Raw genomic sequence first — 69,677 nt, 5'->3', positions numbered from 1 at the left:
GTAACTAAAAGGATTTTGAAATGGCAAACAAAGTACCTGAGAATTCACCCCTTGGGTGTTTGTTGGCACACTGAAAGGAATTTAAGGGTGATTTTTGCAAAGATCAACTTATAGAGTACTGTAATCATGCATGGTTATTGTATGATTTGGATAGTGGGAAAAAGTGGCCCTTAAATGGGACTTTGAATTATAATACAATCTTGCAATTAATGCTATTCTGTAAGAGGGAAAGAAAATGGAATGAGGTCCCATATGTAGATCTTTTCTTTTATCTTCGAGAAAAACCAGATTGGCAAAAGAAATGCAAATTAGATAAGCAGGCATGTACCCAAATGCCATTAACTGTAAAAAAAGATGAAGGCTAAAGAGAATTGTTCTGCCTATACCCTTACTAAAACTTGTTGTAAACATTTGGCTATAAAACAAAAGGAAAAGGAGCGTGATAATACGGAGCCGGAATTGGACATAGCTCCATCTGCCTCCATAGCTCCTATTCCATTATATCCCCCTCTTCCATCATCATCTGATTCTGAGGCTGATAGCCCAGCCGGGCAACCGGCACTAGGACCTGATAATTTAGTAGATCGAGAGAGGAGGAGGAATCAGACTCGGACTCGTCTCCACCTATATCCCGGAGAATGAGACAGCGTACTCATTTAACTCCTCTAAAAACACAGGAGGGGAGATGGTTAATAGCCCCCTTGAGACAGGGAGTTGGGCAACATGGATCAGTGTATGTAAAAGTGCCCTTCTCTCCCTCACATCTAATAATATGGAAAGAATCACCTGGTGATCAGCTGAGAGGATCCTGATATAGTGGGGAGACACAGTATAGCAAAATTGTGATATTCATTACTTTCCCTGAGGTGATAAACAGCACTGCAGGGAACACATACAGAAGGTAAGAGTCCATATAAAACCACCATGTAAACATCTGAGTGAGCAGTGTGATCAGTTGTATGGTCAATATAAGCAAACTGTATACCAAATCTCAACATGCTCTTTGTCAGATCAGTTCTTATCTCAACCCTTCATGCCCCATGTTGGGTGCCAAAAGGACTGTTGTGGTTTAACCCTAGCTGAACAATAACCAAATCACCCAGTTACTCACTCCTCCTCAACTCAGCAGGATGGGGAGGAGAATCAAGAGAGAGTTCTAGAACTTTGTGGGTTGAAATAAGGACAATTAAATAGAACACCACAAAGAGTAGGCAGTTACAATGATGGCCAAAGGACACAGAAAAACGAGCAATGTCCAATATCTGGAGTACTGTGTCCAGTTCTGGGCTCCTCAGCTCAAGAGGGACAGGGAAGTGCTGGAGAGAGTCCAGGGCAGGGCCACCAAGATGATCAGGGGTATGGAACATCTTTCATATGAGGAAAGGCTGCAGGAACTGGGGCTATTTAGTCTGGAGAAGAGGAGATTGAGGGGTGATCTTATTAACATTTACAAATATCTAAAGGGTGAGTGTCAGGAGGTTGGGACATCCCTTTTTTCTATAGTAGATAGTAACAGGACAAGGGGTAATGGGATGAAGCTGGAACACAAAAAGTTCCACTTAAACATAAGAAAAAACTATTTCAGTGTGAGGGTGTGGGAGCAGTGGCACAGGCTGCCCAGAGGGGTGGTTGTGGAGTCTCCTTCCTTGGAGGTCTTCAAGGCCCTCCTGGACATGTTCCTATGCAACCTTATCTAGGTGACCCTGCTTCTGCAGGGGAATTGGACTAGATGATCTCTAAAGGTCCCTTCCAACCCCTACCATTCTATCATTCTATGATTCTATGATTCTATGACATAACTGCTCACCGCCTGCAGCCGAACGCTCAGCCCGATGCTCAGCCTGACAACGCAACCACAGTTCCCGCACTGGCCACTATCCATCCTCAAGTGGAGAGTCCACTGGTCTGAGTCTGATGTAATGAGTCCAGTCTTTCTCAGCTGTTCTTACTGCCATCTCAGTGGTCAGTAACACTGGGCATGGGCCCTCCCACTAAGGTTGCAGTTTGATTTCTTTTTAGGACTTGATCGGGTCCCGCTCTCCAGGCTGGATGATGTGTACTGAAAACTTAAGAGGTGGTGTTTGGGCCAAAAGTCCTTTTTCCTGAGGAAAGCCAAAACAAAATATAACAATCCCAGTATCTAATTCTTTTAACAAATGTCTTTGGTTTAAAGGGCCTCAGACCAGGTTCTCTCCTTCCTGGGGGCTCTTTCCTCGGGACCTTTTTATTTATCTTCTTACAAATCCCACAACGTTCACAAATCTGTTTGGCCACTGTATACATTCCTATACATCCATATTTTCTTAAAACTAAATCACACATTGCTTGTGTCCCCCAGTGACTTCCTTGATGTAAAATAGCCATTATTTTCCTAATAGCTTGTTCATTGAACATTTCTTTTCCATCTTGGAGAATCCATCTCCCCTCTGTCTCAATGACTCCCAACTCCCTTAATGTTTCTTTCTCTTTTTCTGTAAGTACAAGAGTTGCCTTTGGTGCAGGTGCCTGGGAGGCGAGATTATACATACTCACAATCTCATGGCTTAATGTTGCCACTTTGGCTGCTTCGTGGGCCAGTCTGTTTCCCTTGGCCCTAAAAGAATTCCCTTTTTGATGTTCATTCACATGGACCACTGCAATCTCATTTGGAAGTGATAAATTCTTTAATACCTGTTTAATTACTTCTCCATGTACTAATACTTCTCCCTTGCTATTGAATAAACTTCTTCCCATACTTTTCCAAAAGTTTACGCCACTTCAGAGGCATACCTTGAATCAGCATAAAATGTTCCTTCTTTTCCTTCTAACTGTTGTAAGGTTCTGTTTAAAGCATATAATTTGCATGTCTGGGCTGACTGGGTATTTTGGTATTGGTAATTGCCCTGCTTCTTTTGTCTATTGACTCATTTCTTCAATAATTATATAGCCATTATGCCTTTTGCCTTGAATTACTCTCAAGGCCTGTATATAAAGGTATTTTTTTCAATTCAGGTTACACTGATACTCTATTATATCTTAACAATTGAGTTCAAGGTTCTCACATTCCATATCTCCCTTCCATAGGGACGTGGGTGGATTAAGGCATGGGCTGGAAGTCGAGAGTAAAGTTAAGATTTTTCTAATCTTTTTTTTTCTTTTCTTTTAACATTCCCTTTTATTTCAATGTTCTAGAATGAGTTTAGCCACCTTTCAGCCTTCTGGGTTAAAATAGTTTTCATTTATTGGGAGGTATTTATTACTAATAGCCCTCCAAACGTTAGTTTTCTGCTTTCCTATACTAAGAAGACAGTGGCAGCTTTTGCCTGTACACATTCTGGCCATCCCCTCGATACGGGGTCTAGAAGTTTGGATATATATATGCTATTGGTTGTTGTTCATCCCCATCCCATTCTTGAGTTAACACTCCCTTATCTACTGTGCAAACAAAACAAGGGGTTTATTCTAAGGATGACAGTGCTAACACAGGAGTGGTGATTACACTTTGTTTTAATTCCTGGATTAGCTTTTCTTCTCCTTCTATACAATTTAAAACATTTGACTCTTCATTTAGCAATTTTGAATGTAACCCATTTGTTTTCTGTGCATAAAAGTTTACTCACAGGGGGCCATAGTCAGTTAATCACAAACATTTTTTTCTTAATTCCTTTTGGTTTGTTTGTTTGCAAGAAGGACAATTCCACAAGAAGACAATGCATTCAGCCACCACAAAAAGTCCACTACACTCCAGGCAACAATAACAAAAAAAGAAACAAAATGACACACGTAATCATTTATATATTATGCAAATTTTCAGGTGAGCTCACTCAATGTCAATAATTGGATGCTTGGAGACAACAAAATCTAAGGTCCACAAACACACATGCTGCCAATCATTAAATTTTTAAAAACTTGTTTCCTCATATATTGCCATCCTTCGTCTGCCCTAACTCTGGTCAAGAGATGTTTGGAGACTTAATTATCTCTTTAGACCACATAAAACAACAGTACTGAATCCTGAGTACCCGACGTCTTCTCAGCTTTCCAACATTCTTCCCAAAGGACTATCTGGAGGAATGTTCCCGGGACCCTTTTCCTCCTCCCTTTTCTTTTCCTTAGGCCTAGCACTTTTATTTCCCATTCCGATTTCCCGAGACTTTCTCTGTCACTCTGTGCTTTCGCCTCGTCCTTCTCTGGCTGTTTTCCTTGTGGAACAACAGAACCGCGGATTTGGACTCCATACTCTCTTCGTACCTGTTGTACGTCTCAAGCACACACACACAAAGTCTCTCAGAATGCCCAACCATCCAGGTAATATTTAATAGTCAATTTTCTTACCTTGGATGCCCCAACCACCAAAGTAATACTTAATAGTCAATTTTCTTACCTTGGTCAGTGCACAGAGTTTCCTGGTCGATATGATTGTGCCTACTATTCCTATCCTTCCCCCTGTGGTTCACTGGATCTGCCTTCAAACTTGGTCTCAGGATCCAGTCGGTCTTCTCTGGAACCCCTGTCGATGATCCACGAGACCACTGAAATTGACGAGACACGTCTTCCTGTCCTTCAGCAACAGAGGCTCCCTGGGAAGACATATCTAAAGCTGCTCAAAGATCAGGGGTGAGAAAGACTCAAGACTTATCAGCCTTCATCCCCCATGGGCTCCAACGACCATCATTGGCCATCATGGGGAGACATCATGCAAATGAAAGGAAGAATAGACCTAATTTATATGCGGAAGCGGGGACAGGTTGTGTCTTTGTATAGGTGGATAATGTCATCATATGATTTTGTAATTCTGTAACAAATATAAGTCAAGGAAGTTGCTGAGTCAGGTGCGCACGTTTGTGGTGGAGCGATCCCCCGTATGCCCGGTGCCGAATAAACATACCTTCTTTATAACTCTTTGAGTTATAGAGTCTGTTTCCCCACATCAGTGCCAGATTCTATACTCGTTCCATTGAAGTCCCCAGAGGGGTTCCTGACTAACACAAAGCACGAAATCAAATAGCAGCAGGGTTTGAATCCTTCTTATTTTGGTGGGTGACAATAAACAAAAATGTGGATTGGATACATCATATTTATTATAATCAGCAACAATTTATAAATTATACAAGGGATGCAATCAAAGGGATTGCAGAACAACTAGATGCCACTAGTAAAATAGTATGGGAGAATGGAATAACTTTAGACATGATGTTAGGAACAAGAAGAAAAACAAGAAGAGTTATTGTTAAAAAATAACTGAAATAATGTTGTCTAACCTGGAAGAGTCATTGCAAAAACAACAAATGTATTAAAAAAGGGGGCTGGCATTTGTAGAAAATGTTAATGTTTTTGTAGTTTGGAGTCAAGTGGAACTAAGGCAAAAGAATTTCTACTGATATCGGTTTCTTTGTATTGCTAACCAGCTCCAGGTTGATTTTCGAAATCTTAAAATAAAAGGGGAGAAACAGGTAAAGTGGGGATGAGGCATTAAGATAAGAATTGTGGACAGGAACCAGACATTCCCTGAGGGGATTGTAGGCCTTGGAATATCTAATCAATGGGGAAACAAGGGACCTTGGGCAAGGGATAGGGAATAAAAAGCTGAATGTTGTATCCATCCGATGTGCCTGCTAGCTAGGACATTCGCTCTTGCAAGAACACTAAATAAAAGTGCTTCACTGCAGAGTTTGACCTGAGTCTTCCGCAAGAAAACTTGTTTGTTTCTTACAGGAGGGCCTTTAGAAAGGCAATAAAATGGCCTTGGGGTGAGCATTTGGCTCAACACCTCCATAGGGTCATCACTTGGGGCCTGATTGGGCCCTTCTTCCCATTACACTTGGAAGGTGGGATGGTGGGAGCTGGCTGTGGGCATAGAATCACAGAATCGTTTTGGTTGGAAAAGTTCTTTAAGCTCCTGGAGTCCAGACCCTGCCCTCACTGCCCAGCCCACCACTAACCCATGGCACTCAGCACCTCAGTTCCACCACTTTGCAATATCTCCAGGGATGGCCTCCCTGGGCAGCTTGGGACAGGGGCTGACAACCTTCTCAGAGGAAAAGTTCTTCCTCAGCTCCAATCTAAACCTCCCTGGTGCAACTTGAGGCCATCTCCCATGCAGGACGTGGTGGCTGGGGGCTGTGACCCCCAGACCAGGTGGGCTCCTGCCTATGGGGCCAGAGTTGAATCATTTCAGTTGTCAAAAAAGATATTTTTTTCCCAGTTGTCAAACGTTTTTGGTTTTGTTATTTAAAAATAGGGGAGTGGGGGAAGCCCAAACTTTTGATGCTGAAAAGATGAATTACCAGGGAAGCAGCAGAGCCCATACTTGGTGAGCAGAGGGGACACACATGCACACACACACACCAGAGCCTGCAGCAACACAGGGGGTCCAGGGCAAACTCCCTGTAGTGGTTTTGTCTGGGATAGGTTTTTTTTTGGGGAGGAGGGGAACTACAGAGTTGGCTTCTTTAAACAAAGAGTTGTCAGAAGCTTCCCCCATAGTTCATAGGGTTAGGGCCAGTCAAATCTAAGGATGGACCCACAGCTGACCCAGGCCTGGCCAATTACTGAATGAGGTAATGCCTCTGTGAATAACGTATTTGAGAAGGAGGTGCAGCCTCCTGTGGTGCAGCCCATGGTGAGGCAGCTGTGCCCCTGCAGTCCATGGAGGCCAGCAGGTAGCAGAGATCCACTCGCAGCCCATGGAGGAGCCCATGCTGGAGCGGGTAGATGCCTGAAGGAGGCTGTGACTATGTGGGAAGCCCACACTGGTGACGTAGGGAACAGACCCCACAACTCAAAGAGTTATAAAGAAGGTATGTTTATTCGGCACTTGGCGCCCAGGGTATCTCTCCACCACAAATGTGCAGCACCTGACTGGGTGACTTGCTTGACTTATATTAACTAGATACAAATTCATGAGACTACATCATCCGCCTATACATATACACAACCTGTCCCTGCTTTTGCATGTAAATTAAGTCTCCTCTTCTTTGCATTTACTCAGTGTCTCCTAGTGGTGATCATCAGGGCCATAGGGGATGAAGGCTGAGTCTGGAGTCTTTTTCATCCCTGATCTTTGTGCAACCTCAGATACCACTTGGTCCCAGCCTAACCGGTTTCACTCTGTTTTTCTGCCTTTAAGGAAGTTGGAGGGTCCCTGAGGTATTTGTGTAAAGCAGATAAGTGTGACCTTTTCACAGCTCATGTGTGCTTATCTCTAAGGAGATAGCTTTGTCTGTATAAAATAAAAGCTTTACAGTTAAGCCTATACTAATGTAATAAGTTAGTATAAAGTTTATTAATACATGTTAGTATAAAGCTACACATCACTGGAGCAAGTTCCTGGCAGGACCTGGGAGTCTGTGGGGAGAGAGGAGCCCATGCCAGAGCAGGTTTGCTGTCAGGACTTGTGATCCTGTGAGGGACTCAGGCTGGAGAAGTTGGTACCTGAAGGAACGCTCTCCCTGTGGATGACCCACGATGAGGCAGAGTGTGAGGAGCTACCCCTGTGGCAGGCCCCATGCTGGAGCAGTTTGTGGGGAACTGTAGCCCATGGGAAGGACCCACGCTGGAGAAGTTTGTGAGGGACTGTCTCCTGTGGGGAGGGACCCCACAGTGTAGCAGTGGGAAGTGTGAGGAGGCCTCCCCCTGAGAAGAAGCAGCGGCAAAGTCCATCTGTAATGAACTGACCACAACTCCCATCCCCTGCACTGCTGGGAGGGAAGGAAAGGGAGTCCTGGGAAGAGGGAGGGGTGGGGGGAGGTGTTTTAAGATTCAGTTTTATTTCTCACCTCCCTGTTTTTATTGTTTCTTTAATAAATCAAACCTTTTTCTCCCTGAGTTGAGTCTGTTTTGCCTGTGATGCTAATTGCTGAGTGATCTCAATTCACAAGCCATTTGTTATATTTCTCTCTCTCCCCTGTTCAGTTTAGGAGGGGGAGTGATATTATAATTTGGTGGACACCTGGCTAAACCACCACACCCCTAAATGCCAAGGGGGAGGGACAGGAACCAAAGTGTCCTGCGTGCCCCTAGCCCGGTTTAATCGGGGCGGTGCGAGAGGCTGCGCACTGGGACCGGGCACCCCGGGGGAGGCCACTAGAAGGGTCTGGGTGAGGGGGACTGAAAGGATCCATGGGAGAATCCTTTGTGCACCGAGGAGTTGAGCTCCTGCCGAGCCCGCCCGCCCTGTCCCTTCCGGTGGTGATGGTGGAGTAGCTGTGCCCGCGAAGGTGACTGGAGCGTGGGGACATGTTGCTGCTGAGACCCACAGCGCTTGTAACACTGATGAGAGCCACATGGAGCGGCGAGGGAGGGGCTGTCTGCCAGTTGCGGAACCCCACCGGTGTTTTGCGCGTCGCTTCCCCCCCTTAGCTGGTGAAGGAGCCATTCCCGGTGGAGATGAAATACGCCTGGTGTGCCTGCGGGCACAGCAAGAAACAGGTAGGGCCGGGGACCAGGGGACTCCAACCCCCCCAAGCCGGGATGCACGGGGATACGGATGGGCCCATGGCAGGATTGGCCCATGGGTTCCCATCCTCAGTCCGGAGGGGGGGAGGGATGTTGTTGCCCTCCCGAGTGCCCCCCCAGCACCCTAGTTCGAGGGGGATGGGGGTGGGATGCAGCTGGGGAGGTTGGAAGTTTCATACCCTGCAAGAAAGCTACAGCCAACACCTCCTCTGCCTTCATCTCCTCCCCATTTTCTCTGCAGCCCTTCTGCGACGGCACCCACAATAAATAAGCCCCAGGGATCTCCCCTCTGCGCTTTCACCCTCAAGGAGGATGGGACAGCCTGACTGTGGGTACAAACACACCTATTGCCCCCCATACTGTGATGGCACCCACAAGGAAGAGGCTTTGCAGAGTGCCCAGCTCACCACCCAGCCCTGACACAGCTGCACCCTTGGGGATGGGGGGGGGGGGGGTCACAGAGCCCACAAGAGCTCAAAACCACAGGGATGGGGTTCCTGAAGCCCATGGGAATGCAGGACCACAGGGATATTTAGGGAGGGAGCAGGGAGGAGGCAATGCTCAGCTCCCACCCCAATTAACCCAAATTTGACACCAGCTGCAGCAAACCAGCATGACCCCACCCCGGGGGCAAGGATTTTGCCTTCTGCCCTACTGGGGCCCTGCTAGGGATAGCAAAGACTCAGCCCTGGCTGTGGAAAGAAGGAATCTACTGGGTAATGGGCCTTTCAGGAGTGGTTTCACATTGCCAGAGCAGTGGGTGCCCATTGGGCTGCGGGAAGGCAGACGATGGGAATGGCAGTCTGCAGCCTTTATTACATTTACAAAGCTGTGTAGTTATACAAATGTTTTAAACAATAACAATATATGAATATCAGAATATATTACAAGACGTTAAAACCTCGTACAGGATGTAGATATACAGAGCAATTTGGTTTGTACTAGGAAAAAAACAGAAACCAAAACAACTCCCCTCCCCCACAAGAGCCCCACACAAACCCCAGATGGAGGCATTCAGCTGCCTCCCTCAGTCCAGTCTGGCCTATTTACAAGGAGAAAAGGGGTGTCAAAGTCGAGACAAACAGAGCCCCTCCCGACATACATTGAGCCCCCTCATCAAGCCCCAGCCTGGGGATGGGGAAGAGAAACAAAAAGAGGCCCTGGGGGACCCTTCCTGGGTCCCATCCCCAGTGCCCGGGAGGCTGTAGAGTGCCCAGGAGTGCTGCTATCGAGTCTGCGATGGGGGTGCAATCCTTAAAAAAAAAAAAATCCAAATAACTAAAACCTACAGTAACAACATCCCATGTTTCCTGACCTTTGGAGTGAGGCTGTTACACAATTCCCATGCCACTTTCCTTTAGTTCTCACCGTGCCTGACTGTCAAGCGCCATCCACCTGTTGATGCAGGCACTTTCATATTTTTTTGTCATTCACTCCCCTCCCCAGGAAGAGTGGGAGAGAAATCTTCCCCGAGGAGAGCTGCACTCCCTGGGGCTCGTGTGCTTTTGTGTTTGGTTTAAGTTGGTCCCTTGCCCAGAGGGTGCAGGCAGCCAGTGCGGCTCCGCTCCTGCCTGGAACATGGCAGCACCTTCCCACACTTGCCCTCTCACTGAAGCCTCCTGGCTAAAGGCACTGTAGTCTTGGGTTTATTTGTTATTTTATTTTTTTAAAAACCCAATGTGGGGACAGGAGAAGGTAGGAAGGATGGGGAGGAATGAGAAAGAAAAAGTGCTCAAACATGGCATGGAAGCCATGGCGGTGAGTGGGGAGCCAGTGATGGGAGGGGGAGAGTCCCATGCAGGCTCACCCAGTGCTGCCAAAGCATCCCCCAATGGTTTAGACACCTCTCAGCTGAAATTTCCAGGTGGCACCCAGTGCTTGCCCATTAGCCTCAGGGAGGTGGCAGCTCCCTTGGGAAGGACAGACCAATATTCAGCAGGGCTTCTGCTCCCACCCCCAGAGCATCCAGCCCTCTGCCAGCAACTTGCAAGCAGAAATAAGATGGGAAAATAAAAAGAACCTACTTACTGTGCATAAAGGGAATATCTTGTGTGAGGATTTGCCTGAAACATCATCCAGAGAGCACAAAGGGAAAGCAAAACCAAACAGAAATGTGCATGGCACATTGAAGCTGGGGGGCAATGATGAGCAATACTTGATGCCAACAAATGGACCACTGGTCCCAGCTGGTCACAGGCACCACGTTTATCAGACCTAGTGCCAAAAAAACCCAACCCACCCCAACTCAACCCCAAATAAACACAAAAAAATGCAGGGCATGGGGAGAAGGAGCAGATTTTGGCTTCTGTGCTTGGCCCTTACCTGTGCAGCTAGGCGTGAGAGAGAGGGATGGGGAGGAGTGAAAAAGTGTTAGAGAAACTGAGCAGGGAAGACAGCAGCACCTGTGTGGTTCCCAGCTCTGGCATGCAGCTTCCATAAGTTAAAATGCAAAAAAACCCACCCCCTAAAACATCCCTCCCCTAAAAAAAAAATTAAAATATCCAACCACATTTATGTGTCTTATTTGCATTTTAAATTAATCTGGTCAATCAATAGAAAATAAGTATGTATAGTTCATTTTTTTTCTTCCTATGTACACATTCTTTTCTTCCTATGTACACATATATATTTATATATGTATATATAATATATATATATATATACATATACATATATAAAAGCCATCCAGGAGTCCCTGTGTGGTCACTGCTTAGGTCAAGACAGAGGTTGTGCTGCCATTGACAGTCGATTTGCAGCAGTGTCCGGCAGCGGGTAGCAGCAGGTGGCAGTTCGAGGCACCGTTGAGCACAGGGCCAGCCGCGGGACCGCTGCCAGCAGTGGAGCTGGACGAGCTGTGGGATGGGGTGGTGGGGCTGGGCAGGGAGGAGGAGGTGGTGGGCAGCGTGGTGGGGCTGTGGGCTTTGTCGCTGAGCGACTCGCACTCGGATGCGCCGCTGGTGTTGGTACACTCGGAGGTGGGCGGGTGAGTGAGCTTGAGCTGCTTGCAGATGGGTTGGACGCGGTATTTCAGAGGCAGGGGCCTATTCTGCAAGTGGGAGAGGGGCAGATGCATGGCATCCCAGCACCCCGTGCCACCTCATGCCACCAGACGCCAGCTACCAACCCTCCCACATGGAGAAACTCTCCCTTTCCTGGAGAAAGACAGAGAAAGGCACATACAGCCGCCCCATGCCACCTAAAAAAAAAAATCACCCCTGGAGCAAACACCTCTGTAAAGTGCAGAGGAATATGGTTTAGTTTTAGGATGGGCCTGGCAGTGTGAGGGCAGTGATTGGACTCAATGATCTTTAAAAGTCTTTTCCAACCATAACGATTCTATGAGCGTAAGGAGAGGACATCCAGGATTTAATTGCTTGAAATGCTCCAATTTTTAAACTCTCCAATATTTCAGCTTTTCAATGGAGTTTTTCCAATTGTTAAATTTTTCAATATTTAGGTAAGTTGTCCAAACTGTCAGGTTTTTAAGCTGTTTAATGCCTTGAGCCTTCCCCTAAAGGACTGCTTTTCCACTCTCTTCTCTGAGACAAGCCCTGACGTCAATGCCTGTGGCAGGGAAGGGGGCAGCTCCACTTACCCTCCTCCAGAGATAGATGTAGGCTATGTCCATCAGGGTGTAATACTCCTTCAGGGGCTCATCTTTGTAGAGGACTTCCACCTGGTGCAGGTGACAGCATCAGTCCCACAGCACGGGGGCAAGAGGCACCATCAGCCCCACTGGAGCTGCTCATCAGAGCTTCATTATCCCCATGTGTCTCTCCCAGAGCCAGGGGCTACAGGGGGTCCCGGGACTCCTGGAGCAAACTCCCAGCTTACAGGCAACATGCCACAAAGGATGGATGGTGGCCCAGAGCCCTCCCACTGAGGCAAAGCTACAAAGCAGAGCTGTGCTCTTTGGAAGCAGAGCAAAGCACGGGATGACCACAACAGGCCATCAGCCTCCCACAACACCCCTGAGCACACACTCACTCACCTTGTACTTGCTGGGCACATCCATCTTGTTGCGGAGGAACTTGGCCAAGTGCATGACAGTCATGGCAGCGGGACAGCGCAGGAACCTCAGCCCGTTCCTCTGGGGATGCAGCAGGAGGGGGCCAGGGGGAGAGGCCTTGGCTGAGAGTGAGCAGCTCCCACCACCCTCAGCACACGAATTTGGGGTCCCCTCCTGTCCCCTGTGCCACACAGGAGGCAGCTGGACACGGAGCTCTCTGTGCTGTGGTCCCATCACACTCACCTTCTCCTTCTCCAGGTCCCCGTTCTCGACATTCCCTTTCTTCTCCTCTCTGAAGGAGTGAAGAAAGCAAACACAGGACAAAGTTTATGGAAGGGTAAAAAGACCAAGAGAAAAAATAACTCACCAGAAGGGCTGTCCCCAGAGGGGCTGCAAGGGGAACATCCAGTGACCTTCAGCCAATCTCTGGTTTGGCCACTCCCGACCACATACATGCCCAAGTTACTGCATTTCTAATCCATCCCACTGCAACCAGTGCCCGGGCTGCTGCCTTCCCTGCCCCTCTCTGTGCCGCTGCTCCAGATGCTGGTGACATCCTCAGAGGCCATCACGAGCACCAAGGACATGGCAGCCACTGGGCTCTGCTGCCTGAGCAGGATCCTTTCCCTGCCTGCCCAGGGGGCAGCAATGCGGGGACTCCGTTGCCATATCAAGCATCCATAGAGGCTGCAGGAAGGGGGACCAGGGCAGATGGGTTTTGGGGCTCTTTTGTCCATTGAAGCACCCTGGGATAGGCTGAGCCCTGAGCACGGGCTGTGTCGGTCACCCCCTCACTTCTCCACTCCATCTCCAGAGCGGGAAGAACAGGTGGGAATTTATTCACAACCCCAAACCCAGGCAGAGGCTTAGGAGCAGCCAGAAAACACTACCTTGACCCTTCATAAAACTCTATGGACAGGCTGATAATCTCATTGTCCGTCAGGTTCCCCTTGTCCTGCTCAGAGACTTCCCTGCAATCCTCATTGGACCTGCTGGGCACTGTGGGAGCAGAGGGAGGGAGAGGCTGAGCCATCGGGGAGGGGGCACAGCCGGGGATGAGGAGGGGTCCCCAGGGCTGACACTCACCCTCTGCCACGGGGTAAGCCACGTAGAAGTCACGCCGCCTCTTCATCTCATCTGCAGGAGGAAAGGAGGAGGGAGCTCCATGAGGGGGAATAAACCCCACACCAAGGGGGAGATGAGTGTGAAGAAAGGAGCAAGAGGAAGCCCCAGATTGCTGAGCTGCCTGCTGCCCACTGCCAGCTCCAGCACGGGCTGCCTGCTGCAGATGGGCCTGGAGGAGAGTGGCTGCTTCAGCACAAGCAATCGAGTCGTACCAGTAACACCCTCGGAGCGGCTGCAAATCTGCTGCTGGGAGAACGGCCTTTATGGCAACTTAACTGGCTTCAACTCTTTCTGCACCTGCAGACCCCCACACTTTTTCCCCCCAAGGATGGGTGGGCACTCAGAGAGCAAATCTGTGGCTCCTGCTCCTAAGCTTTTTTTCATGGGTTCCTCCCAGCAACAGCCCAGAGTGTGGGACAGGCACTATCTGGAGGGCCTCCTCCCCTGTCTGTTCACATCACATATTTAGTTCCACTTAAACACAAGGAGAAACTCCTTTGGTATTGAGGTGAGGGAGCCCTGGCCCAAGCTGTCCAGGGAGGGTTTGTGGAGGCTTCTTCTCGGGAGGTTTCCAAACCCACCTGGACACATTCCTGTGCCCCCTGATCGAGGGGAACCTGCTTTAGCAGGGGGTTGGGCTGCATGAGCTCTGGAAGGCCCTTCCTACTCACACCAATTGTGTGATTGTCCTGCTGTCTCCATCACATAGGGTAGGGATGTGCATGAATCTGGGGACGCCAGTTTCACTGGTGGGTAGGAGTGAGTTCCAAACAACCCCAAACCCACACAATTAGCATTATCCGTGGCTGTACCTTTGAAAAGCCCCGGGACCAGTTTGTACACTATGTCCTGTAGGGTTTTGTCCGATCTAAGGGAAAAAGTAAAGAAATAGGAAAAGAGAGAGAAGTCAGCTGGATTTGGGAGCCACTTGCTTTCCCAGACTGCTGACCCAGCCCTGCACCATGTGCCCTCAGACAGCCCAGATCCTCCCCATCTCCCTTCCCAGCAGCTCTCAGCACAAATCCCCAAGTCCCATCCTGTGACGATGCCACAACTCCACCTCACAGGCAAACAAACCCACCTGTCCTCACGCTCACCACAAAGGGTTAACTCTGGAAAAAGAAAGAAAACCATTTCCAAAAGCCTTGTAACTGCTACGGGCTGGTGACAGCAGGATTTTGGGGCCAGGATGCATTTCAGTACTCAAAATGATTACAGAAACATATTGAGAACTCATAACCCCCCCAATAATCTAAGATCAGGAAACGTTTCTGCAAGTTTTTATTTGCATCTCATTTTAATTTTGTCCTCAGCTGCAGTTCAAAGCCCAGGCTCTGTTTTCCCTCTGTCGTTAAGGATGGCAGGAGAGCGTGCAGTCAGGTTGTTAAAGCCATGAGGACTCCCTAAAATGTGAAGATCTGAGGGCAGGATCTTCTAAAGGGCTTGGGAAACTGAGGAAGCTCAAGTCTCACGCTCAGCATGGAACTGGGAACAGGATCTGTCCAGAAAGGAGAGACTTGGGCTCAGAACCCTGCAGGCCTGGCACAATTTAAAACCAGCAGCTCAGGTGAATAAAAAAATGTCAAAAAAACAAAGGGAGAACAGTGAGACTGGTGAAAAGTAAATTATATCTGCAGCTATTTTCATTTTCACAATGAGGCCTTTATTTTAAAGAAAAACAAATGCCTGTCGCCTGTATTTTTAGCCTACCCAGGCCTTTCATCCCAAGTTCCTCGGTGATGTCACTCTGGTTCACGAGGCCCCGCTGTGATTTGATTTATAATACACACCCAGAGAGTTTGCTTGATGACTTACAGCAAGCTAATGAAAAAAAAAAAAAAAGTGGCCTCAGCAGCTTGATTAGCAGCTTAATTACTCTGGTGTGAGCCAACCCCACCCAGGGCTGTGCTGGGGCAGGGGGATGGGGTGCCATGGGTGGGAGACACAAGTGGGCAGCACCCTCATCACCTGAATCTGGTTTGGGGAAAAGGGGGAAATAAACCCCTCACAGGTGCTGAAGGTTTTCCACAGCTTCACACGTGGGTCAGTGCTGTCACCTGCAGCAGCACCTCTGCCCATATTTCCTTCCCCTGGGAGGCTCTGTCTCCATCTCCACATGCAATGAGGGATGTTTTGGTGAGGGAGCCGTGGCAGACAATGCAAATATTTCATAATGAACCAGAAAAGGCAACAAAAAAAGAAGGGAAAAAAAAAAGGCAGAAAAAAGTGTTACTACAGAAACAGATTTACATGGCAGAGGCTAAAAAACGGAGGATAAAACCCCCCAGTCAGTGATATATTTGCAGCCTTTCATGGTTTCTATGCCATCCACCTGCAGAGCCAATTCCACAAGTGACGGGATGTATCTGGCTTTCCCCAGGCAGGCACTGGGCCAGGGCAGAGTTGGCACAAAGCCATGGCCACCACAGCTGGGCACCCTGGCACCTGTGAGCCCACCCTGGCACCATCTCCAATGGGGGATGAGCAATCCTGGGTTAAACTATGCCCAGTGGGACTGTGGGGATGGATGGATGGATGAAGGTCTATGGCCCGAGACATGCAGTGATGGGCACAGCTTCCTCCTGCTGCCACAGAGGAGATGTCCCTGGATCCTGTCCCCTCCACTTCTCACCATCCCCATTCCCTTTTCACACCAAATCCCTGCTGCTGTGGAGTGCAGGTTCAGGAGCAGAGAGGTTTCATGCTGCAAGAGCATCATGACCCTGGACTGGCACAGAGCCCCATTCCCCATCCTGGGGTGCTGCAGTGGTTTTGCCTGGGCCTGTCTTTTTTGGCACCCAATGTGGGGCTGAAGGATCCTAAGGAATTTGAGATAAGGATTGTAATTGGTAGTGGTAATGGGCAAAACATGGACTGAACGGTGTTAGAATGGAATGATTGTGGATAATTTTGGTTTGTTTTAATTGTGGTGAAGGGACGAGGGGTGGATTGTATGGAAACTGTCCACTTTTGTTAGGTGTTGTGATGATGTTATTTTCATTTTGGGTGTGGTGAATTCTTTTTTGTTATTGTGAGTGAAGATTGTGAAAGTTGTGTGATAAATCTGATTTTTTTTTAATGATAATTCTTAAATATGTGATTCACAGAGGCGAGAAGTGGAATGTAGTGTTTTTTCTAGGCCAGGTTTTTGTAGCAGGGGGAGCTACAGGGGTGCCTTCTTTAAACAAATATCTGCCAGAAGCTTCCCCTGTAGCTGACAGGGCTAATGCCAGTCAAATCTAAGATAGACCCACAGCTGACCTAGGCCTGGCCAATTAGTGACTGAGGTAATGCCTCTGTGATTAACATATTTGAGTAGGGGAAGAAGTTGTTGCGCAGTTGCTAAACTGCAGCAACAACAGGGAGTGAGAATGTGAAAACATCTCCACAGACACCAAGGTCGGTGGAGAAGGAGGGGGAGGAGAGTGCTTAGGCCTTGAAAGAAAGATCCCTGTGGTGCAGCCCATGGTGAGGCAGCTGTGCCTCTGTAGTCCATGGAGGCCAGTGGGGAGCAGAGATCCACTTGCAGCCTGTGGAGGACCCCATGCCAGAGCGGGTGGATGCCTGAAGGAAGCTGTGACTCCATGGGAAGCTCACCCTGGAGCAAGTTTCTGGCAGGACCTGAGAGCCCGTGGGGAGAGAAGAGCCCACACCAGAGCAGGTTTGCTGTCAGGACTTGTGATCCTGTGAGGGACTCAGGCTGGAGCAGTTGGTACCTGAAGGACTGTTCTCCTGGTGGATGACCCATGCTGGGGTAGTTTGTGAGGAGCTGCCCCCGTGGGAGGCCCCATGCTGGAGCAGTGTGTGAAGGACTGTAGCCCATGGGAAAGACCCACGCTGGAGAAGTTCATGAAGGACTGTCTCCTGTGGGGAGGGACCCCCACAGTGTAGCAGTGGGAAGTGTGAGGAGGCTTCCCCCTGAGAAGAAGCAGCGGCAAAGTCCATCTGTAATGAACTGACTGCAACCCCCATCCCCTGCGCCGCTGGGGGGGAAGGAAGGGGAGTCCTGGGAAGAGGGAGGGGTGGGGGGAGGTGTTTTAAGATTCAGTTTTATTTCTCATCTCCCTGCCATGTTCCACAGTCACTCAGGGCTGCACCCCAGGGTAGGCACAGGCTGCAGCCATGTAGGGCCGGGGCTCGGTGCCACATGGGGTTACAGCACGCAGGGAGCCCCTGAAGCTCACCTGATGCTGAGGAGGGGTCTGGTTTTGTGCACTTGGACATCACACATGGGACAGTACTTGTTTGTCTCCAGGTAGCGAACGATGCAGGTTTTGCAGACTGTGGGGAGAGACTCAGTGTGAGCAGATGAACAGAGCCCCTGTGCCAGTCCAGTGAAACACCCTGTGCCCCTGCACTGCCTTGGGGCTGGGACCTCTGCCCCATCCCTAACCCTGTAGCTCCACATGGCAGCAAAACCCACCTCAGGGTGGGTTTGGGCCCTATGGAAGGGTCTTGGCCATCCTTCCTGGGGCTGGGGGCACCCCTGGGTGTGTGAGGGCCCAAGACACTCACAGGAGTGCAGACACTCCACGATGGTGGTGGCATCTATGAAGTAGCCGCCGCACAAGGCACACATCAGGTGGGGGTTGAGCTCGGTCATCTTTATCCTGGTGGTCCTGTGCATTTTGGAATGGCGCCACGACGGATCCTTCCTGCAGGAAAACACCTGGGGTCCCCCTTAACAGCTGCTTTGGGCAAAGACAGGGTCTGTGGCACCCACTTCACCCCTTAATGAACAAACCCAGGGCAGGGTGGGGGTGCCTGGTGCTCCCTGATGTGCCACACTTTGCCCCGGGAGTACTAGGGCAACTCCAGCCCCAGGTGCAGCACCCACACTCCTCCCCATGCAGCCTCCTGTCCAGCTCCCTCTGCCTCATGTGCATCTCCTTGAGGGTCCCCCAAGTGGGTCTCCACCATGGCAAGAGAGGACAACCCCCCCCCCCCACATTAGCCAGGCCTTTGCCTGCATCTCCCCGGGCTGCACACACACATATGCACAAACACACCCCCTAAGTGCGGTTTTGTTTTGTTGGATAGAGAACAGGCATTTTCAGCCTCTGCCTCGTGGTTTCTATGGAAACTCCAGAGGCCGATGTTGGGCCAGGAGCCACCTGCAGCACCTGCACATCAGGGTGTGCTGCAGAGAATCGCTGTCCGCCCACTCCGGCACTTCCACATTTACAATGGGAACCCGGGCCCAAAATCGCTGCAGTTTTGTTGTTTCCATGGCAACCTCGACACTTGAAAGGAGCCAGGATATTATTATAACTATCTGAGGCGAAGGGGAGAGGGAATCCCTGGGCTTGTGTAAATGAGTGTGGGCGTGATGGCAGAGCCCGGGTGTGCCTACAGCAGCACCCACAGCACACCCAGCTACCCACGGGGGGTTATACACACATGTGTACACACAGACCACACACAGAGGGATGGGAGATGCTGCAGGGTTGAGGACACCATGAGGATGAGGATAGAGATGCTGCTGTAGAATTGGGGACACCACAGGAATGAGGATGGAGCTGCTGTAGGGTTGGGGATGCCACACAGCTGGAGATGCTGCAGAGTTGGGGACACCATGGGGACAGGGATGGAGATGCTACAGGACTGAGAACACTACAGAGACAGAGATGGGGATGCTACAGGGATGGGGACACCACAGGGATGAGGATGGAGATGGTGAAGGCTTGGGACACCATGGGGATGAGTAGGGAGATTCTGCAGGGTTGATGACACCATGGGGACAAGGATGGAGATGGTACAGGACTGGGAACACCACAGAGATAGAGATGAGGATGCTACAGGAATAGGGACACCACAGAGGTGGGGATGCTGCAGGGATGGGCTCACCACAGGGATGGGGATCTTGAGGACACTCCTGTGCTGGAGGGAGAAGGTCTTGCAGAGAGGGACGCAGGGGCAGCAGGATGCTTGGGAAGCCCCCCCACTCCCCATAGGCTCTATTCTCACCCCTGAGCATCCCCCAGGCAGGCACCACAGGATCCCTGCATCTTGCTGCCCCTGGGCAGGTGCCTGCAGCCCCCAGGTGAAGGGGGGAGTACTTCCAGGCTTCCCTCAGGCAAGGGAATGCCGGGGGGGGGGGGGGGAAGGGGGAGGGAGGCATATTCCTCAGCCCCAGGATGCCACTCCAACCCTTGCAAGGGAACCGGGAAGCTCCACCGGACATCTTCTGCTTATGTCGGGCCCATGGCTGAAATTTGGGTGGATTTTGCTGCTTTTGATGCTCGCAGACACCAATGGCAGCCTGGGTCTCCACGGGAGGGGAAGTCTGAACCACCGGCGCAAAGGGTGGTAACAACCTTGATTTCCTGCCGTAGGGGTGAAAAAAGCCCCGGACTCCCCTGTCTCGGGCACCGGAGCCGGCCGCGGCGTCGGCCCTGTCGGAGCCCTCGGGGCCGCCCCGTCCCTCCACCCGCGCCCGGGGTCTCACAGTCCGCTGCCGGATCCCCCGCACCTCTGTCCCCCACTTTCGAGGTCTTTTGTCTCCCTGGGCGGTGGCCCAGTACGGTGCTCCCCGACCTCCTTCCCCAAAATTCCCCCCAGACCAGGAACGGGTGGGGAAGGACGTTTCAAAGTCACCGGTAACTTGGACCCGACCGGCTGCCCCCTCCCCGTGGGACCCTCCGGCAGCGGCGAACTCCGGAGACCGGGAAATAAACCGAGACGGCTTCCCCCAGCACTGCCCCCTCGCTCCCACGGCGGCCAAGGGCCCCCACGCACCGGGAACTTGACAAAAAGGCGCCGGAGCGTGACCTCGCGCCCCCCGACAGCACTTGCCGCCCCGACGGGACCTCCCGCACCGCCCTCGGGATGCGGGACGCGGTACCCGTCTCGGCCGAGGAGGGAAACAGCGGGAAGTGGGGAGGAAGCACCGCGGGGAGGGCACGGAAACCCGTGCACACATATATCCCCGTATCCGCGGCGGGACGTGTCCGCGAGGCAGCGCCGCTATGCATGACACCCGCCCGGCATGCGGGCACGGACATGCGTGATCTTGCGCTGTGTCCCGGGGTCCCCGCTGCAGCCCGGCCCGCTACGGCGCCGCGAGCAGCTCCTGCTTTATTATTTTTATGGGGTGAGGGACGCGACACGATTTGGGGCCGGGGGTGGGGAAGCCCCGGTGGACGCGAGGCGCTCCTCGTGCCCCGCAGCCCCTTTGTATTCGGAGAGAGGCTGACAACCCACCCCGGGGCCCGGCCCGGCCCCTCCGCCCGCCCCGGGGGGGCTCCCGCCGCAGCCCCCCCTCGGCCGTATTGCACTGCCCCGCCCCGCGCTGGGGCGGGGGTCGCAGCAGGAGAGGAATCCGCGGTAACCGAGGCTGTCAGGGTTCCGTAGCAGAGGGAGAGGGAGCGGTTCACGGTTCTCCCCGGGCTGGAGCGCGGCCGCGGCACAAAGCGGGGGGAGGCAGCGGCCATCGGCCATTTTAAACGAGGAGAGAAAAGGGCACGGGGGGGGCACGGCGGCGGGAGCGGGGGGGATCCGGAGCCGCGTCCCTACCTGGTGGCGGCGGCGGCAGCGGCGGCCCGGCGGCCGCCCCTCCGCTCGCTCCCGCCTGTCGGCGAGGCGAGGCGCGGCGGCGACGCAGCGGCCGGAGCCCTTTTTTCTCTCGCTCGTGATTTTTTCCCCTTCCCTTTATTTTTTTCCCCCTCCCTTTATTTTTCCCCCCTCTTCTTCCTCCTTTGAAAAAAAAAAAATCCTTTAAAATTTTTTTTTTTCCCTCCTCCAGCTGCCGCCAGGCCCCGCCCCGCCTCAGGTGACCTCATTCCTTTGGGGTGTTGCAGAGGAGGGGAGTGAGTGAGGGGCCGAGATTGGGGGAACACTCCCCCTCGCTTCCCCATCGGCTCCGCCCCGAGGAGGGGGACATCGCCATCACGGTTTTTCGGTGCCCGCGGACGGCCCCGCTGTTGTTGCCCCACACCCGCCGTGACCCCCACGTTTTCTCGGAGAGAAAAGGAGAGCCCCCTAAAAGCCGCTGGACTGGACCCAAAATGCGAGCTGGAGAGGCAATCCCTCTTAGCTCCTTGCTAACGGGTCCCCATGTTCCCCCATCACCGCGGCACTGCATCCCGGACCCCGTGGGCTCTTCTCCGCCCCCCTGGGGCGGGGGGCCCGGTGCTCGACGAGGCCCGCCGGAACCGCGACAGGAGGGGAAAGCAAAGGGAAAGGGGAAAAAAAAAGAAAGGGAAAAAAATAGAGGGAAACTAGAGAAAGAAGGGGGGAAATGGAAAAGGAAGAAAAGAAAAAAAGGAATAGAAGGAAAGAAAAAAGTGAAGGAGAGAGGAATAGAAAAACGACAGGAAAAAGGGCAGGAGAGGGAAAAAAAAGAAAAAGCCAGAAATTAATAAAAGAGAGGGGGAAAGGGAAGGGAATCAGAGCGGGCGGGCTCACGGCGTTGCTTTCCCCCGTGGAGCTGGTCCCGCGTCAGAGCTCGGCCTCGCTCGGAAGGGGCCCCTTGCGGAGAGCTTATAGGGGATTTTGGGGGGTGCAGGCAGCCGGACAGCCCACGCGTGTCGGCGGCCGCTCATTCCCAATGCCCCACATCCCCTCTCCAGTGCAGCGGCAAATGCCAGCCGTCCCCAATGCCCCCCCCCCCATGTCAGCGGTTCTCACGTGGTTTTTCTGCAACCGAGAGCGCTTCTGTACACATGCTGTACCAACTACTTGGCGAGGATGCAGAGGTTACAGTCGTGTGATTAATTCTCTACCTCGCCTGGTATGCCAACATCCGGAGTCCCACAATTCCCAGGATCCTCCAGTCGACTGCGGCAGCCACAGCAATGTTACCTATCATGGTCTCTGTGGCGCAATTGGTTAGCGTGTTTGGCTGTTAACTGAAAGGTTGGTAGTTCAAGCCCTTTTCCAGAACCAGTCCAAGGGAGCGGCCAAGGATGGACATGGCGGGATGGGTTGGAAAAAGTGGAGATGTCCCGGATCTTGTGGAGTGGGCAAGGGTGATTTTGGCTGCACAGGGCCTTGGTTGGGCTTTCCATGCTCCTGTAGGGTGGTCCTTGCCTGCACGACCGGGCTCTGAGCTGGGTGGGGAGAAGGTATGAAGAGACAGGATATGGCCCCAGTGCTCCCTATGGGCTCACAGTTCTGTCCAAGGCACTGGGCAAGGGCAAAACCAGCCCCCGGTGTGAACAAAAGCATTTCTGCACAGCTTGGAGTTCTGTCTGTACTGCGGCTTCTCCTGTAAGCAAAAGGACATGTTGGGACATTAAAAACAGAGCAGAGACTTGAGAGACTATTTCCACCCAGAGTCTGTATTTTGTCTTAAAAATAAGCTGAAGGGGGTCCAAAATCTGCATTGCTTAAGTTTCTCTCTCTTACAAAGTCTTATGAAATCTATTTATGTTCCCTGCTTCCCCCAATTTTACCAGAAATAATGAAGATAATTACTTAATACAGGACATAAAGCCTTGACAGGAAGATCTCTGTTGTTTCAAAAGCCTAGAGCCACAAAATGCTCCCACAGCTGAGCTGAGTGGTACTGGGGAATTGCTGGGGCACTCCAGGCCAGGAAGAGGGATTGCTGCTGCCTTCCCAATCCCAAAACACGAGCCCATCAGGAAAAGGAAGAGCAAAGTGGTGCCCAGTGGGGAAAGACCTCCTCACTGCCACCCGAAAGGGCCGAGGCTTCCAAAATGGGCCTAGGGTGATACTCCCACCTGGCTCTGCTGCTCCTTCTCTCTCCAGCCCATGGGGTGTTCCCAGCAGACAGAACTTGGCTTCTGACTTCATCCCTGCGAGAAGCCTTCTACAATGGAAAACACTTTACAAATACAAGTGGCACTAGAGGGGCTGCGCCTGTGGGCTGGGTCCTGAGGCAGGTGAGCAACCCCTGCCCAAGCTGGAGGGTTTCACTGAAACCAGGCAGGCTGATCTGTGGTGCATTTGAGAGACTTTCCAAACACATGTAGCTTTTTCCCTTTGGCACAATATCACTCCTCTAGACGAAACATTTAATCTTGTCTCCTCCAAGAGAGGGGAGAGCTGGCAAGCAGGGGTAGGGAAGGAAATCCAACACTGCAGAGTGAGAATCCCCCTTTTAATCACTCTCTGAATAAAAACTACTCCCCCAGCCACTTGCCAGGCTCCTTCCCCTCCCTGAGGTGTGCTGTGGCTCATGGCTTTCCAAAGTGACTTTACAGACTTTATTATGGCAGCAGTTTCTAAAGTGATTTTTTTTTCCCCTCCCTGGTACCACAGGGTGAGTTTGGGATTTTGGCCCTGGGTCCCAGAGGTGCAGAAGTAGCAGGTGGTTGCACAATGCCTGACACGCCACAGGGCTCTGAATGGTGGAGTGGTACATGCTGGGTTTTCTGGAGTTTCTAGTTAAATTCAGATAGGTTTGGCCAACTTTTCCCATTGCTCAACAGAAGGTGCCAGGAGGGCTGCATGGGGCTGAGTTGGTGGGAGATACCACCAGGCAGGTCCCAGCCTGGCCACCCTGCAGGATCCCAGCCTCACCATGGGCATACAGGGAATGGGCACATAGGTGCCACATTGGGCAGGTGCAGGGGCTGCAGCCTGAGAGAGCATCAGCATCACTGAGCAATTGAAGGGCCATGCCTGCCTGTCACCTCTGCAGTGTCCCTCCAGCTGTGCCACGTCCCCATGGGCATATGCAGCTGTGCCATGCCTTGCACCCTCCTCCAGCTGTGCCATGTCCTCAGGTATATCCAGCTGTTCTATACCCTGCATGCACCTCCAGCTGCATCATGTCCTCACAGACACATCCAGTTGTGATGTACCCTGCATGTCTGTTGCCGCTACCGGCAACATCACCAGGCCGCCCGCACGGATCACTCAGCCCACCCCGCTGAGGGGACAAGATCACTACACACACAGTATGGATGATGCTTTATTCCAACTAATTGTTTACACGTGTGCTTTTATCTGCTAACACTAGCACCTCCTTTCACTCCACCCCGTGCCCGCCTCTTCTGTACCCTCCACCTCTCGCGTTACAACCCGAGATCTTCCGGACGCCTACAACACATGTCCCTCCAGCTACACCATGTCCCGACTGACATATCCAACTGTGCTGTGCCCTCGCATGCACATACAGCTGTGCCATGTTCCCACGGACACATACAGCTGTGTCAGCCCCCCTAGCTGTGCTAGGCCCCTACGCGCACACGGAGTCGCGCGCGCGGACGAATCCAGCTGTGAGAGCCCCGGCCCTCCAGCTGCGTCCCCGCCCTTCCCGCGCAGTCCGCCACCGTCCCGGCATGCACCGCTCACTATGACTTAATTTTTCTCCCCCTCTCTCACCCCGCCGCATCCAACTAACCCCGCCCATACCGCGGCCGAAACCACCAATAGCGAGCGGCGGTCCACCGCGAGGCTGCCAAAGGGAAGAGGCGGGAGTGGTGGTGCGGGGTTTGGTAGTGTCTATGCAACCGGCGCCATGGTGAGCGCCGGGCCGGGCCGGGCCGTGTCCAGGGGGGCAGCTGGGCCCAGAGGGACGAGGTTCACGGGTAGCGGGGCCGCGCGGGGGAGGTGGGTGGGCTGGAGGCCTTCCTGGTCCCTGCCGGGGTGTATCTGATTGGGCCTTCCTTCAGGCCGGGCTGTGGCGGGTGGGGGGGAGGCAGCGGCCGTCAGCAACCGGCTGTAGAAGCCCCGCCAATAGGTAAATTAAAGCTAAAACCGCGAAGCAGAGCGGTGCTGCTGGCTTCCCCCCGCTGCCCCCGGGTCGGGGACGCAGGGACCCTGGCTTGTATTAGCACCAGTGTGGCAGCAGGACCAGGGCAGTGAGTGTCCCCCTGTACTGGGCCCTGGTGAGGCTGCAGCTCGAGTGCTGTGTTCAGTGTTGGGCCCCTCACTGCCAGAGGGACACTGAGGGGCTGGAGTGTGGCCAGAGCCGGGCAGCAGAGATGGGGAAGGGGCTGGAACACAAGTCTGATGGGGAGCAGTTGAGGGAATGGGGGTGTTCAGTCTGGAGAAGAGGCTCTTCTCCCAAGTAACAAGTGACAGGACAAGAGGAAACAGCCTCAAGTTGCCCCAGGGGAAGTTTAGATTGGAGATGAGGAAGAACTTTTTCCCCTGAGAGGGTTGTCAGCCCCAGTCCCAGGCTTCCCAGGGAGGTGGAGGAGTCCACATCCCTGGAGCTATTGCAAAGCTATGGAGCTGAGGGCCATGGGTTAGATGTGGGCTGGGCAGGGGTTGGACTCCAGGAGCTTAAAGGGCTTTTCCAACTGAAACAATTCTGTGATACTATGATGGGCCAGGCAGAGGGGGTACCCAAGGTGCAGGAGACCCCTTCAGCCTTCCTGAGGAAGCGGCATACTCTGAATTGCTCCCCCACAACCCCGGTGGTACCTGTTGCCCTCCTCTCTTCCAGTCTATTGTGTCCTATAATGGCGGGGCTGTAATGGCCATGAAGGGGAAGAACTGCGTGGCCATCGCTGCAGACCGGCGCTTTGGGATTCAGGCGCAGACGGTGACCACAGACTTCCAGAAGATTTTCCCTATGGGAGAGAGACTGTATATTGGATTGGCAGGACTAGCCACAGATGTGCAGACAGTGTAAGTCAGACTCCTGCCTGCCCATGCATTCCTATAATGAGCCCCCAAGAGCCATATTTACAATATATCCTAAGTGTAAGTTTATGCTGTGCATAAATATCTTTGTTTATTTGTGGGGGAGGGTGTCATAGCTGGGTGCCAGCATTCCTTTACCGGGTCTCCCTCCAGTGGGAGTTTTTAAAATAAAACTGAATGGAGTTTAAGATTACATCATTACTAAGACTTAACTTTAGGTATAAAAGGAGCTGCATCTGGAATACTTACTGGCCTCGGGCATGTGTCAGGAGCTGGTATCTGTCAGCATGCAGTAGAACAATTCAGGCCTGGGTGAAGATGAAAGAAAAAGGAACTTGTTTCTGCTTTAACGCTGATTCTCATCTCTTGCAGTGCCCAGAGAGTGAAGTTCAAGGTGAATCTTTACGAGCTGAAGGAAGGCAGGCAGATTAAACCTCAGACTTTTATGAGCATGGTTTCCAATCTGCTCTATGAGAGACGGTAACTGTTAGGCAATGGAGTTGTTATTTATGCATCATGAAGGCTGTGGTTGTTGGAGCTGATCTGATTCTAGAGGGGTGGGAGGTTGAGGAGGGCTCCTGTAAAGACTGTGTGGTATGGCAAAAGGAGACCTTAATCAAGTGACAATGTTATCTGAAATTTCCTTGCAAAAGAACCATAGAATCGCTTTGGTTGGAAAAGCCCTTTAAGCTCCTGGAGTCTACCCCCTGCCCTCATGCTGCCCAGCCCACCAACCCATGGCCCTCAGCACCTCAGCTCCACAGCTTTGCAATAGCTCCAGGGATTTGGACTCCCTCACCTCCCTGGGCAGCCTGGGACAGGGGCTGACAACCCTCTCAGTCAGGAAAAGTTCTTCCTCAGCTCCAATCTAATCTAAACCTCCCCTGGGGCAACTTGAGGCAGTTTCGTCTTGTTCTGTCATTAATTACTTGCAAGAAGAGATTGACCACCACCTCGTCACAACTTCTCAGGTAGTTGTAGAGAGTGGTCATGTCTTCTCTCGGCATTCTGTAGAATATTGAGCATTGTTAAAATAATCCTGTAGCAATACAAGTTTGTTCTGTTTGCCATGCTCAAACCCCTGCAGGCTACTTCTCAGTAGCCTTGAAAGGCTCCCTTACCAAACGCACTGTGTGGATGTTTATGTGGGATGTGGAGCTGCCCAAAGGTGCATGGACTGCTCCATGCTGTGTTGTTTTTTTCACAGGTTTGGACCTTACTACACAGAACCAGTTATTGCTGGGCTGGATCCCATAACACATGAACCTTTCATCTGCTCCCTAGACCTGATCGGCTGCCCGATGATCACTGATGACTTTGTGGTCAGTGGCACCTGCTCTGAGCAGATGTATGGCATGTGTGAGTCCCTCTGGGAGCCTGACATGGTGAGTGAGTAGGCCAGGCTCAGCTCTGGTCCTTGGATTCAGCCTCCTGCTAGAGAGAGAACCCAATATAGGTGGGTTGGAGGCAAAGCTCCATCCTTTGGTACTTCCCAAAGACCCTCAGGACAAGAAAGAGGCTGTAGCTTTTAACAGCCTGCAGGGAATAATCTTGCAGCATCTTGGGTGGATACTTTGGGCTTTGAACAAAATAGGATGACTCAACACTTGGGTTTTACACCAACTAAACCAGCCTCTGTTCCTTAGGAACCTGATCACCTCTTTGAGACAATCTCGCAGGCCATGTTGAATGCTGTGGACAGAGATGCCATATCTGGGATGGGCGTGATAGTACACATCATGTAAGTGCTGCTCTCATCCCCTACAGAACAGGGGTAGAACTTAACAAGCTGTGTGCTAAGGGATTTAGTTTCAGGGTATCCCTAATGCTGCTCCCTCCCAGCAGTAGCTTTAATACCCTATTGTCTATTTCAAGTGTTTTATTTCTCACGGCTGCTCTTGCAGTTTGTGGCTCTTGCTAGAACTGGGAAATGCCATAGAAAAATCAGTCCTGGAGTTAAGACTCCTGCTGCACAGGTATTCCCTGGCTGTGCTCCTGTTGGTGTGTAGGCGTGTGACTCTTCACAGATGGGTAGCACTGGCCAAGAGGATGCTCTTTGCTACGGCTAGGTGCAACATTAATGACTCTGAATTTAGGCTCATTTCTGAAGCAGAGTATTCTGCTCGTGGTGCCGTTTCCCTGCAGCACCCTGGGCACTGCTGCCAACTGAACTCCCTGGGGGGAATGAGGTTCACTCAGTTTTAACAGCCACCTTCAACTTCAGCTGATCCTGCCTGCACTAGCAAACAAACTACCCCTGCACACTGTATTATTTTAGGAAGGTATTAAAAGTGAGTTTACTAACAGTATTCTCTCTCTCCTCCTCTAGTGAAAAAGACAAGATCACCACCAGGACCTTGAAAGCTCGCATGGACTAGCCCAGCACATCTGCTCGTGTTTCACACCCTGCTCTGCTTGGAACTTTTAAAAATAAAACTCTCTGTTGCAGTGAACTTTTCTTTTCTTGAGTCTGAACACGGGGATTAAATTCTCATCCCTAAAGCTATCAGAAGTAGCCTGGGTTTTACCTTGCTGTCTGAACTACCTACACTAATCTCCCTCAGTTTACCCCTATGGGTGTGTGACTGAGCTTCAGCTGCACCCCAAGGAGTCTGCATCATCTCCTTCAGACAATACAGCAGGATTAGCTGCTCCTGTCACATCTAATTTGTTCTCATACCAGGACATGGTCAAATCAGTCCTTACTAAAAACCTCCCATTTTACAGGCATGTATAAAAATAAAAAAAAGACTTTCAGTTGTGGTTAATGTAGGACTGAAAATGACCACATACTTCATGGGAGCACTTGAAGGAAGACATCAGTAAAGAACAGATGTACACAAAGTTTTAAATTTATTTTTTCTCTGGTTGGAGACTCATCTTGTAACATGCATGCATTTCAAAACAGTAACAGTGTCTCAAACTGCTCCTAGCAAACAGACAAGCACCAAGGACTTAAAATTCCTATTTAAAAAACAGCAGTGAAAAAAGAATCCTAGAATGCTTTTTGCTTTTTAGTTTTAGATTAAACTTATTCACTTTTTTTTTTTCACTTTTTTTTCAGTTGCACTGATTAGCCCTACTCACCTTTGTGACCTGTGTGCAACACCCTCACTTGACACAACTCCATCCAGCTGCTGTTTCTTGTCCTGCAGCTGAACAGACCAGCACAACTTTCTGAGTGGTGAAAACCCAAACTGCCACAACCCAGGGAAGCCCAGCAGCTGGTTCCCCTGAGCTTTGCTATCCCTCAATTCAAAGAGCAAGGAAAACCAGTAGTGGCTAACATGGAGACTGGAGAATGGCTCTGCAGAAGTAGGGCAAGTTGACAGGCAAACCTGAAACCAGGCAAGAGGAGGAGAGGATGGGTGTTTTGGAAGGATGGGTTGTCTCAGATCAGTTGGGGGGGGGGTTGCAAACCAAGTTGAGGATGCATACACTGATTTCTGAAAGGTTTGTACCATCTTGAGGTTAAACACTTTTGACCTCTGTGCAGCTTGAAGGGAGGCATCTGTAAAGACTGCATAGTAGTCAGTCACAGGACTGGGAGGCATCTATCTGTCGAGGCCAAGACACAACCCCTACCAAACACAGCCCATAACTATGATACAACCTTGCTTTGGACCCTCCTTGGGCTAAGAGGCAAGGTCCCAGCTGATAAGAGGGGAAAGCAGGAGTTTCCTCCCAGGAAACAAAGATTCAAGTGTTTGTATTGTCACTGCTGATGATAATCCAATTCAAACCCAGGATGTGGAAATAGAGCCTCATTTGTGCAGGAAACCTGGAGTCACCTACCCTAGAAGTTCTCCCTGTGATGAGTGTCACAAAGGTGGCTTTTGTAATTAAAACCAGGTCACAATTGGAGTCCAAGCCCAGAGGGAGGGATCCCACTGCTCCCTGCTGTGAGAAGTGAACTCCTGGTGACATTCTCCTTCCTTACAGCAAGATCCAGGCCCTCTGCTGAGGCCAAAGCTGAAGCACAGGGCAGATGCTGCCTGGTACCCCCAGAACACAGGGCTCCTATTAAGGGGTGATCCAGCATGTTCCTGACTGTTTTTTATTGCACTAGTGGAGCAGAATAGCATTCAAACTGAGACTCTGCACTCTGCCTTCCCTCTTCCACTCTTGCTCACACTGTAAGAGCTGTGTCAACGGGCAAAGCAGTTTTCAGCTCTTAAATTCTGACAAATCAGGTCTATGTTCAGAGAGACCCTGGGTACAGGCATGACTATAGACCCTGAACCTCACTTTCCATACAAACCCCCTGCCTTTAGGCACTGGAGATGAGACACTGCACAGGGGTTTTGTTTTTCTTTTTGAAACTCCAGTTGGCCAAAGAATTGCACTGCAATTTGCTGCATTCTGACCAGGATCTGAGAGATCTGCCTACCTACTGCAACTCCTTCAGCCCAGGGTGGTTTTCAGCCAAATGCACTTCAGTGTAAAGTGTTCTGCAGGGTACATGCTACGGACAGAAACATCTACATTCAGCAAACTAGAACTAAATTTCACACCAGACAGACAAGAAACTAGCACAAGCAGTTGTAAAACCAGAATTGAAAGGGCTGGGTTTTCCTTTTAAATACTGAAGTTAAAAAAGTGACCTAAAATAAGATTAAAAAAAAAAAAGGAAAAAAAGCCCACAAAACAACAAAAAAACCCCCAAAAGAAAGAAAAGTCCATTCTAAAAACAAATCAAATATCTGCAGCTTCACTTCTTATTCTGGTAATAAAAATACCGTCTAGAAACAAAAATTAGCATTTTTAACGTAATGCTACCTCTCAAAATGTAAACAATATATAAAATGCTTATGTTAAAGTTACATACCTGGGTAATACATCATTAAGTGAGAAAATTGCATTTAATTACTTCAATACACACAGTATGCCAACTTGACAGAAGTGGCAGAATTGAGGAAGTGCTAAAGGGAATCGAGTTTATGGGGCTTTTCATATCACTTGAGCTAGAAGCAGCCAATTAAATTCTAGCAGGAGTCTGGAGTGGAATAAGGAAATAGTTAACTGCTCTTAAGCCCTTAGTATCATGACTTCTGTAAAGATTGCTGCAGGAACTAACTCCATTTTAATTTCAGTCCTGTTTATGAAATCCAATGAGTGAGTCCGTTGTTCCTAGCTGTGTAAGCTTCATTCTTTGGGTTGTTTTGTAGTGTCTCAGTGCAGGGTGTCTGCAGTTCACTAATTTCCTTGCCCCTTCCTCCCCCCTTTTTAACTTCTTTTTGTTTGTTTGTTTGTGTGGTTTTTTAATACATGATTTAAAGGTAATAATTTTAAAAGGTACAAGCTAGTTCCCCAAAAGGAGAAGGGCAAACTTACCAGGCCAAAGTTGCAGATTCAATGTAGATTTTTAAAACTGTCAAGAATAAAAAGTGATGGGTGTTTAATTTCTAATTGGTAGCAAACTTAAGTGCTTATTTTTCAAGAGAAAAGCAACCAAGACGAAGCCCACAAGACGAAGCTCATGACACCCTCCAAGTCCTCCCCTTTTTAAAGCATTCTCATAGCTGCATTTGTTTTGTGGCTTTTCCAGCTACACACCTCAAGACACAAGACTCTTCAGCCTCCCAGACAATGGTGTGTTAGCCCCCATATCACACAGAACAGGGACTGGACTACAGTGGCAGAAGGAAATTTGTCCCACGTCAAAGGGAATGACCCATGAATGAATAAAAACATTCCTATCCCATGATGACCCTTAAGATTAAGTTTTGATTTCTTACAGACTATTTACAGTGCACTCTCAATGGGCTGAATTTTGTCCCCTTCAAAGTTGAGACCTGTGGGATTCCTGTGATGAATGCGGGTATGAAGATCAAAAAAACCCCTAAACTCACATTCAGAATCCAGATCAGAGCTAGTGTTAAGCCTAGGGAAATTACCAGGATGTGATGAGCACCAGTTATCCTCAAAAGGACCAAATTCCACACAGCAAACTGTAGCACGCATTACAGAACAGGACAGACATTCAAGACGGCTTATTCCCGAAACAAAGGCATATGTGAAAACAGTTTCAAGGCAGAGAAGCGACATGTTTCAACTGCAAGAGTTTTGTTCAAAATGCTAAATCCTGCTTAAAAGAAGAAAAAGAAAGAAAGAAAGAAACAAAGAACCATCAAAAGATCTGTAACTGTTGTGCAGCAGAGCTAACAAAAATCAAAGCAAGTCTGACAAGTTTGGCTGTGAAAAATATTACAAGTGTTCTGGAGACAAAACAGGACGTTATTCAGTCACTCAAATCAGTTCAAATTCCTTTGAGGGGGGAAGAATAATCTGGCACAAGTGTTCAAATATTTCCACTCCTTGGCTGTCACTCTAGAGGGGTATGGAGCAGAGAAGAGTAAACCCAATCACAGCTCAAGTCCTGAGTCCTCTTGAGCAGTGGAACTTGCTCCACAGTCACAGCTCCCAGCACTCTCCACCGGCAGTGAGTCCAACTCCTTCATGTGCAAGTCACATTGTCATTTAAAAAAATACACCAAGCTAACCAAAGAACCTCTGTCAGGAAACATTCAAGTACCTGTTGCAGATTGGGCAAAGTAAGGAAGACTGAACATTAGCTAGATTAACACTGGCAGAACTGTGATGGGAAGCTGTAATCTAAGAGAGACGGTAAATCCTGACCGAGGTGCCACAGGGAAACTGTTCCAGAGAGTCAAATACTATCTCATATCTACATTTCTTTTAGGAAATCTTCAGAGTTGGCTAATTTAAAGCACAACAGGTCTGAGCACGTTATTATCCGAGGTTGTTCAATTCCTCCGCTACGTTTTATACTGGGTGGTATCTTTAGGTTCTAGGAGTTACACCTTTTTAAGTGATCATCTTTGGTAGATGTTCATTCCCCTTGTCTTTCTTGTAAATCAAGTGCAGTTACAAAAACGAATAAGGTTTTGTTACTTAAATTAACAACAACAACAAAAAAAGTGTCCCAGTCTGAATTTACCTAAAGTTCAGCGACTCCTCCTTATCAGAGTAATATTTTCCATCCTTGAAATGGTGAGCTATTTTCCTTCCAATTCCTACCAAAAGGGAAATAAAAAGGGCTTGTATGTCCTTCTGGTAAAGACAGTCCAATAATAATAATAATATAGTAGTTTGTGGAATCAGTCACTGCTTCACTCCCACTGAACATGATCTAGAGCGACCCCTTTTAATCCAGTGCCACACATCATATCCCTACGGGATTCTCTTGATCAGAGAGGAAGGAGAAAATGTCATTAGAAAGAACAGTGCTGAAACAATGCACTTTTCTTGTTTTTAAAAGCCCTCAAATCTATGTCTGGGCACTTCTGTAACATAAAAACCCACTTTTCCACCTGGGTCAAGTGGACTGTTGGAGGGTGCACCTAGAATTAGTTTTCTCGAGTCACACAGTGCCACACACTCACTCTTGCACACACCCACACACACCCCACATGCTGCTACAGTGTCTGTTTTAGTGTCAGAGGCTGCATTCTGTGTTTGTAAGTAGCCCCTCTTCTCTTCCTTTCTCGCTGAAGGCTGATTACAACTATGTCAGGATATTGGAGATAAATTCATTGAAGCGTTTAGAGTACTGCTCTGGGTTCACGGTGGAGATCTCTGCCCCAGCCTGCAAGGCAGAGAGGAGACACAAGTCACAACATCCTCCTGGAAAGGCAGACCCTGCAGCACTGCAAAGGGTAGAGGAAGGAGGACAGCAGGGAGCAATCGTGGCAGCACAGCCTGTCTGCCAGCAAAGACCCATAACAGCTTGTAAGGTCTAGGAAGAAAAATAACACCCAGAGAGGTCTAGAGAGATCCCCAAGGAAACTGATTTTAGCTCCAGATGGATCTTCTGAAGACCACTGAGTCAGAGCATTGGATTTGTTCCTCCATGGTTTAGAGGAGATTTGGAAGGAGCATGAAAAACTCCCTGTCCCACTAACCTGAGCTTTTCTCAAGCTCGTTTGGGAAGTTCAAGATTGCTGCCAGGGAACTGGCCCCAAGAAGGGGGCAGGGTAAGTACGTCCCCCTGCAGCTGGTCTGTTCCTGCTCTGTGAAGCTATTGGTGCCATACCAGGGAAATCCAGCACCTCCCAAAACTGGGATCAGGTGCAGGTCATCTCCAACCAACCAAAGGGAAATGTATTCCAAGACAGTCTGAGGAGATAGTAAGTGAGGGAAGAGCTGTTCTTGGGCATGAGAGCACTGGAGAATTTCCATACTGGTAGAAAAATCAGCATCAGGAAACATCACACATAGGCACACAGGCATGCAGGCAAAGTAGAAGCTCAAAAGCCCATCCTCCCTGCAGGTGACAGGCTGCTTACCCCATGTTTCACTGTTTTGGCAGCATGTGCAGCTTTCTTCTTCGCATCATATGGCGTAAGAATGTCTATAATGGCCATGAAGTACACTTCCTTCTTGGGGGAACCTAGCAAGGCAAGAAAGTTGCTAGCACACCCTGAGCTGTGAGCAAAGCCCAGCTGCACCCTCTTCCTTAACGAATACATGGCAGATCTGTTTTGATCCAACTAGCAGAGAAAGCAAGGCAGGTGGAGACTGCAGGAGGGCAGAGAAGAACGACTGGAAACTGCACTCCAGAGGCCCACATGCTCTCTGAACATGCTACTACTCTCCAAGCATCACTTCTACCTGTTCCAACTCACACCATCCACAAGGGACCGCATGGCAAAGGAGAGAAGCTTGGCAAGGTCTCTGTCTCTGTGGACAGTCATAGAATCATAAAATGGTAGGGGTTGGAAGAGACCTTTAGAGATCATCTAGTCCAACTCCCAAGCATAAGCAGGTCCACCTAGATCAGATCACACAGGAACGTGTCCAGGCAGGTCTTGAAAATCTCCAAGGAAGAGTCTTGAAAACCTCCACACCCTCCCTGGGCAGCCTGTGCCAGGGCTCTCTCATCCTCACAGTGAAATAGTTTTTTCTTATGTTTAAATGGAACTTCTTGAGTTCCAGCTTCATCTCATTACCCCTTGTCCTGTTGCTAGCTACAATAGAAAAAAGGGATGTCCCAACCTCCTGACACCCAACATTTAGATATTTTGTAAATATTAATAAGATCACCCCTCAGTCTCCTCCAGACTAAACAGCCCCAGTTCCTGCAGCCTTTCTTCATAAGGAAGATGCTCCAGTACCCTGATCATCTTGGTGGCCCTGTGCTGGACTCTCTCCAGAAGTTCCATGTCCCTCTTGAGCTGGGGAGCCCAGAACTGGACACAGGACTCCAGATGATGCATCCCAGGATGCCATTGGCCTTCTTGGCCACGAGGGCACATTGCTGGTTCATGTTCAGTTTATTATCAACAAGCACTCCCAGGTCTCTCTCTGCAGAGCTGCTCTTCAGCAGTTTGACCCCCAGCCTGTACTGGTGCATGGGGTTGTTCCTTCCCAGATGCAGGACTCTGCACTTGTCCTTGTTGAACCTCATGAGGTTCCTCTCTGCCCAACTCTCAAGCCGGTCGAGATCCCGCTGAATGGCAGCACAGCCTTCTGGGGAATCAGCCAGTCCTCCCACTTTGGTGCCATCAGGGAACTTGCTGAGGGTACACTCTGTCCCCTCATCCAGGTGGTTGATGAGGATGTTGAACAAGACTGGCCCCAGAACCGATCCCTGTGGAACTACACTGGCCACAGGCCTCCAACTTGACTCTGTGCCATTGATCACCACCCTCTGGGCTCTGTCATTCAGCCAGCTCTCGATCCACCTCACTGTCCACTCATCCAAGCCACACTGCCTGAGCTTTCTGATGAGGATGCTATGGGAGACAGTGTCAAAAGCCTTGCTGAAGTCAAGGTAGATGACATCTACTGCTCTCCCCTCATCTAGCCAGCCCGTTTCCACCTCTCATAGATGGCTGCTTTCTGCCTGAGTTGACCCAGCAGATCCTTGCTCATCCACGGAGGCCTCCTACCTCCTTTTCCTGCTTTCTTGCATGTTGGGACACACTGATCCTGGGCTTGAAGGAAGTGGTGCTTGAAGATTGACCAGCTCTCATGGGCACTTCTACCTTCTAAGATCTTATCCCATGAGATCCCTCCAAGCAGGTCTTTGAAGAGGCCAAAGTCGGCTCGCCTGAAATCCAGGGTCACGGTCCTGCTTTGTGGTCTGCCTCTTCCACACAGGATCTTGAACTCTACCATCTCATGGTCACTGCAGCCAAGGTTGCCTCCAACTTTCACATCCCTAACCACATCCTCTTTATTTGTCAGCACCAGGTCCAGCAGCACATTCCTCCTCATTGGTTCCCCAATCACTTGTGACAGGAAGTTGTTGTCAACAATCTGTAGGAACCTCCTGGACTGTGTGTCAGTCCCTCATGTGGACCAGGGATTGTGACTGTGAGGCACCTCTCAACTGTTTGTAGAAGGCCTCATCCACTTCCTCCTCCTGATCAGGTGGCCTGTAGCAAACTCCTACAACAGTATCACTTACCTTACTCTGTCCCTTAATTTTTACCCATAAGCACTCTACCCGCTCCTCATCCCCACCCAGGCACAGTTCAGTACACATTAATTGCTCCCTCACAGAGAGCAACTCCACCTCCACGCCTTGTCAGTCTGTCTTTCCTAAACAGTCCATAGCTCTCCAGCCATGGCAGCTGTCCCACCATGTCTCAGTGACCGCAATGAGGTCGTAGCCCCACATCCACACTCACATCTCTAGTTCCTCCTGCTTATTCCCCAGGCTGTGTGCATTGGTGTAGAGTCAGAGCAGGGGCTTACTCAAACACACAGGTTTCCCTGGATGGATGCAGGAGGATCCTCCCCAGTTTGGCTCTCCCTCAGGGTGGTCAGTCTTCTGCATCTCAGTATGGTGTGCAGATGAGGGGCACTTACCATCACCCTCCTCTTGCGAGAGCTGCCAGCTCTCCTTCCTTCTCTTCTACTCCCTGTGCTCCAGGAACCCCTGTCCTACTCCATGTAGCCCAGCCAGACCACAAGACACCTCCTCTGCCCTCCAGACCTTCCTGAGGGCAATATTCCAAGATACTCACTTTCGTGGCTTTTCATGGCGTAGACGTCAACAGAAGGATCGAACTCTCCAGGCCCAAAGAAGCGAGGGTAGTTCAGGAGGTTACCAGGGCTGTCAGGGGGTGTGCCATAGGAGGAAATAGGGTTGCCTCCCAGACCATCATTCTCACACTCCTCATCCTCTGCCCGATCCTCCACTTCCACCTCTTCTTGTTCTGCTCGGTCAACATCATGGATCCCAACCAGCAAGCTGTAGTCCATAATCTTCAGCTGAGCTAAAAACTAGGAGAAAGAGATGAGTAAGAGAAACTGCTTCCACGTGGTTTGCAAAATCTTCAGTCCTACCTTCTGCAGGGGGGTTGGACTAGATCTCTAAAGGTCCCTTCCAACTCCTACCATTCTATGATACCATACCAGCATCTCCCTGAATAGATAAGGCTGTGAGAATTAAACCCTTACTAGACTCCAGAGAATCTACACGTGACCCCCCTCACAGGCACACTGCCATCAGTGTAACTGTGACTGCATTTGCTTGACTGATCTAGGAATGACTTGCTCTTTGGTCACTGCTGCACCCCTTGAGCCAGAGGCCACAGTGAGGACCCAGTGAGGAGGGAGAGAGTAAAAGCTGTCCCCCAGGACTCTACCTCTACGTCCCGCTTCAGCTTTTCTAGGAAGTTCTTTTTACTCTCTTCTCCAACATGCAGCTTCTGACCCTCATTCAAGAAGTCGTTGTCCTTGAATGTTGGTAGGTCCTTGGCCTGCAACAAAAAAGTTTGTGTCAAATTTTCCAAACCTCTGCTTCCTGAGAGGGCTGGTACACTGATTCCTTAGCAATATATTGATTGCACAGAGTCTCTGATTGAGTGTGAGGTTGCACCAGGATCTTTTGCCTGTTTATAAGGTGAAGTGGCTCATCTTCCCCACTAAGTATGAAAATGGCATCAGGCAGAGCACAACATTTGTCAAGGAATCCATGTGCTGAGCTGTACCTAAGGGGGAAACTGAAGGGAGACACAGAGAAAAACTCAACTTTAAACACTGCTGGGAAGATGTGCTGCAGGCTGAAAGCCTGACAGCTGGGCTCCAGACAGAGATGGTCCAATCAGCTCTCAGAATAGAAAAAAAAATGCATTGTATTGGCTTCTGACTGTGGGGGAAGGGGTGAGAGCTTGGAAGAAAAATGCTTCTCCCCCTAAAGGCTTGAGGAAAAAAATGAAATCCACTGCTTTTTGAGGCATCTGCTTGCAGCAGGCCCTGAGGAGTTCCCACGGATATGGAAGAACACACAATCTCTTTGTGCAGCTGGGAATTCAATTATTTTCTTCTTAGAATGACATATGAGCGTGTGGTGGCTTTATATAGATCTATTATGAATGGGCTGAGAGAAACAGCATAAGCAGAGAAAGCTACAGAGTAAACAGGCAGGAAGCTGGGGACATTGGTGCACAACGAAACCATGCCTTGATGCCAGAGTGTTCAGTGTCAATGGGAGCTCCTTGGCTTGTGCCAAAGATCTAATTTTAGGGCAGGCTGGAGTAGACTTACTCTGCAGTCCCAAACCTAAAAATCCCATGTGTAAACATGTAGCACGATAAGTTACTGCTGTGATTTCAACAGGGCTTTTCCATGGCAGCATCATAGCCAAAGTTTTGCAGGGGTAGGATTCTTAGTCATAAGTTTCTCTAATGGCAACAGAAGGCAAACTTAAAAACATGCTGAGATATGCCAAGAACCTGAGAGGAGCTGGGCTAGCTTATAAAAGCATCTGTTGCAAAAGCTAAGTGCTGACCTGACTCAGTTTGGTACAGAGGGACTACTATGGAGAAATCCTTCCATTAAGACACCATTGCACTAATGTGGCATTTGGTACTTGTGGGGTTGTCCCCCAAGAAGTTCCCCCCACTCCTGACAGCATCAATATAACAGAGTAGGGCAGGGCAGCACCAGATCTGCACCATCTCTCCCTGAGCAGTTACTGGGCACAGTCTGAAAGGTGGGACAGAACCAGGTTATCACTTAGGGCCCATCTAATATCCTCTGCTCAATACCCCTTTGAAAAAGGGAAGTCAGTTGGATTTCATCTGCTTCCAATCACCAGGAGGAAGGAAAGGCTGGCCAGGAATGGTTCATACCTTCTCTTTATCGCTTGCTTCCCTGGATACTGTTGAGCCCTGGTGAAAGAATAAAGGAAAAGAGCATTGCTGTACTATGCCATGTTCTCCAAGAATTCATAGACATCATTCATTTCCTCCATGCAGAAGAAGAGAGTCTTTTTAAAATCAGTGCTCAGTCCCTTTTTCATGCCTGAGACAGACTGATATCTACACAGTGTAGTGCAGGCCACTCAGGATAGGGGAATGGAACAACATTTGAGCCTCAAGTGAAGCCCCATCCAGAGCCCCAAAAAGCTAATTCCTTGAACAAAAAGTAAAGCCCAGAATCTTGTCAAGTCGGTGTCACAAAGACCAACTCCCACCCTCCTGGAAAAGGAGCCCTCAGCTCCATGGCTGCCCTCCAAACCCTCACCTTCAGGTCATACTTGCGGTGCACAGTCAGCCTGTGACTAAAGACATTCCTGGTAACCACCATGTAGGTTTCTACCCCATCCACGGTGAGCCGGTACATGCCAAGGAACTGGGGCAGGAGGGTGTTTCCGTGACACTCCACTATGAACTGGAGGAGAGCGGGGAAGGGAAGGGCAGTGAAAGACAGTACTGTCATACAAACCCCACCTCTGACACAACACAAGCTCAGCAAGAAGGTGATAGCAAAGCCTCCAGCTTCCAGCCATCTGACACCAATGTGAAAGGAAAGTAGGCTTGCAAATGGCTCCCAGAGTCTCAAGAAAGGCAAGTTAGGGCATCTTCCAGCCCTCAGCTGAGAGAGAGCATCTCACTGTGTGTGCATGTCTATCATTCGGTCTCAGTGGGGCGAGCCTGTTGTTGGCACTGGCTAACTTCACTTTATGTGAGTGCATCTGAAAGTAAAGAGCAGATGGACTGGCAAGATAAGGTGGACCAGGGTAGAACATTTCCAGCTGTCCCACTTTGCTCCCCCCAGTTCCCTGTTGCACATAACTGTCTCCTCCCTGGCCCCTCTAGAAAGTCTAATTCAAAGAACTGAATTAGGAGTATGGTTACAGATCTCAGGTACCAGGGATCCATAATTCATTAATGTATGGAACAGAGTGAGCTGTGAAGGGACTCAGCACTGTGAAGAAACATGCAGCTGTGCCAGAATTGTCTCTCAGATACCAAGGAACACTGTTTTCTTCTGCAAAAGCTATCTGCAAGCTCTTCCAGGTTGCACACTGTGAATCAAATCACAAGATGCTCCTCAAGGTGTTTGCCACCTCCCCTCCCAGGGTTCCAGACTCACCGTACCTGATGGTACTTCTTTAAGATGTTGTGCATCTCTGCCACATCCTCGCTCGACACAGCCTTAATGACAAACCTCCTGTCGTAGGTGGTGAGGAATCGGGCCCCACAGCGGCCCTGGCTGTCACTGTTCACTGGGGCACTTCGTGTCACCGAGTTCTGAGGGAACAAGAATGAAAAAAGAAGTGGGAAGGAGAGGCAGAAGCTGCTACCTCCCTGGAGAAGAAAGAGGAGTAGGCTTGGAAAGCAGATGAGACATGGGTGACCAGGGCCAGCTCCACAACCTGGCTATGGAACAAAAGGCATCCAAGGGACTTTGTGCTCTGCCTCTGTTATCGTGACAGTGTCCTGGACAAGCTTCAGAGCACACTTGCAAACACAATCCAATCCTGAGCATTAATAAAAAAGCATCCTTGGGTGTTCAGCACTACCAAGATTAACCCAATGGTTTAGAAGTCTGGATACAGGGTTTGGGGCTTTCATCTGGGCCTTCTATTTGTTTATGTGTTTTTGTTCCAACACCTGACATGGATTTTTGAAGATATTTTTTAAGATTAGTCGGAATATTTCCAAGGTTTAAGGAAAAACACAGCAAAATGAATGAAATGGCCTGCCTTCTTTTCCATCAAAAAGCAGTCTAAACTGGCAAAAGTCTCGTTTGTTTGGAAACTCTTTACTGCTCATCCCAAAACCAAAACCCACTCTCAGATTCTGCTATTCTTACAATTGGACAGAAAAGATTTTAAGTATAAATAGCTCGGTAGCAGCATCTGTCTTTACATCCTTGACTCCACCCTTAGCAACGAAACATTGCAGCTTCTTTTTGTACATGCAGCACAATTGGAAAATCCCATGCAAACCTCAGAGCAAGTATCTACCACCTTGTCGTGGTTTGGCCCTGCTAGCAAAGCATGATGACAGTCTCTCACTTGGTGCCCCCATTCACCTTCACCCTCGTTAGCATGGCAGAGGCCCCAGCGAAATGGGAATAAAAAGATAAGCAGGGTTGTTGTGGATTGAGACAAGGGCAGGGAGGGCTCGCTGACAATTACGGTTCTGGGCAAAACAGACTCCAGTACTCGACTGAGAGAGGAAAGTAGGAAAGTTTATTCTACAAGAAATAGAACGGAATAAAAGCAAAAAGGGAGTAGGATGATGAGAAAATGACAACCAGCACTTTAAGATCTCCCTCCCCCATCCCTCCTTTCTTCCCGGGCCCAGCTCACTGCTCCCGATATCTCTACCTCCTCCCCCCTCAATGCTTCAGGGGGGCAGGGAGTGGGGGAATGTGGTCAGTCTCTCACAGATGGGCTCTGCCGCTTCTGTCTTCTCAGATGAGGACGACTCCTGGCATTCTTCCCCTGCTCCGATATGGGGTTCCTCCCCCAGGACACAGTCTTTAATGACCTCCTCTGGTGTGGGTTGTTCCCAGTAGCTGCAGCTTCTGCCGATACAGGGTCCCTCACATGGGACGCAGTCCTTGGTGAATATCTCTGGCGTGGGTTCTTCACCACGGTTGCAGTTTCTGCAGTTTCAGGGTCCCTCCCTTGGGACAAGGCCTCTTCTGGGCATAAGTTTAATGAGCTGCTTAGTCGTGGGTTCCTTCCCACAGTTATAGCTTCTATGAATATTGGGTCCCTCACACGGGACATGGCCTCTTCTAGCCATAATTTTAATGAAGAAGATCACTGCCCCTGGCTCAGGGTCTGTAGTGAAGTGATTGGGTCCCTCCCACAGGACATGGCCTCCTCCAGCCATAGTCACTGCCCCTGGCTTGGGGCCTTTAATAAAGTGAATCTCTGTCCCTGGCTCGGGTTCTTAGCAGAATGAGTCGCTGCCCCTGGTCCAGGGTCAGCTTTAGCAAAATGAGTCTCTGCCCCTGATACAGGGTCATTATCAAAATGAGTCTCTACTGCCGATGCGGGGTCTTTAAAGAAATGAAAATAAATCTCAGCTTCACCAGTCCTCTCTGTAAAATGTAGGGGAGTCTCTGCTCCAGCACATCTCCTCCTCTCTTTCGTCACTGATCTTGGAGTCTGCATGGTTGTTTCTCTCACTGTTCCTACTCCTTGCATCACCACCAGCCAGAAGAAGAATGGACAGAAGAAGGAAGAAAGAGGAAGAAAAAGAAGGAAGAAGCCTCCTCTTCCGGCTTCTTCTTAAAAAGTGATCGTGGAGGTGTCTAATTGGCTCAGCCCCAGAAGTGGGTCTGGCTCAGAGCTGGGGAGAGTTTCTTACAGGCTACTTACAGGAGCCATTTTACAGCCCTTTCCCCCTTACCAGAAAAGGGTGTCATGTCAAACCATGACACACCTTCCCTGAGCCATCACATGAGCTCTTTGTTTCTGATGTCCTTCCCCAGGTAGGGGGACTTTCTGTGAGCCTCACTCACCGTTAGAGCCACCGCTCTTCACACCTTCCTGACTAAGTTAAGCAGGTCACCAGTCACCAGTTTTGTTTCCTCCATCAATTCTCAGCAACTGCTTTCCAACTCCACCAGCCCAGTCTCCAGTGTTTGTTTAGAAGACGTATTAATCAACAGTATAGGCTCTCACTGCCATTTCCTCACTACTGGTGCTAGCAGATGGGGAGGGCTGTGCTCTGAAACACAGTGGTACTGATCCCTGCACAGCAGTCTTCGGCTCAAGGTAGATCTCAGAGCTGGACTATGCATTTCATGATGTATTTTTTTAGCTGCTAGTGACACTGTTCTCTCCTTCCCTCAGCTTTCTGAAGAGCAGACAGCAGAGGGAGCCTGCAGATGCAGACCCGCAGGCAGAGCCTGCTGTGAAAGACGGATTTACTGTGTCATGCTGCAAGGGAGTCGAGAGGTTTCCTTTCAGAATGAAGCATTTAAAGCTTTTAAAACTTTAATGAAGCAAGGGAAAAAACTGTCCTCCTGCTAATGGCTTTAGAAATCATCAGAAAAATAAAGCCAGACAAAAAAAAAACCACCTCACTTCTTGCTGACATTCACAAATGAGTCCATGCTACACGGTTTAATCATCTCTCACCTCAAAACCACAGAGCTCTTCTTCTAGAGGAGATGGGAAGAAACCATGACCACATATGGACATTACGAAATTCACAGCCCTCAGGTTTATTTCATTCCCTTCCTGTCACTCCCACCTCTTCCACAGTTCAGGTGTTACATTTAGTACTCTGGCTCCATTCCCACTCACACCATCACATTTCACCCACCTGAATTTAGCTCAATGAATGTTTTCTGCTTTCTGTTCCAACTGGACAGTTCTAAAGAGCCAAACTGCTCTACCCCAAAGATGGGAGAAGTAATCCTTCAGAGCAACAGGTAATGTGTAAATGAAAAACCAGATACTGCGAAGCAAAAAGAGTGTGGGTTCTTCTATGTAAGCTCCCGTGGTTCTTAAAATTTCTTAAAAGGAACTCAGAAAAAGAATTCTAAAGTATACTATAATGGATGAACTGGAAGAAAAAATAATTAAAAGCTAATGACTTCAGCGCATGCAAGAACACTGAAGGATAAGATGGTTATCAGGGGGAGTGAACATGTCCTCACCAAAGGGAAATCCTGTTTGACCAACCTGATATCCTTCTATGAGTGCATAACCTGATGGCTAGATGAGGGGAGAGCAGAAGATGTCATCTACCTTGACTTCAGCAAGGCTTTGGACACTGTCTCCCATAACATCCTCATCAGAAAGCTCAAGCAGTGTGGCTTGGATGAGTGGACAGTGAGGTGGATCGAGAGCTGGCTGAATGACAGAGCCCAGAGGGTGGTGATCAATGGCACAGACTTGAGTTGGAGGCCTGTGGCCAGTGGAGTTCCACAGGGACCGGTTCTGGGGCCAGTCTTGTTCAACATCTTCATCAACCACCTGGATGAGGGAACAGAGTGTACCCTCAGCAAGTTGGCTGATGACACCAAACTGGGAGGACTGGCTGATTCCCCAGAAGGCTGTGCTGCCATTCAGCGGGATCTTGACTGGCTTGAGAGTTGGGCAGAGAGGAAGCTCATGAGATTCAACAAGGACAAGTGCAGAGTCCTGCATCTGGGAAGGAACAACCCCATGCACCAGTACAGGCTGGGGGTCAAACTGCTGAAGAGCAGCTCTGCAGAGAGACCTGGGAGTCCTGATTGATAATAAACTAACCACGATCCAGCAATGTGCCCTTGTGGCCAAGAAGGCCAATGGCATTCTGGGATGCATCAAGAAGAGTGTGGCCAGCAGGTCAAGGGAGGTTCTTCTCCCTCTCTACTCTGCCCTGGTGAGGCCTCATCTGGAGTACTGTGTCCAGTTCTGGGCTCCTCAGCTCAAGAGGGACAGGGAAGTGCTGGAGAGAGTCCAGCACAGGGCCACCAAGATGATCAGGGGACTGGAACATCTTCCATATGAGGAAAGGCTGCGGGAACTGGGGCTGTTTAGTCTGGAGAAGAGGAGATTGAGGGGAGATCTTATTAACATTTACAAATATCTAAAGGGTGGATGTCAGGAGGTTGGGACATCCCTTTTTTCTATTGTAGCTAGCAACAGGACAAGGGGTAATGGGATGAAGCTGGAACACAAAAAGTTCCACTTAAACATAAGAAAAAACTATTTCACTGTGAGGGTGACGGAGCAGTGGCCCAGGCTGCCCAGAGGGGTTGTGGAGTCTCCTTCCTTGGAGGTCTTCAAGACCCGCCTGGACATGTTCCTATGCGACCTGATCTAGGTGAACCTGCTTCTGCAGGGGAGTTGGACTAGATGACCTCTAAAGGTCCCTTCCAACCCCTACCATTCTATGATTCTATGGTATAGAGGAAGCCAGCGCATAAATCCATCCCCTAGTACAGCCAGCCCCAGGGACGGTGTGTTGCTGGCCAAGTAGTCTCCACAAGAGCCATGCACAGCCTGGCATGAATCTACTGTCAGATCAGGAGGCAATGGTATTGCTTCTCCTGGGAAAACGAGAACTTTTCCTGCCTAGAAAACAGGCCTGATGGTAAGAGGGAAAAAATAAAACTAATAATCTCACATGCATGTGCTCAAGAAAAGCATGGACTGAGCTGCTGTGTCTTGAAAAGAAAAGGAGCAGGAGAGATCTGTGTGTGCAACACATGGCTCCCAGGTAATTCCAAGGTGCTGAGCACAGGTAGGCACAGGGAACATCACCTGCCTCCTAAGGCTGGGCTCAGCTCTTTCTCCATCAACAGATAGGAAGTTACCCAGACTGGAGCTATGACACACAGACGGTATTTGCTGTTCCTCCTGGGGGTGGCCAGCCCGTTGCAGAAAAAAAGCAAAGAAAACTGTCAGTTCTGCTGGAAAAAACGTGTCTTACTTTGAGCAGAAACCCTCAGAGTGCCTGGCATGCCTGGGAACAGGCAGCAGAGTAGGATGGGCCCTGGCAACCAGGAGAGAAGCAACTGAGATGCAGTTACACAAAGAAGCAAAAAGCCCCCAAACACTGTTCTTGGTATCCTCTGAGGTCACTCTTTCTCACAGAGGGACCAGCGCGCTCCCTCCTTGGTCCGGAAACAAGGGGCAGAACATGGTGTAGCAGGTGCTACACAACTGCTCCTCACCCCATGCCACATGAGACCAGAAACTGGATCCCGTAGATCCAGTACCTCACTCAGTGCAAGAAGCCATGTAGCTGGAGCAAGAAATCAGATCTCTTTATTATATTAACCTTGAAACAGGGTGATATCAGGTAATAATCTAATCAGGGAGAATTTTGACATGGTCAGAGAGGTCGTATATACAAATGTATGTGGCTGTGGGCGCACACACACACAACCAGAAGAAAGCAGTTTGGTGGGATTAGCAAGAGCAGCTCTGCTCCCATCTCCTCTCCCCACAAAACAGTCAGCAGGAAGCATGGCTGAGCTTGCAGGTAAAGCAAGGGAAGAGGGCAAGAAGCTTTCACCAGTGCTGAAGTGTCTCTGGGCTGGTGGATTCCAGGGAATATTTTAGTTGAAGCCCTTGGCCAGAACGTGCTGGTGCATCGCCAGTTGTTATCAACCACAGCAGAGTGCCAAAGATATTGGGTTTAATTACCTAACACTTGGCCTGCTAAAGGTCATGCAGCTATCAAAGCCATCCTCTTTTTCTGCACTGGCTTTTCCCTCATTTAAGAGATCTCTGAGCAGCCTGTTACTACACTTCTCCTGTGTCTGTAAGACCAAGAGTTGTGTATAGAAGGATGGCTCTGATGTAGCAGCAAATGTTGTGACATCTCTGTTTCACTAGATTTAAGCCCAGCAGTATTAATACAAGAAAACGTCTCTTCCCTCCAAGGCAAGTCTGAGCCTCTGGCCTTAGGAGACACATCCCAAAGCAGCAGCCACCTTGATGAACTCAATTCAACAGTACTGCTGCTTGGCACGCGCACCTGGTTAAAGCAGCACCTCAAGCTGTAGAAACACAACAGACTCATTTTCCTTGCAGATGTTCTGCACTAGATCATTATTATCCTCCAGTTCCTGCCTGTCTTCAACTATCTGCTGCCTCTTATTTTGTGCCCAGACTGTAAGCTTGCTGGAGCAAGCACCATCTTCTCACGCTGCAATTGCCCAGTGCTTGGCACAGCGAGATCTACTCAATTCCTGTGAGGCCTCACCATGATTGTAACCCCCTAAACACTCACCACACAAGGATCATGATATCATGATTCCTCTGTCAGCTTGGTTATTCTGTCCTAGGGAAAGGTGTTAGGAGGGCAAGGAGAGAAGAGACAATACCTGGTAGTCTTGATCGTCAATCCCAAATCTCTCTCGGAGGTTTCGGAACACCAGTGGACAATACTCCTTAAATTTAAAGCGACTTGGCAAGTTCTCCCTAGGGCAAAGCAGAAAAGATATTATTGTGTGTCATGGTTTGGCCCAACTAGTACAGTAGCACCACAACAGTCTCTTGCTCAGTGTCCCCCATTCACCCCCACCCTCGTTAGGATGGCAGAGGCCCCAGCGAAATGGGAATAAAAAGATAAGCAGGGTTGTTGTGGATTGAGACAAGGGCAGCGATGGCTCGCTGACAATTACGGTTCTGGGCAAAACAGACTCCAGTACTCAACTTAGAGAGGAAAGTAGGAAAGTTTATTCTACAAGAAACAGAGGGGAATAAAAGCAAAAAGGGAGTAGGATGATGAGAAAATGACAACCAGCACTTTAAGATCTCCCTCCCCCATCCCTCCTTTCTTCCCGGGCCCAGCTCACTGCTCCCGATATCTCTACCTCCTCCCCCCTCAACGGCTCAGGGGGGCAGGGAGTGGGGGATGTGGTCAGTCTCTCACAGATGGGCTCTGCCGCTTCTCTCTTCTCAGATGAGGACGACTCCTGGCATTCTTCCCCTGCTCCGATATGGGGTTCCTCCCCCGGAACACAGTCCTTAACAAACTTCTCTGGTGTGGGTTGTTCCCAGCAGCTGCGGCTTCTGCCGATACAGGGTCCCTCACACGGGATGCAGTCCTTGGTGAATATCTCTGGCGTGGATTCTTTGCCACGGTTGCAGTTTCTGCAGTTACAGGGTCCCTCTCTCGGGACAAGGCCTCTTCTGGGCATAAGTTTAATGAGCTGCTTTGTTGTGGGTTCCTCCCCACAGTTACAGCTGTGGAAATTGGGTCCCTTCCTCGGGACACGGCCTGCTCCGGCCATAGTGATAAAGAAAAAAATCACTGCCCCTGGCTCGGGGTCTGCAGTGAAGTGGTTGTCCCCCCCCCATGGGACACGGCCTCCTCCAGCCATAGTCACTGCCCCTGGCTCGGGGCCTTTAATGAAGTGAGTCTCTGCCCCTGATATGGGCTCATTATCAAAATGAGTCTCTACCGCCAATGCGGGGTCTTTAAAGAAATGAAAATAAATCTCAGTTTCACCAGTTCTCTCCATAGAATGCAGGGGAGTCTCTGCTCCAGCACACCTCCTCCTCTCTTTCCTCACTGACCTTGGAGTCTGCATGGTTGTTTCACTGTTCCTACTCCTTGCACCACCACCAGCCAGAAGAAAAAGAAGGGGCAGAAGAAGGAAGAAGATAGAGGAAGAAACCTCCTCTTCCAGCTTCTTCTTAAAACGTGATCGTGGAGGTGTCTAATTGGCTCAGCCCCAGAAGTGGGTCTGGCTCAGAGCTGGGGAGAGTTGCGAGCAGCTTCTTACAGGAGCCATCTTTACAGTCCCTTCCCCTTACCAGAAAAGGCTGTCATGTCAAATCATGACATTGTGTAATGATCAGCTTGTGAAATCAAGCTCAATTCTTCTCCCACTTTACTGCTAAACCCTCAGGATATCCAAGCCCCCACCTACCTATGAGGGCCCTATTCTGCAAGTACTTACCATCATTAGTTTACCTTGCTGCTTTGGATGCCTACAAAAATCATCTGTTCCCAGAAATGCTGGTAGGATCCAGCTTTTGACTAACAGGCTCTTTGGATGAGCATGTCTGTCTTATAGAACAATCTCCCCTGTCACAAGAACAAATTTGACAGAATCATTTCTCTCTTTCCTCCTCCTTTGTTACTTTGTTCTGTTCAGTAACACAGCTGCCCCCTGCAGCACACTGTTACTGTTTGCCATGGTTTGTGAGGAGCCACTTTTGCTTGGTAACAAGGGAAGAGGGCTGCAGTGCAGGCCCAGTGAAGAGTTCTCAGACTTTCCCCCAGCTCTGGGGTTCAGACCCACCTCTGGCCCTGCTGGGTCAATCTGGCGCCTCTGCCAGCACTATTTAAGGATGGGAATTTGAAGCGTGTGAGGAGGTGTAAGAGACCCCTCAGTCAGAGAAGGAGGAAGGAAGGAGGAGCGACAGAACGGAGACCTCTCTGCAACCCGTGGAGAGAACACAGCTGTGCCCCTGCAACCCATGGAGGGCAATGGCAGGACTGAGAGGCACCAGCAGCTCCAGGTGAATGCACCTGGATGGTCAGGAGACTGTGAGGAGGGGCCATAGCACAGGCCGTGCAGTGCCTGTGGGCCACAGAGACACACACAGGAGGCAAAGAGGAGCTGCAGCCCTTGGGATGAACGCCCGTCAGAGCAGCCCGTGCAGAGGCAAACAGCGGGAGCCATCCAGAATAGACTGACTGAAACCCCCACTCCCTGCCCCCCTGAGCCATTCAGCGGGGGAGGAGATAAAGACACTGGGATCAGGGCTCTGAGCCCGGGAAGAGGGGAGGGGTGGGGAGAAGGTGGTCTTAAAGGGCTGGTTGTGCTCTTCATCATTGTACCACTCTGTGTTGTTTTCTGTTTGTTATGTTTTGGTTTATGGTGGATTAAATTTTTTGTTTTCTTCCCCAAGCTGAGTAGCCTGGTCTGTTTTGTCTGGGACCATAAACGGCAATTAAGCCCTCCCTGTCCTTGGGAGTTCTCCAAGTCTATGGTACTTAAGTCTAATTGTGGTCTTTTGTCCCTGTATGGGCCTAAACCACAACACTATTTAAGATGAAAAGCTGAAGGAAAAGGAAGAGGAAGGCCCTCTGATTTCAGATCAGATCACTCATGCATCAATAGAAAGGTCAACACAAGATAAACCATCTCACCCAGAGTGCAGAGGAGAGGGGGTGAAACAGCTCCAGTGTGACACCAGACCAGTCCCATCCGTTACAGAATGAGCTTTGCTGCCAGATCTCACCAGCTGGGAATGGGGCCTCCCCATAGCACAGGAGAGTGGACAACAGACAGCATTCCCAGCATCTACTGCCTACCAGAGCTCTTTTTCTGCCCAGTGGGAAGAAGTAGAGAGGATGGTCCTACTTGGACATTTTGTCAGTTCATTCTCAATGAGAATCCTTTGCACTAGTGTACAGGAAACTAAAATCTGTGTAGGAGAAGAGGGAAGAGCAAATACTGCAAATTGTAGGTGCCAGAGAAGACAAACTTTTGAATCACACTCCCACTCTCAAAAGCTGATCCCTGAAGCTTAAGCATTAATCAGGGAGCATTGCAGACCTGCACACATGGAGCCAGGGCAGAGAACACAGCCCTGAGCACCAGTCACAATCATGGCTTTAAAAGGTGATCTTTTGGGGAAAGGAGAAGGGAGTAACTCCATACAAGCCCCATGGGCCAGGGGTATAATGCAGCTTCATAGTTCTTCTGTGAACAGTCTCAGAGAAGGAACCTGGCAGATAGTAAGGAGCAAACTCCTGTCCTTTCCTCTTTGGTCTGGGGATTTGGGTTCTGATGGTGAAGACAGGACACTCAAACAGCACACAGCAGGAGTCAAGAGCCAGTCCTGCATCAGCTTTGTGCATAACCCAGAGGTACAGCAAACTCCAGCCCTAGCACTCTAAAACGTTACTTGTCTTCTACCCAGTCCAGTGCATATCTATGTGTAACTAGTTTTGTAGTAGTGCCACTTCTTAAGCTTGGCCTCACCAGACTCCTCATTGCTCAAAGGATACAAATCTCACCACATCAGACAGCATCTCAGTGACAGATTGACTCCTGCCACATCCTGGTGGGTGGTCTGGGTAGGGTACAGACTTGGGGCATGTGTCCAGGCATGCCAGATCCTCTTGGCATTACAACAGGAAACAAACCAGAAGGCCTTCACCATGCCAGTTTCCCCTGCAGCAAAGAGTTCTAATCACAGAGACAAGTTAGAAAGCATCTACTTACTTGTTGAATAGATGATTGTCCACCTTAATCTTACTGTAGGCTTTGAAGTCATCTGGCATCAACATGACAGGGATGGGAACATTGCTGAGCTCGTTGATCTAAAAGAGAAAGGAAATGGAGACTCAAACCCCAGGTCCCACTGTTCTTCAGTTACTGTCAGTGAACTTATGGGGATGCCAAATACCCCAGAAGCTGTTTTTGAAACAATATACCCCATTAGACTTTCAGGGCAACTTGCTGTGCTGAAACAACCTGGACAACACTGTGGTTATGAGCCACAGAAGCACCTCATTCCATCATGTGGCAAGTACTCCTGAGCCAGCCTCAGCTCTTTCATCTGTTCACCTTCCACAGCACAGAACTGAGACAAACCTACACACTAAGAAACAGTAGATTTTCTGGTTGACATAAAACACCTTTGCCTTTATTTAGGAAACGTTGCATCAAACAATTTCTTAACTAGATCTCACTGTTACGAATCACAGATAACCAAAGTCTTGGACGTTACCAGTCATAACAGGCTCTGGGTAGCTTTAGTGCAGTACAGCACAGCTCTCCTGTGGATGCTGTTTCTATGCTCACTGTCTTTTGTTGCTCTTATCCCACCTTCTCTAAAGGGATGAGTCATTCCACTAGATTGGTTTTGCTCCTTAGTCATGTGTGCCAGCCACAGGAATACAGGGAAGCAAAAGAATGAATGTTCAGCTACTATTGTACAAACAGGCTCACGCTACAGCACCCAGCAGTGAGAGTATCAGTAATAAAAAAAAAAAAAATCCACCTCTGGACTCCATCTGGCTCCTCTGCTCCAGACAAGCTCATGCACTGACAAGGCTGTGCCAGTGTTCAAGAGTAGGTCAAGAAACAGCACATTTCTGAGTTGCCTTTTCTGAGGATAGCCCCAGCATCACTCATTCATAGACTTCACAGAAGTCCCATCTGATTGAACTGCTATTAACAGGCTGGATTTAGGAAGCAATTTCATTACAACTCCATTCCCATAATTACTGTGCCAAGCAGGTAATGCTGGAGAAAAGCAAGACTACACTGGCAGCAGCGGGGAGTCAGGCCTGGGGTCTGTTCCGAACACAGACACAGTTTTAGGCAGGTCAAGTGCCTTCCAGCATGCCTGGAAAGCACACAGCATCTCCCTGCTGACTGGCAATAGGGTCCAAGTCATCAGCCTAAGGAAACAGACTCCAGTTCTTTGCATGCAACAGGACACACAATAACATCCAAATAGCTGCTGTCACATCTCCTCCAAGGAGGCAGAGACAAAAGGAGGCATGAGAGAGCCATTCTGCAGCAGGACCTGTGGCATGGTTTAATACTGCAAGGACCATAGAGGTCTCAGCTCTGGAGATATGCACTGAGCTGTCTAATTACATGAGCAAGTGTGTTTGACAAGGTACATATTTTCCACATCCTTTCTCCATCATTACCAATGGAGAAACCAGACCAGATTTAACAAATGTCAGACTGGAGGAAAGACACACAGGCTGCAAAGAGAAAAGATGACTATTTTCAGAGACAGTCATCCCACACAGCAGATAAACAGAAAGGAAACCGGCCATGGCTCCGTGAGATGCAGACATGGTGGCCGTTCAAAGTCCTGCATGCCCTGTTATTCACTTTATAGCAGCACCCAGGAGCACTGGGATGTATAGAGGATGCTGCACAGGTGAATGAATAAATAATGTCACATACCTCCCCTTGTTTGTAATCACAATAGAGCAGGGAGGCCCATACCCTCTGGTTTAAGCTAAAGGCTCAATCCTGTACTGAGCAAGTGGCTCCTCAAGTCACAGTTAGAAGAGAGGAAAGGCAAGAGGAGTGCTGGTGAGGAAGGGATCTCCCCCATCCTGGTGTCCAGCTCCCAGTTGCTGCAGGGAGCTGTATCAGGGAGCATCATGCAGTGATTTCCTCCCCCAGGGTGATGGGTGAGGGAAAACAGCTAAATCTGTATCAAGCAAGAGGCGCTGCCTCCAGCCACTAATTATTGCTGTCTAACAGGAGGGGAAGCCCGGCAGCATAGCTCCTCAGACACGCCTGTTCTCAGCCCTCTTCTCAGCGGTGGGTAAGGCACAAACAAGCTATTATCAGCTTGTTCCAGGGTGGAGGAAGGGTGCTGATGCTGAGAGAGAACGGCAATTTGGAGATTGTCTCCTCCCTGCCAGAAATTTAGACACAAATGTCAGCAAAATGAGATGTCAAGACATCACTGGGTGTCCTCACTTCTGTCAAAGCAGAAACCTCAAAGCAAATGTTGTATCTGTTGTAACTCTCCTGACCTGCAGAAATGATGCACCAGGATACGATGTCTCATTTCAAAGATGCCCCCACTCTTCCCAAGATACAACAGCCAAAAACATCCTCCCCCCTACCCCAGAAGCCTTTCCCCTCCTCCAGCTGTATCCAGCACAGCTTTCTGGATGCTTCAGGATTCCGGCTCTGGAGGAGAGAAGGAGAAGGAAGGAGTTTGTGCTGGGGACCAGAATCACCACCGAGGAGCTGAACCAGTCATTTCTAGTCTCAGCACTGACAGTCTGCCCTCTGGTGCACAAGACAGCTCTTGGTCAGATGGCCACCAAGCCTGTGCTCCTGACACCAGTTCGAAAGCAAATATGGGTTTGGTTAGGGTTGTTTTGTTGTGGGCTTGTTCCAGTTTTTGTTTGGATTTTTTTCTTTATTTGTTTAGTTCTTAAGCAAGAGGGACATGCACCGAATGTTCCCACAGCAATTCCCACGCTTGACACTCTCCTCAGGATGCCAAAAAGGAGAATGAAAAGCCTCCACACTGGCTTGGAAAAGGGATATCCCAACCCCTCCCTTTTCACAGTACAATCCTCAGCATCCAGTTCCCCTTTCCTAAGGGTTATTAGGCCAGGTCCTGCAGCATGGTGCCAAGTGAAACCCTAGAAGACCTTGCCCAAACAAGAGCAGCAGACAGCACCACTCTGTAGGGATCCTCTCCTGTGCTTATCATGGTGGAATCTGAGCAGCCTCTGAGAGCAACATGACTAATGCCTGGCACATGCTTGCTCTCTCACCATCTCCCCAGGAAGAGACGTGTAGCAGGAGATTATATATAGCAGAGAGTGTGTGTGTCTGTATTTATGATACAGAATGCAAGGTCACAGCAAGGTGCAGAGCAATGAGGTACCCAGCAATCGCTGGCTCCTGGGGAGCCCACTCTCATGGGTCTGACCTGTCTGTCTCCCACAAAGAGATGTCACCCAGCTGGAGTAAGTTTGCCTGTACCTGGAGATCTCTGGGGCTGGCGCTGGCCACAAGATGGACAGCAAGATCTTGGGCTTGGCGAGTTGTTCTGGAAGAGGCAGCAGTGGAAAGCAGAGGTGCAATAGCAGACAGCACCACAGTCATATACCTCAGTCCCTCACTGGAGGAGTCACGGGCTATTTTGAGAAGCAGAGCAGCTGGGGAGAGCAGGTCCCTGCTGCACAGTGCTCTGCACTGGGGGTATTTCCAAATCTCCACTACAATGGCTTTACAAGCTCCTCAAAGTAGAAAAAGTTAAGAACAGCTAATTTAGAGACACTGGTCCTGCTCCTCCCCAGGTCAGAGACAGTGTGAAGAGCACATGTCCATCAGCCTGACAAAAGGCTCAGACACGCACCAGGCGTGGAGGCTCTCAGCAAAGCTCAGAGGATTTAAAACCAAGATACATTTTAGACAAACCAATCATCATCTTCACAAAGCAACAGCAGGGGCACTAAGAAAGAGATGCTTCACATTTCTCTGCTGGTTTCACCATGTTCTGAAAACAAAGGAGCAATTTTCCAAGCAAGGCAGGTCATCCCAGTGAAGACAGGTAAGGCAGCAGACCACTCAGTGCAATCCCAGCCAGAGCCACGGAGGGAAAGGCAGCCAGATGCCACTGAAGGAGGGACCTGGGCTTGGGGCAACAGCAGAAGGTGAGGGAGGGGAGATCCTCATCTCTCCAAAGCTTCAACTGCCCCCCCCCCCCTCCTCCATTTGCCCAGTTAGCTCAGCTCTGCTGTTTCTCCAGCTCCCCAGGCAGCAGCTCTCCCCTTCCCCCTGCAGGAATGGCCCTTCAGCCTCAGTCAGCACAACTCATTTTTGCTGAGAAGTCTACAGCCAACCCTGGCCTTATAGAGCTGTGAAAGCACCACCTCCCCTCTGTTCATCTTTTATTTCTTTGTCACTCAAATTCTTGACCAACACCAGTCTGGGTTTATCTGTAGTTGATAATTTGGCTTCCTCACCAAAGCCAATTCCTCTTTCAATGAAAGACACATCAATATTCTGCATCATTCGGGGACAGCTGTTAGAACGAACGGGCCAGGCCTAATTTTGTTTCAAAACCTGACTGTAGCCTCTAAGTGGCAATTACCATTAGTAAATTGATGGGAAAATGCAATTTGTTTACTAACAAAATCAAGATGATGGAGTGTGAGCCTACTCTCTAGGGCTCTTTACGACAGGAACTTGCTCAGGAAAATAAAAAGACTTTGTTCCTCTCAAAGTCTTTCAATCAGGCCTGTCAAAGTACTTTGCGAGCATTATTTACACTTTATAATGCTCTGGGGAAGTAGGCAAAAGACACATAGCAAATTCACTTTAACCAGCAGGGAGACAAACCCACGTCTGCAGCAAAATCTGCTGCTGCTTAACACAGTACAGCAATTGGGCTATGGTTTGAGGGGGAAAAAAAAAAAGCTGTTTTCCATGAATTAGAGCATGATTAATCAGTATCCAAGCTAACATACCCCCTACGATGCTATGGAAGCATGAATCTTGTAGTCAATAATTTCTAGCAGTGCTCTGGGAAGACCCATATGCTTTAAGAGGAGAAAAAAAGGCATTCCCCAGTGACAGTGAACCCACCTCTTCCCAAACAAGGAAGTGCCTTTCCTTGAAGTCTGTGGGAAAGGATTCCAGCACAATGCTGCATCACAGGCAGATGAATGAGTCAGGGCTACTCTGCTTGCACAGGGCAACCTGTCACCCACTGTGTCAGCATGGCCTCGGGGCTGCTGCAAAGCATCTTTCCTCATCCCAGCCCACTTGCAGGTAGGGAGAGCTACAGCTTCCCTGGGTTCAAACGAGAGCTGAGGAATGGAAAGGTTCAACAACCTGCCCACAGACACAAGTCAGCAACAGAGCAGGCAACTGAGTCTCATTTTCCTGGCTGAGCTACCCAGAAAAACCTTCTCTCCATGTCCCAAGAAGGAAAAGGGCTCCGGGAATCTCTATTTTAACAGGAAGTTCCAGGATCAGAAGGTTCAGAGACACTGGCCTCAATCATTGACACGGGTGATCATCATCATCACCATATGCTGCACTCTCCCGAGGTAAATTAGAGCCATAGCACACAACAAGTGTTGGAAAGGACAAACACGGGCTGTTTACCTGATGCCAGTACCAATTTATAGGACTTCAATGTTTGATATGTGGCAGATGCTGCTCTGGCTAGAATTAACATGGCAACACCAAAAACAACACTGCAGAGATGGGAGAAGTGTGCTGCAAATCCCAACGTTGCTATTTCTCTTGAATACTAAAGAGCTGTTTTTTTGTACTGGCTGGCACCACTCCTAAAGGTCCTAGGAGATGGGTTGGTGTTTCAGCCAGTAGTCAGAGGCTCTGGAGTGCAGGAGGTTGCCTCGGGCAAGATACACACAGCCAGCAGATCTACCCTTTTCCACACAAAATAGGATTTGTTTATGTCTATCCCCTGCCAACATCCACAGAGCCCCGGGGATCATTTCCAGGCGATGAACTCTCACCTAGAGAAGCATCATCACGGCTCCTATGAACTCAAATGTCACCTCTCTATAACATCCTCTAAATTCACTGGGCTTCCCGTGCCTTCTATAATCAGCACCTTACAGCTGTTTCTATGGTTTCCAGAGCATCACACAACACTGCCTTGTTCATCTTTGCTCTTCGGTGCAAGATGGCTTCTCCCTTCCAGAACCATCACAACTTTCCCTCCCATGCCATGGGGAACTCCATGGAGAACGTGCACGGAGCAACATGCAGGTAACCAACAGTGAGAAGCTGCATCCCCTCTTCCAATGCCACGACAACAGCTGTTGCAAGCAAAGCTTCCCCAGGAACCGTCCCTACGTTTGCTGAATTTCACACTGCCTTACAGAAAGCTCAGAAATCAAGTAATTCCAAGTTTTTCTCCTATCTCTATGAGTTCTCCCCTTCCTTCCATGGTTTTCTAGTTTGAAATGTAGCTATTGGACTAATATCATCCACGTTTGGCCCTGCTTACACCAGCCACAGACCCATCCCAATCCTGATTAATTCACTTTAAATGCTGGCTGGGGACCACCAAGACAGCCAAGACCCAGCTTGTTATTCAAACAGAAATACTCAGAACTGGTGTTCCAGAAACCAGTTTCCTGTTCCTGGTGTGCTAACATCGTTGCTCCTGATCCTCTCCAGACCCATCACTGTCTGCATTCATATCAGCTGCTAACAAGCTTCTTTAAACACAAGGCAGGGCCGAACTGTTGCCAGACTCGGTTAATGGACCCAAGGGAATTTCTCCAGTCAAAAGAAATGATGGATTGCATAAAATGGTTGGTTGGTTGATCTGTCCACAAAAAAAAATAATCTCAACTGCAAGTATTTTTTGACAGGATCTTCCTGGCACAGCTTTCTGGTTATGCTGATAGCAGTTTTCTCCCTCTCCCACTGCAAGGATCCCAAGGCAGGGCTCCACAGATATGGGATTCATCCCTCTGGGTAAAACTGTGCTTCAGAAGCCAAACATTAAACATCCTCCCCAAAAGGTTTCTAACAAAGTCCAAAGATACTCCTGAAAATATTTCTAAACTGTTCAGACCCATCTGCTGGATGCACATAAGCCATCCCACTTCCCACATAACCAGAGCACCATCACTTCCCAAACACAGACTAGGATGAGCAGCTGCTGGTGTGCTGAGCAAAGCCATCTCAGCTGGCAGCCTGCTCTGCAGCACTGCCACACCAGCACCAGCCCTCCCAGGCACTCATGAGCCTCACCCAAACACACGCTGAGATCTGTGGCAGAGAGGTGGAGGAAAATGAACTGGTAAAGATTTGTTGGGAAATCCTGGATGCCTGTCCAAAGGTGAGGAGGTCACTGCTGAACAATTTTTAACCTCGTTCCTAGCCCCTCAGGATACTGTTGTCCTTTCTGGCAGCAATTTCTTCATAAGGTGCATTCCATATAATCTCATTACTAGCTTAGCGATCATACAGAACTGTCAGCTTGCCTTCCTCCCTTTGCCTAAATATTTCACAGCCAAGTGCTCCGAAAAGTCATATTGTTCTGATCCAGTGCCTAAAAAACTTGCCATATTCCTCAAACCCAGGTAGCCACCAAAAAGGAAAAGAAAAGGCTAATTGCCACCAAGCAACAACTGCCCCTAAGAGGCCACAAATGAAATGCAGAAGAATCCCACAGATTTCCATTTCTTCAGGGCTTCTAATAGCATCACTAATCAAAGTCTAATTAAATTAATTATCCTGCTTCCTGGGCAAGGCTCTGAGCAGCACTTGGATCATCCTTTCACTCAGACAGCGCTGTCTTGAACTACATTTGGAAGCTTTCACTCTGTTGTCAGGCAAACCAGAAATGCAATTCTAACTTTTTTGTGTATGTTTTATTTGTTTCTGCAAAGATTAAGCCTAAATCCTTTTCACTCTCTACGAAACACCTACTAATCCACTGGAGAAATAGGTGTCTGTAAGCCCTAAAAAACATATTAATTTGGGAAGGGATGAGGTTTCTGAATCCTTTGACCACTTGAACATTCTCCTAGAATAGCATTCATTGCCCACATCCCAGAGAGCAGTAGTAAATCAATCCTCCTTTCCAGCACAAGATTTGTGCCTGCCATCACAGACAAGAGAATTTTCCAGTGAAAAAACATAAAGATGGTGTTAGGAACCTCTGTAGGAGATAAAGAGCTGAGCCATCATAGACATTTATAAAGGTCTTTCTCTCAGCTCCCTCTTAAGAATTGTACCAACCACTATCCAGAGAAACCGAGACAGAGAGCCCAGGATGTGGCCTGAGTTCTGGTAGCTGAAGCGAAAAGTCAGAGGGAGACAGGGTGGGACAGATGGGGCCAAAAGGCCCTTTTGTATTTTGGGACTGGGATGAGAGATACACGTTAACCGTCCTCATACAAGCCAACTGAGGAACAGGATTGTCATTGTGCGTGTGGGACCTCTGGGCTGTCAGGACTGCCCTGAATGAGGGGACAGCACTGTGGGTGCTAAACAAATGTCTGCAGGGCCTTGAAAACCACAGAGGGGTGTGCCAGAGTAACAGCACCCTACACAAAGGGATGCAAACCAAAATGGCATCGTTACCCCTCCCTGGTTCTGGGAAAAAAAGAGTGTTGGGGAAGAGGACACAGGCAGACAGGTGGGTGTGAGGGGGCTGGCATTCTCTGGCAAAGAAAAATATCTAGCTGCAGAGAAGCCTAATGCCAGTCCTGGCATGAGGATGGTGATGCCCGAGAGGGACATCCAGACCTAGCAAGGGAGAATCCAAACCGCTCGGAGATGGTGATTCTCTGGGAAAGGAGCTCCAAACCCAGGAGAAAGGCACCAGCAGGGACAGGGAGAGAGGTGGGAAGGAGATGCCCCGGAGAGCCTCCTCGCAAGACGGGCATCCAGCAGGTCCGGACACCGGGGTGCCTTGGGAGTGGGAATCCAGACAAGGACCAGGATTAGGGATCGGATGCCAGGAGAGAAGGCTCCGATTTAAGGGGAAAGCAGGCGTGGGAGACAAAGCCCGATGAGGGGAGTGAAGGCCTTGCTCTGAGCAGGGCGGGAAAAGGCCCTGCCTGAGGGAGAGGCCCGATCCGGGGGGCGCGGGCGCTCTGAGGGAAAAGGCCTGGCCTGAGGGCTCCGTCCCGAGGGACTGGGGAGGGCCCAGGGGCGGGGGGAGGAGGGCCCGCTACGGGCCGCGCTCACCGTGTGGTTGGCCCCCCACATGAGGACGCTGAGCAGCGGCTCCGAGGCCCGGAACAGCTTCACCTTCTGGCACACGAAGTGTTTCTTCTTGGTCTTGGTCTTGCTAGCGCTAAGAGTCGACCCTAGCGCCGCCCCGACGCCCACCGCCGACGAGCTCCCCGCGCAGTTTGAGGCCATGGCGGACCCGGACCCCAGCAGCGGCACCAGAAGCCGGATCGAACCCCCTCCTCCGGGCTCCCCCCCTACCAGCGCCTCCGCATGGTTCCGCCCGGCCCGACACACGGCCCCCCTCCCAGTGGTACCGCCCGCCCCATCAGCCCCTGCCCATTGGTCCAGTTGGGCCCCTTAGCTTCTCCCTCGCCATCTCCGCCTCCCCCTGCCCCCTCACCCCCGCGGTGGTTCGCTCCACCGCTGAGGAGGAGCCGCTACGGCCGGCCAAACCCACGCCGGCCCCGCTCTGAGGAGGCGGGGAGAGGGAGGTGCCATGTCCCCGCCGGGGAGGGGGAAGTCCTGGATGGTAAGGAGGGGGAACGTGGCGCTGACTGGCTCCGACTCAACTTGCAGCAGGAAGAGGGAGAACCGCAGCACGGTATGAGCTGAGAGGGAACGACAGAAAAGGTCGGACGGAGAAAGAAATCATCCTCTTCCCGGAGATGGTCTTGCCCAGTTGGTGTGACGTTCCCACCCGGGCCACGCCCTGTTCAAAACGGGCAGCGAGATGCCTGGAATTATGAATGGACTTACGCACACGTCACGCACCGCTGTTTAAAGGGCGAGGACCGGGGCCACGGCTGCATGGGGACTCGGTGGGAGACATCTTTCGACCTGGCAGCACCGGGGACGGATCTGGTGGGCCGGCGCTCTGATACACAGGCAGAAGGGCCGCTACTGCCAGCAACAACCTGCGGGGTCCTGTCAACTCTTGCTTTTGACAGGGAAGTTTGGCCCGGTCCCTCCCACTCCCTAAAGATACAAAGAACGTGAAGTTTCTTAATTTAATAAAGAAAAAGATCTACACAGCTGTACATATGCACATTGCTTACATTACAAAATCCCAGAGAAACATTTGCTGTATCAGCTCTGCTCGTTTCTTTTCCCTTCCAAGCAGCTTCCTTTGGGTCATATGGGCATTTTGCAGGATTGTCTGACACCACTCTCCAACCCCATACCCCAAATTGTCCATTACTCCCATAACTTTATCAAATTCCATGAAAAAAACTTACGTGTGAATTTGTTCTGCTCCCATTTTTAAAGATTAACAAAAATAAGTCTGTTGCTCTGTTGCATAAAGAGTATGAAAAATCTAATCTGCCCAAGGTAGAAAGCAGTTGCCACCTGACATAATTTGGTGATAAGAATATCTGACAATAGGTTAAAAATAGAATACAATGGCTCATGAGTTCTGCAGCAAAGGTTTACTTGCAAGGTCATACTCATTACAAAGGTATTCACGGTGACAGAAGTCCAGAATACACAGTGGGCTGCAGCACGAAGACCTAGCACCTCTGTAGATCGGAACTGCTCCTGTACTGTGGGAGAGTATTGGGCTACATATTGGGCTCCTCTTCTCTAGACTAAACAGCCCCAGTTCCCACAGCCTTTCCTCATAAGGAAGACGTTCCAGTCCCCTGATCATCTTGGTGGCCCTGTGCTGGACTCTCTCCATCACTTCCAGCAGGAAAAGTTCTCGTTTTCCCAGGAGAAGCAATACCATTGCCTCCTGATCTGATAGTAGTTTCATGCCAGGCTGTGCATGGCTCTTGTGGAGACTACTTGGCCAGCAACACACCGTCCCTGGGGCTGGCTGTACTAGGGGATGGATATATGCGCTGGCTTCCTCTATACCATAGAATCATAGAATGGTAGGGGTTGGAAGGGACCTTTAGAGATCATCTAGTCCAACCCCCCTGCAGAAGCAGGTTCACCTAGATCAGGTTGCATAGGAACATGTCCAGGCGGGTCTTGAAGACCTCCAAGGAAGGAGACTCCACAACCCCTCTGGGCAGCCTGGGCCACTGCTCCATCACCCTCACAGTGAAATAGTGTTTTCTTATGTTTAAGTGGAACTTTTTGTGTTCCAGCTTCATCCCACTACCCCTTGTCCTGTTGCTAGCTACAATAGAAAAAAGGGACGTCCCAACCTCCTGACACTCACCCTTTAGATATTTGTAAATGTTAATAAGATATCCCCTCAATCTCCTCTTCTCCAGACTAAACAGCCCCAGTTCCCGCAGCCTTTCCTCATATGGAAGATGTTCCAGTCCCCTGATCATCTTGGTGGCCCTGTGCTGGACTCTCTCCAGCACTTCCCTGTCCCTCTTGAGCTGAGGAGCCCAGAACTGGACACAGTACTCCAGATATTGGACATTGCTCGTTTTTCTGTGTCCTTTGGCCATCATTGTAACTGCCTACTCTTTGTGGTGTTCTATTTAATTGTCCTTATTTCAACCCACAAAGTTCTAGAACTCTCTCTTGATTCTCCTCCCCATCCTGCTGAGTTGGGGAGGAGTGAGTAACTGGGTGATTTGGTTATTGTTCAGCTAGGGTTAAACTGCACACAGTACTCCAGATGAGGCCTCACCAGGGCAGAGTAGAGAGGGAGAAGAACCTCCCTTGACCTGCTGGCAACACTCTTCTTGATGCATCCCAGGATGCCATTGGCCTTCTTGGCCACGAGGGCACATTGTTGGCTCATATTTAGTTTATTATCAATCAGGACTCCCAGGTCTCTCTCTGCAGAGCTGCTCTTCAGCAGTTTGACCCCCAGCCTGTACTGGTGCATGGGATTGTTCCTTCCCAGCTGCAGGACTCTGCACTTGTCCTTGTTGAACCTCATGAGCTTCCTCTCTGCCCAACTCTCAAGCCGGTCAAGATCCCGCTGAATGGCAGCACAGCCTTCTGGGGAATCAGCCAGTCCTCCCAGTTTGGAGTCATCAGCCAACTTGCTGAGGGTACACTCTGTCCCCTCATCCAGGTGGTTGATGAAGATGTTGAACAAGACTGGCCCCAGAACCGGTCCCTTTGGAACTCCACTGGCCACAGGCCTCCAACTCGATTCTGTGCCATTGATCACCATCCTCTGGGCTCTGTCATTCAGCCAGCTCTCTATCCACCTCACCGTCCACTCATCCAAGACTGAGTCCACCCACACTGCCTGAGCTTTCTGATGAAGATGTTATGGGAGACAGTGTCCAAAGTCTTGCTGAATTCAAGGTAGATGACATCTTCTGCTCTCCCCTCATCTAGCCATCAGGTTATGCGCTCATCGAAAGATATCAGGTTGGTCAAACAGGATTTCCCCTCGGTGAATCCATGTTGACGCCCTCTGATAACCACCTTTTCTTTCATATGTTTGGTGATGACATTCAGGATGAGTTGTTCCATCACCTTTCCAGGGATGGAGGTGAGGTTGACCTGGCTGTAGTTTCCCGGGTCATCCTTTCTGCCCTTTTTGAAGACTGGAGTGACATGGGCCTTTCTCCAGCCCTCAGGCACATCGCCTGTCCTCCATGATTTTTCAAAAATTATGAAGAGAGGCTTAGCAATCACATCAGCCAGCTCCCTCAGCACTCTAGGATGCATCTCATCAGGACCCATTGACTTATGAGCCTTAAGCTTGGCCAACAAGTCTTTAACCTCTTCCTCTTGCACCCAGGGCAAGTGCTCTGCTGTCCTGGCCATCCTGTTATCCTTGCTGGACTGCGCTTCCCGAGGACCAGCCTTGTCCATAAAGACTGAAGCAAAGGCATTCGGTAGCTTGGCCTTCTCTGCATCCTCCGTTACCAGGGCACCCTCTGTGTTTAGTAGCGGGCCCACATTCCCCCTCATCTTTTTTTCGCTGTTGATATACTTGAAAAACGCCTTATTACTGTCCTTAACTTCCCTGGCTAAATTTAATTCTGGAAGAGCTCTAGCCTTCCTGGTTGCACCTCTGCAAGCTCTGGCAAAGTTCCTATACTCTTCCCAAGAAGTCAGTCCCTGTTTCTACCTCTCATAGATGGCTGCTTTCTGCCTGAGTTGTCCCAGAAGACTCTTGCTCATCCATGGAAGCCTCCTGCCTCCTTTTCCTGCTTTCTTGCATGTTGGGACACACTGATCCTGGGCTTAAAGGAAGTGGTGCTTGAAGACTGACCAGCTCTCTTGGGCATATGAGATCCATCCAAGCAGGTCAGGCCAAAGTCGGCTTGCCTGAAATCCAGGATCACGGTCCTGCTTTGTGTCCTGCCTCGTCCACACAGGATCTCAAACTCTATCATCTCATGATTGCTGCAGCCAAGGTTGCCTCCAACCTTCACATCCCCAACCAGACTTTCCTTAATTGTCAGCACCAGATCCAGTAGCATACCTCTCCTTGTTGGTTACTCAATCACCTGCGACAGGAAGTTGTCGTCAACAATCTGTAGGAACCTCCTGGACTGCATGTGCTTGGCTGTGTGGCTTTCCCAGCAAATATCAGGGATGTTGAAGTCCTCCATGAGGACCAGGGATTGTGACTGTGAGGCAGCTTTCAACTGTCAAGAATTTTGTGGAGACTTGGTGTGGTAGTTTGAGCCTGGCTGGATGCCAGGTGCCCACCACACCGCTTTATCCCCCACCTCCTCAGCAAGCCAGGGAAGGGGAGAAAATAAGATGGGAGTCTCGTGGGTTGAGATAAAAGCAGTTTAATAAAGAAGCAGCAAAGCCGCGCACACGGGAAGCAAAGCAAAAGCAGATAAAGCTGTTGCTCTCTACTTCCCATGAGCAGCGATGTCCGGCCACCTCCCGAGAAGCAGGGCTGCGGTACGCGTAGCGGTTGCTTTTGGAAGGCCAGAAATGAATCTCGCCTCCCCTTCCTGCTCCTCTCCCCCAGTTTATATTACTGAGCTGACGTCATATGGTATGGAATATCTCCTTGGTCAGCCTGGGTCAGCTGTCCTGGCCATGATCTCTCCCAAGATCATGCCCACCCACAGCTATTGGTGAAGGTGGGGGAAGGAATGCTGGAGGGACAGTCCTGATGCTGTGCGAGCAGTAGTCATAATATTGATATCAACAGTAAGCACAGCACTGCAAGAGCTGCTGTGGAAAATCACTACCATCCCAGATCCACTGCAGAATCATAGAATGGTAGGGGCTGGAAGGGACCTTTGGAGGTCACGTAGTCCAACCCCCCTGCAGAAGCAGGTTCACCTAGATCAGGTTGCATAGGAACATGTCCAAGCTGCTGTGTGGAGTCCCACACGACGAGTTGTTGAGGCCACTGAAGAAGGTGAGACAAGTCAGTTTTCTGAAGTGAAAAGTTCTAAAGATTGCAGAATGAGAGAAGTGGCCAGTACTCTATCTTTATACTGACTCCCGGATGATGGCTAATGCCCTATGGGGATGGCTACAGCAATGGAAGAAGACCAACTGGCAGCGCAAGGGTAAACCCATCTGGGCTGCTGCATTATGGCAAGACATTGCCACTCGGGTGGAAAACATGACTCTGAAAGTACGTCATGTAGATGCTCACGTGCCCCAAAGCCGTGCCAATGAAGAACAATGGAACAACCAACAGGTAGACAAAGCTGCCAAAATTGAAGTAGCTCAGGTAGGCCTAGACTGGGAGCATAAAGGTGAGTTATTTATAGATTGATGAGTCCATGAAACATCAGGACATCTGGGGAGAAATCCAACATATAGATGGGCTCGTGATCGAGGGGTGGACTTGACCATGGAAGCCATTACACAGGTCACCCACGAATGTGAAACGTGCTGCTATCAAGTGAGCCACATGAATCAAGTCTCCCTGGAACAGAGGCCGATGGCTGGGTTTTCAATATGGTGAGGCCTGGCAAATTGACTATGTTGGACCACTACCACGAACACATCAAGGCAAGCGTTATATACTCACCATGGTGGAAGCAACTACCAGTTGGTTAGAAACATACCCTGTAAACCATGCCACTGCCCAAAATACTGTCTTGGGTCTTGAAAGGCAAGTTTTGTGGCGACACGACACTCCAGAAAGAATTGAATCAGATAATGGGACTCATTTTCGAAACAATCTCATAAACTCCTGGGCAAAGAAACATGGCATTGAGTGGATATACCACATCCCCTATCACCCACAAGCCTCTGGAAAGATTGAGAGATATAACGGATTACTAAAGACCATGTTGAGAGCACTGGGCAATGGGGCAGGGAAGCAGTGGGATAAAAATTTAGCAGAAGCCACTTGGCTGGTTAACAGCAGAGGTTCAACTAACCGTCCTGGTCCTGTCCAAAGAAAACCACTACATAGGAACATGTCCAGGCGGGTCTTGAAGACCTCCAAGGAAGGAGCCTACGCAAATCCCCTGGGCAGTCAGTTCCACTGCTCCGTCATCCTCACAGTGAAATAGTTTTTTGTTATGTTTAAGTGGAACTTTTTCTTTTCCAGCTTCATCTCATTGCCCCTTGTCCTATTGCTAGCTACAATAGAAAAAAGGGATGTCCCAACTTCCTGACATCCACCCTTTAGATATTTGTAAATGTTAATAAGATCACCCCTCAGACTCTGCCAGACTAAACAGCCACAGTTCCTGCAGCCTTTCCTCATATGAAAGATGTTCCATACCCCTGATCATCTTGGTGGCCCTGTGCCGGACTCTCTCCAGAAGTTCTCTGTCCCTCTTGAGCTGAGGAGCCCAGAACTGGACACAATACTCTAGATGAGGCCTCACCAGGGCAGAGTAGAGGGGGAGAAGAACCTCCCTTGACCTGCTGGCAACACTCTTCTTGATGCATCCCAGGATGCCATTGGCCTTCTTGGCCACGAGGGCACTTTGCTGGCTCATGGTTAGCTTATTATCAATCAGGACTCCCAGGTCTCTCTCTGCAGAGCTGCTCTTCAGCAGTTCAACCCCCAGCCTGCACTGGTGCATGGGGTTGTTCCTCGCCACATGCAGGACTCTGCACTTGTCCTTGTTGAATCTCATGAGGTTCTTCTCTTCTCAGCTCTCAAGCTGGTAGAGATCCCGCTGAATGGCAGCACAGCCTTCTGGGGAATCAGTCAGTCTTCCCAGTTTGGTGTCATCAGCGAACTTGCTGAGGGTACACTCTGTCCCCTCATCCAGGTGGTTGATGAAGATGTTGAACAAGACTGGCCCCAGAAACGATCCCTGTGGAACTCCACTGGCCACAGGCCTCCAACTCGACTCCGTGCCATTGATCACCACCCTCTGGGCTCTGTCATTCAGCCAGCTCTCGATCCACCTCACCGTCCACTCATCCAAGCCACACTGCCTGAGCTTGCTGATGAGGATGTTATAGGACACAGTGTCTGAAGTCAAGGTAGGTGACATCCTCTGCTCTCCCCTCATCTAGCCAACCAGTTATGCCCTCATAGAAGGTTAGTCAAACAAGATTTCCCCTTGATGAATCCATGTTGACCCCCCCTGATAACCATCTTTTCCTTCATGTGTTTAGTGACAGCATTCAGGATGAGTTGTTCCATCACCTTTACAGGGATGGAGGTGAGGTTGATCAGCCTGTAGTTTTCCAGGTCGTCCTTCCTGCCCTCTTTGAAGACTGGCGTGACATTGGCCTTTCTCCAGCCCTCAGGCACATCGCCTGTCCTCCATGATTTTTCAAAAATTTCGGAGAGAGGCTTAGCAATCACATCAGCCAGCTCCCTCAGCACTCTAGGATGCATCTCATCAGGACCCATTGACTTATGAGCCTTAAGCTTGGCCAACAAGTCTTTAACCTCTTCCTCTTGCACCCAGGGCAAGTCCTCTGCTGTTCTGGCCATCCTGTTATCCTTGCTGGACTGGGCTTCCCATAGGTCGTCTGTAGCCGCAAAATTTCTCAGCAGCATTTATTCACCATCTATAACAAAGCGACAACAAAATAGCACATCATAAAAGCAAGAAGAGTAAAATAACACTGAATTTGAAAATAAAAGAAATTACTTCCTGCTGAGAGTCCAACAATGAACCTTGTTCTATTACATCAGTGTAGTAGGCGTCCGGAAGATCTTGGGTTGTAATGTGAGAGGTGGAGGGTACAGAAGAGGTGGGCATGGGGTGGAGGGAGAGGAGGTGCTGGTGTTAGGAGATAAAAGCACATGGTGTAAACAAGGGATTGGAATAAAGTATCATCCATGCTGAGTGTGTGGTGATCTTTGTCCCCTCAGTGGTGTAGGCTGAGTGATCCATGCAGGAGGCCTGGTGGTGTTTCTGGTAGCGGCAACACATCAGGATTACGGTAAGCTGAATTGATTCTGTTTTTCTGTGAAAGGGTCAGGAAACAGAACTCAGAACCTTATCCTAAAGGATACTAAGATTAACCTATGATCCTCTCCTTGGTTCAGTGTATTATGTGCTCTGAGTCTGTAAGGAAGTAGAAAGACACCAACCAATTCCTTTATTTTTCTTCATGTTAACAGGATTATTCAAAACTTCTCTCTTCTTTTTCTCCTCTCTCTTTCTAAAGCATAAAAAGACAAATTAATATTTTTAAACAAATGAAAACATCACATTTTCATGACAGATGTCAAAGTTCAAGCTCTAAAAACACATAAAGCAGGAAAATGGGCAAGTTTTGTACATTCAGCAAAAGGGATGCAGCTAAGGAGGAGTCTGTTCGTGTCTTCTAAACTAAAAGAGTACAACTAGTAGGGTAAACAAGTCTGTTACCATTGATCTGCCTATGACACCAATAAATGCCTGAACTCTCAGAGCAGACCAGAGATTCAGATACACACAAAAGGGTGAGCTAAGCTGGTAGAGACAAACCGACGTGGACTAAGAATCTTTGCATTTCTATCTACTTACTAGCTTCGAGCTAGATGGTCTATATGGTGACCAACAGTTTGTTAGGTGTGGTGGTTTAGCCAGGTGTCCACCAAGTCATAATATCTCTCCTCCTCCTAAACCGGACAGAAGAGAGAGAAATATAACAAATGGCTTGTGAGTTGAGATAAGGAGAGAGAGATCACTCAGCAATTAGCATCATGGGCAAAACAGACTCAACTTAGGGAGAAAAAGGTTTGATTTAATAAAGGAACAGTAAGAACAGGGAGATGAGAAATAAAACTGAATCTTAAAACACACCCCCACACCCCTCCCTCTTCCCAGGACTCCCCTTTCCTTCCCCTCCCCAGCAGTACAGGGGATGAGAGTTGCAGTCAGTTCATTACAGATGGACTTTGCCGCTGCTTCTTCTCAGGGGGAGGCCTCCTCACACTTCCCACTGCTACAACGGGAGACAGTCCTTCATGAACTTCTCCAGTGTGGGTCCTTCCCATGGGATACAGTTCCTCACAAACTGCTCCATCATGGGGCCTCCCACGGCGGCAGCTCCTCACACCCTGCCTCAATGTGGGTTGGCCACTGGGAGAGTAGTCCTTCAGGTACCGACTGCTCCAGCCTGGGTCCCTCATGGGATCACAAGTCCTAACAGCAAACCTGCTCTTATGTGGGCTTCAATCTCCCCACAGACTCTCAGGTCCTGCAAGGAACTTGCTCCAGTGATGTGAGCTTTCCACGTAGTCACAGCCTCCTTCAGGCATCCACCTGCTCTGGCGTGGGGTCCTCCACGGGCTGTGGGTGGATCTCTGCTCCCCACTGGCCTCCATGGACTGCAGAGGGACAACCTACTTCACCATGGGCTGCACCACAGGTCACAGAGGAGTCTTTCTGTTAGGGCC

The 69,677-nt window shown here is 49.7% G+C and overlaps 3 protein-coding genes across 13 annotated transcripts; 1 reads left to right on the top strand and 2 right to left on the bottom strand.

Annotated features, from left to right (window-relative positions):
• Positions 1-9,242: 9,242 nt before the first annotated feature.
• LOC133628580 (polycomb group RING finger protein 2-like) lies at positions 9,243-21,068 on the bottom strand. 7 transcript variants are annotated; one of them, XM_062016963.1, is made up of 10 exons: positions 20,309-21,068; positions 18,086-18,225; positions 17,755-17,851; positions 14,383-14,438; positions 13,532-13,582; positions 13,336-13,444; positions 12,428-12,737; positions 12,032-12,112; positions 10,465-10,499; positions 9,579-9,689 (listed from the first exon to the last, which is right to left on the bottom strand). In XM_062016963.1, exons 1-10 carry the CDS (start codon positions 21,001-21,003, stop codon positions 9,662-9,664), a joined length of 1,602 nt encoding a protein of 533 aa, XP_061872947.1. In that variant the 5' UTR covers positions 21,004-21,068; the 3' UTR covers positions 9,579-9,661. The 7 variants fall into 7 exon arrangements, with proteins under 7 accessions (XP_061872943.1, XP_061872947.1, XP_061872942.1 ...); XM_062016958.1 differs by having other exon boundaries at positions 9,628-11,482; positions 12,428-12,562; positions 12,689-12,737; XM_062016960.1 differs by having other exon boundaries at positions 9,628-11,482; positions 12,428-12,526; positions 12,689-12,737.
• Positions 21,069-24,928: 3,860 nt separating this feature from the next.
• LOC133628515 (proteasome subunit beta type-3) lies at positions 24,929-28,580 on the top strand. The gene is made up of 6 exons (XM_062016779.1): positions 24,929-25,004; positions 25,935-26,119; positions 26,507-26,614; positions 27,342-27,519; positions 27,781-27,875; positions 28,464-28,580. Exons 1-6 carry the CDS (start codon positions 25,002-25,004, stop codon positions 28,510-28,512), a joined length of 618 nt encoding a protein of 205 aa, XP_061872763.1. The 5' UTR covers positions 24,929-25,001; the 3' UTR covers positions 28,513-28,580.
• Positions 28,581-29,004: 424 nt separating this feature from the next.
• LOC133628560 (phosphatidylinositol 5-phosphate 4-kinase type-2 beta) lies at positions 29,005-60,211 on the bottom strand. Of its 5 annotated transcripts, XR_009820745.1 has the most exons (11): positions 60,026-60,211; positions 51,056-51,153; positions 47,192-47,288; positions 40,495-40,647; positions 39,638-39,784; positions 39,244-39,282; positions 37,756-37,869; positions 37,132-37,390; positions 34,444-34,547; positions 32,032-33,743; positions 29,005-31,505 (listed from the first exon to the last, which is right to left on the bottom strand). XR_009820745.1 is itself a non-coding variant. In XM_062016921.1 (10 exons), the coding sequence occupies exons 1-10, from the start codon at positions 60,200-60,202 to the stop codon at positions 33,663-33,665; spliced, it is 1,269 nt and encodes a 422-aa protein (XP_061872905.1). In that variant the 5' UTR covers positions 60,203-60,211; the 3' UTR covers positions 29,005-33,662. The 5 variants fall into 5 exon arrangements, 4 of the variants coding, with proteins under 4 accessions (XP_061872905.1, XP_061872906.1, XP_061872907.1 ...); XM_062016921.1 differs by having other exon boundaries at positions 29,005-33,743; XM_062016922.1 differs by having other exon boundaries at positions 29,005-33,171.
• Positions 60,212-69,677: the final 9,466 nt, after the last annotated feature.

This window comes from Colius striatus, chromosome W (assembly GCF_028858725.1).
Source record: "Colius striatus isolate bColStr4 chromosome W, bColStr4.1.hap1, whole genome shotgun sequence".
Lineage (NCBI taxonomy): Eukaryota > Metazoa > Chordata > Aves > Coliiformes > Coliidae > Colius > Colius striatus.
This window is presented reverse-complemented; position numbering and strand designations above follow the sequence as displayed.

Bases quoted from the DNA above. Each gene is read 5' to 3' on its own strand.
- LOC133628580 (XM_062016957.1), bottom strand. From the start codon at position 21,003: ATGGCCGCTGCCTCCCCCCGCTTTGTGCCGCGGCCGCGCTCCAGCCCG. The intron at 18,226-20,308 runs GTGCGTGGGGGC...GTTTTCCTGCAG, and splicing joins GCCTTTTTGTCAAGTTCCCG to GAAGGATCCGTCGTGGCGCC. The intron at 12,738-13,335 runs GTAGTGTTTTCT...TCACTCCTTCAG, and splicing joins GAGTTTTATGAAGGGTCAAG to AGAGGAGAAGAAAGGGAATG.
- LOC133628515 (XM_062016779.1), top strand. The intron at 26,120-26,506 runs GTAAGTCAGACT...CATCTCTTGCAG, and splicing joins GCCACAGATGTGCAGACAGT to TGCCCAGAGAGTGAAGTTCA. The intron at 27,520-27,780 runs GTGAGTGAGTAG...TCTGTTCCTTAG, and splicing joins CCCTCTGGGAGCCTGACATG to GAACCTGATCACCTCTTTGA.
- LOC133628560 (XM_062016921.1), bottom strand. From the start codon at position 60,202: ATGGCCTCAAACTGCGCGGGGAGCTCGTCGGCGGTGGGCGTCGGGGCG. The intron at 47,289-51,055 runs GTAAGTAGATGC...GCTTTGCCCTAG, and splicing joins GACAATCATCTATTCAACAA to GGAGAACTTGCCAAGTCGCT. The intron at 37,391-37,755 runs GTAGAGTCCTGG...TCTTTCTCCTAG, and splicing joins AGCTGAAGCGGGACGTAGAG to TTTTTAGCTCAGCTGAAGAT.